The following is a 68,235-nucleotide window of genomic DNA, read 5'->3' as shown; positions in this document are numbered from 1 at the left end:
CATGTGTTATACTCTTGCACGTCCCCGCCGGTAGCATGGAGCCCAGTGATAGGCCCAAAGCAGCTGACAGATCAACACTTAGTTATTGGTGACAGGGACAGTAGGCTTCAGAGATACCATGTGGTGAAGAGAGCAGATTCCCAGGCAGGACAGCCAGTCTGGTCTCCCAGGTCCACCCCCAACCCCCAGCATCGTGGGTACAGGCAAATCACTAGACATCTTCGAATCATCCTTTCCTCATCTGTAAAACTGGGTTACTGCTTCCCAGCCTTCCCATCTCCAGGGTTATTGCAAGGAAGAGGGATGTTGAAAACTCAAAGCACTTCACGAACGTTAGCCACCGTTAATATTTTTCACGGTTGACAGCCCCTGACAAATGGAGTATTCATCGTAATGCGGTTCTCACTCTAGCGTCCAGCTGCTGACAGCTGGTGCTGAGTCTAAGACAGTGGGAACAAGAGCCTCCGCCTTGTGGAGTTCCCTGCTCCTCCTGCATCATGGAACCCACCCAACCATCTGCTTCATCTCTATGGGCTCGGCTCATTTTTATTCATTTCCCAGAAGGTGTGGGGATGATGAATTACATCAGACAGCCCAGGTTTTCTGACGCTGGTCCAGGGTTAGAGGCGGCAAGGCTAGAGAGCCCTCTCCCACCATGTGCACAGGCCAGAGACCCAAGGGAAGGACTTGCCCACACCTCTTTCTGTTATAAAATTTAATGGCCCAGTGTACTCGTAACGAGTCATAGAGTGAGGGGCTCCAAGAGGATCTGTCCTGGAGCTGAGATGATGTAAATTTTGTTTGGGAATTGGATGATGAAGTAATTTGAACGTGTGAGCAATTTTCAGTTTGTAGCCAGACGTGTTCATTCAAGTGAATCATAAGAAACTTCTCAAAACTAGGGTGAGAATGTGGGCCAAAACCGCGAAGGAAAGATTTAGCGGAATAAATGTACAACAGACAGCAATGTTAGAAAAATTCTTCTGCTCACTAACAATATAGGAAGCAACAGGTTTCTCAGGGGCATGTAAGAGAAACCTAAGATTTTAGGTGACTGAGGTTCATGTGAGACTTGAGAGAAATGACAATTTCAAAACTTAGGCTGTGTTAATAGAAGCATGGCGAGCAGAAAAACGGAGGTGACAAAGTTCCTGCAGTCTGCACTGGAGAGCTTATACCTGGTAAAGTATGTTCAGTTCTAGGTGCCTCTGGCTGAAAAACTAAGTTCCAGCTTGGAGGTTGCCTATGGGGGTGACCAGGGACATGAAGGATCCAAACCAACAGGGAAGAACAGTGTTTAGTCCAGAGCAGACCCAGTCAAGGGGACATGATTTCTGTTTGCAGATATATTGAGGGCTGTTATGGGAAGCCATGTTGGGATTTTTTTTTTTAATCATAGTAGAGAGAGAGGCAGACTTCCACTCAACATATAGAAGCTCTTATTCCCAGTAGAGCCATCTGGATCCAGGTGTCTTGGCTGATGACTGCAAAGTCCCCAATCACGTTGTTTAATCAGAGCCTGGGTAGTGTCTGCCAGACAGAATTACCGCAGCAGGGTCTCCTACATTAGGGGACTGGTTGGACCCAGTGACCTTTGATATCTCACCCAAGTCTAAGAGAGCCTTCACACAAAAATTTTCTCCACCTTAATAGAAAATACCTTGCCACCAATATTGCTTCTTAGATTGCTTCAGGTGGGGGAGAAAAAGAGCAGTCCATGTGTGCTCTTCACATTAAGAACAAAGAACAGGAAACATTATATTCAGTTTATTTAATAAGTAATAATAATAAAGATATTTCAGCTGCATGTTATGCCAGGAGGAGAGAAAAGGGGAAAAAAAGTTGGAGGAAAAATTGAGAAAGAATGATGGAGATAAAGGAGAGGAGAACAAGGCAGATCAGTGGGATAAGAGAGGAAGAGGAAGAGGCAAGAAAAGGATGAAGGTCCAGAATATACAGTGATACAATATTTTCCTTTCTTTTTCTGCCTTCTTGAAGCATGATACATATCATGATTAGTGCAAGATGGAGCTTTTCTGTTTCTAATTTAGATTTTACATTTATCAAAGATATGCATGCATTTTAATAATCTTCTCAAATAATCTGCTCAAATAATCTTATATCAAATAGCTCTACAAGTTTACTATGGAAGCAGCAGCTCCTAACCTCTCATACCCATGTCCTGTTTAACCACAGGCACCTGTTTCAACCTTTAAACAGTTACTTTTTATATTTATTTCCACATTTGTAAATAATACAGTTATACCACTATTTCTTAACTTTTGTTCTGTTTTATTAAATGGATTGGCTCTTCCCGCTATGGAGAAAAGAGTTAACTTTTTTGACTCTATTTCTCATTTAACACACATTCTTTCCCCTATCTTCTTGGTGCAGTTACATCATGCTTTCTTTTAGGTTATTTTTTAGTTTACTTTATTAGGATTGTACAACCAAGCCATGCACTGTATTTTCTTATGTAACATTTTATTTTCCCTAGAGTTCATAATGATCTTCTTTTTCTATTTATCCATCATCAATTCTTCTACCATTTCCTCCACCCCAACCCCTATACCACTTTCTTCCATCTCCTCTAGATATAGTCAAAGACATCAGATATTCTAATTTATATTTTTGCAGATGTCTCCCCTAAATGTTCTGATTTGCTTTATACTGGACCCATTGCTCTCCACATCAAGCTCATAGATGTTATCCAGAGATTTTGTTTCACCTTAATCCTGGAGCTTCTCCTTGATTCTGCCTTGGGTCGGAGCCTTTGTCTTCTTACTATTCTGCCTTTCTCTTTCTTAATTTACCTCCCTGTTTTGGTGGAGCACATTTACCGTGGGATACATTTATGGAGACCTTCTATGTCTGAAAATTTCTTCACACTCTTACCATTACCCTTGACTGATAGTTTGTGTGGGTATAAAATTCTAATTGAGATTGCTACAAATTTTGAAGGCATTCTACCTTTGTTCTCTGCCTTCCAATAGTATGAAGTCCAAAACTTATTCCCATTCCTGACCTTTATATAGGACCTCCTTTTCCTCTCTAGAAGTATTTGAAATTTCCTCTGTTCCCACTGTTTTAAAACTTTTGCAAAGGTAAGTGTTGGTGTGGGTCAGTTTTTATCTTTTATCCTGGGTACTCAGTGAGACCTTTCAATCTGGAATCTCGGGTTCTTTATTTCTGGGAAATTTTCTTGAATTATTCCCTTCATATTTTCCTTCTCTTCCCCCCCAACTCCCCTTTCTTTTCCCCAAACTCCTATTATTTAGATATTGGACTTCCTGGTCATGTTCTCTCATTTTCCTAACTTTTCTCCCCCAGCTTCCATCTTTTCATTTTTCCTTTTTTACTCTTGGGGAGATTTCCTTGAGTCTTTTTTAATTTTTAAAAAAATTCCTGCTAGCATTTTCTTTTAATTTCCAAGAGTTTCTTATTCTGTAATAATTTTTTCATCATACCACTTTCTTGTCTCATTGATGCAATATCTTTATATCTCCCTGAAGATACTGTTTTCAAGGATCAGCTTTAAGGAATATTTTCTTTTCCCAGCAATTGCCTCTATTTCCTCTAAGTTACTTATATTCTGTTTGTTTTGGTCTTTATCTTTCACATGAGAGACTCTTTTGTCTAAAGTATTAGTTGTCTCCTCATATTTAAGAGTGAAGGGCTAAAAAATCTATTTGAAAGCTCTGTGGACATGGGCAGGTCAACTCAGGGTTTCACTATGGAGAGACTTCAGATGGGTTGTTCTACTAGCAAATCCCCAGTGTTTGTCTTTAAGATTTCTTTCTTGTTGTTTGATCATCTTCAGTCTTCTGTTTGGAGAGTCTAGGAGTGGCAGCCAATCTTCTAAGAGCTGAAGGGAGAAAGACAGCTGGCAAGTCGGTCTTAGCATTCTGTATGTCCACTTAATCAACTTGCTTTCAGTGTGGCATAACCAGGCTGATGCCCCTCAGTCCAGACAGCTTCCAGAGGGGAAGGAACAGTTACCCAGAAGTGTGCAGTCAGAGAGGCTAGCTGGGAGAGTTGAAATGCTTAATAAGCCTATTCTCAACAAATCATTTGGTTTTAAGCCCCACCTTCAACCCAGTTCAAGAGGCACCTGGTGCTGTCCGTTCCTGAGACTTTGGGGAGTTTTATGGTATGTACCAATTACTATTTCTGTGTAACAAATCATCCAAAAACCCATTCTAGTAAGTTCCTGGGTTCCATGGGTTGGGGATGTGGACAGGCCAGGCAAGGGCTTCTTCTTTCTACTACGCAATGTTTGGAGCTTCAGTTGGGCAAACTCAAATGGCTAGAAGTGACTCAAATGGCTGCAGGCTAAAATAGCTGTGGTTGGAAGACCCATTTCCAGGATGGTTTCATCATCATCTACCTAGTATTTGGGCTGTGATGACCTGCAGAATGGGTTCAGCTGGGACTGTCGACTGGAGCAACTATACACGGTCTCTTCATGTGGTCTAGGTCTCCCACAACATAACAGCTGGGATCTGAGAGCAAGTATTCCAAGAAGACCAGGTAGAGTTTGCATGACATGACCTTTTATGAATTCACTTCAGAAGTCAGGGCCACCTGACCGGATGGCTCAGTTGGTTAAGCAGCTGCCTTCTACTCAGGTCATGATCTCCAGGTCCTGGGATTGAGCCCCACATGGGGTTCCTGCTCATCAGGAAGCCTGCTTCTCCCTCTCCTCCCCACTTGTGCTCTCTCTTGCTATCTCTTAAAAAAAAAAAAAAAAAGAAGAAGAAGGAGTCAGACAGCATCATTTTTGCTATACTCTATTGATCAAAGAAGTCACAAGCCCTTCCAGATCAAGGAGAGAGGACAGAGATGTGTCAAAGCATTTGGGGGCTGTTTTTAAATGAGATCATGTTTCAAATTAGATTGTTGCTCAGCCTCTCTGCCTTCCCCACTCCCAACTTAGGGTTCCATTTTCTTGAATTGTCAGCATCAGGTTCAACAGCAGTAACAACAAAATATCAAAAACCCTTTTATGGTTTTCTTAATAGGGTTCTAAAGGCAGAGGAGATAATTGTTTATATTCAATCTGCCATATTTATCCAAAAGTCCCATTTACTTAATTGATAGAATTCTTCACACATACAATTTTATACTAAGTCATTGATTTTATCACCCATGATTTTTTTTAACCAATTTTTAACTGTATTTATCATTTTACATATGGCATTGTATTGAGACCCTTTACCATTTTGGTCACATTTCTCTGGATAACCTATTCTTTCTCAAAGAGCTTGTTGAGATGAACCACCCAGCATTGAACCCAGATCTGTGGGAATATAGCACCTTGAGATAATTGCCTCCTTGCTTTGGATGCAAGATTTTGCTTTGCAGCCTGAGACCAAACGATGTTTCTTGGCTGCTACCCCACACTGTTGACCAAGTCACCCATACCACCTTTACACATGGGCTATTAAACCAGGTTTTCTCCCTCTTGTTCTTGTGCAGTTGACTTGCAAATTCTGAGTGAGAGTCTACTTTACATTTATCCTTAGTTATATTTAATCTTGTTAGCTTCAGTTCATTACTCCAATCTGTTGAGTTCTTTTGAATTTTTATTCTATCTTCCATACTATTAGCTAATTCTAGCTTTGTGTCATTTACAAATCTGACAAGCCTGCTACACGCTACAACAAAGCCACCGATAATATGCTGAAAAGCTCAGTACTAAGGCTCTGGGTGACTTCACCAGCCTTCTCCCCAAGATAATGCCGAGTCACTGAGCAACTGTGCTTGGTTCTTATAACTCAACGTGTTTATATTCCTGGAATTCAACCCATATTTCTCCATCATGACCACAGAAATGTCATGAGTCTTTTTGTTTCTCTATGTCAATGGAAAATTTTCAAGATATAAGGTATCAGTGGACTTGAAGTACACTAAGGCCAACAGATCAGGGCATAATTGCCACTGAAAAGATAGCTTGTTATTCAGAGCTCTCAAGAAGGAGCATGCCACACCATGGGGGAGGGAGGCACCTGGGAAACACCAGGGTTCGTTAGGAGGCAAAGGAAGTGAGGGGAAAATGTGGGGAAGAGACTTTGTTGTGATTTTCTTGGAAGGAACAAATTAAACAGGGTAATCAGGTTTAGGATGGGCTAGTTTGAGTAATTCCAGCATGATTTGGGGCTTGGGGACTGTCCCTAGTTGTCTGGTAACTGCCCCTGGGATGATTAGTGGAGGAGGACAGTGGCCCAGAGTATGAGAACCCAATAAAGAAGGTGGTTTGCGGGGCACCTGGGTGGCTCAGTGGGTTAAAGCCTCTGCCTTCGGCTCAGGTCATGGTCCCAGTGTCCTGGGATCGAGCCCCACATCGGGCTCTGTGCTCTGCAGGGAGCCTGCTTCCACCTCTCTCTCTATCTGTCTGCCTCTCTGCCTACTTGTGATCTCTGTCTGTCAAATAAATAAATAAAATCTTTAGAAAAAAAAAAGAAGGTGGTTTGCAGTGTTAGTTCTGGACTGATAGGTTTGCATTTGAAAAACACATCACACTTACTGGAAAGCAAGTTTTTTACTATCTCTAGGAATTGGGGTGGACATTACTCCCTCCAGAGTCAGCAAGGTCCCAGATGTCAAAGAATCAGAATATAGAAAATAAATGGTGTGATTAATACACAAATATAGTGTGTTAGTACACAAATACAGTGAACTAATGTTGATGCAAGGTGAGTCTGTGGACAGTCTCTGAAGAGTCCTGCCACAGTGCTCATGACACTATAAATGCCCCCAAATATTTCCTTCTACCTTCCTCATCCAAAAGAAGGAGAAGAAAGGGTCAGAATAATCTGGCCACTATTTCCACAGACTATTCCTGACTCCTCTCTATTCATCAGCTTTGGGGGTGCTCCACGGAGGGGCACAGCAGAGGTTCAGAATGCAGGGAGTAGCCAGACTGAAGATCCCTTCCCTGCATCCCTCAGCCTGCTCTTTGTAAAGCACGTGCACACGTGGGTGTATTTTTCGAGATGGATTCATTCCTAGATCAATAGTTTTCCCTTTCCCCAATTCCTACGGAATCTTATGCATCAAATCCAAGTTAAAGGCAGTAAGTTAGAATTAAAACTGTCTGGGATGAAGTGTCTGCTCCCTAAGCTCCACCAGGATGAGCTTTTGGCAAGGGCGAGTGAGCATCCTTGCTGTAAGTCATCTCTCCTTTTCCTTGTTGGGTAACTTTTGCCACTTCCCCAGCAGGTCCTGGCTTTCTGCCACACACATGCCCCTGTGCCCCTGACAGGGCAGATCACATCCGCCAGAATTTTAGCACGTGCGAGAACAGACTGTGAAGCTCATTGTCTTTCTCTGGAAACTCTTCCCGTCCCTTGAATGGGTAGAGGGAAGCTGCTGAGGACACAGACTGAAGATGGCCAGATCTCAGCCAGAGGCAGAAGCTGAGCTAGGAAACTTTTCAGGAGCAATTACAACTCTTCCACCCTGGAAAGACCCTTTCCAGGTCTTTATGTGTCATGTCACCAGATGAAGCCAGGGTGCCAGCAGGTGGCTTATCTGTGTGAGCATAATCCACTCTCCATTTGGTCACATTTCCTTAGGCCGCTGTCTATTGCCACAGGAGATGGAGAGGCACAGCTCATCCAGCCCCATCTCCCTCCACACCCTTCCTTGGAGCCTGCCTTCCCTGCAGGTACATCTTGGATCAGAGATTCATCAGAATCCCTTCCACCTCTTCTGCTCTCTGTGAGTTTTGATTGTAAGATCCCACCTTTAGAGGACATCCTCCAGGGAGGAAGATCTGTTCAGATTTTCTTCTTTGCAGGGTCCTCTATCCAGCCATGTCCCTGACTTTGAGCACATAGAGAGCCCATTCCACTGCATAACTGATCTTCAGAGTGTGTGACAGTAGCTCCAGAGACAACAGACACATTGCTGAGGGACTGAAGCCCAAGCATCCAGATGCTGATATGCCAAGCCCACACCCTTGGCCTCTCTGAGCCCTGGTGGCTTTCTGGATCCGTTTGGTGGTGACACTACATTATTCAGTTCAGCCATTCAAGCATGCAGTCTCCTATGACTAGCATAGCTTGGCACACTTTCAAAGCACTTCACAGTCACTCCCAAGCTTCCCCTTCTAGACACCATGTCCTCTTCTGTCTAATCTTGTCTGGTGGAAAGGGAAAGGCCCTTCTCAGGGTGTCTGGGGACCTGCCATGGGTGGGCTATTGGAAGAGTATTGATCTTCCAAGCATACAGCAGTCTGCTTTAAAATTGCCAACGTAGTCTACATGGAAAGGAACTTTTGTGGGCACTCAAAAGTTAAAAGAATAAACAGAACTAGGAAGGTTTGCCTGGCAATCCCAGGGCTGCTCCATTGTACAAATCTAGGTGGTACCACTCACATGGGATTTGCTGGGATTTGCACTCTGTGGAGTTGAGCCCTGCTACCTACTGATTCTTCATCTGGTCTCATTGCCATTTGGGGCACAATGCCCTACCTCTTGGCAAACTTCAAGTTAGCCTCTTAGGCTATGAGAGCAAGATGGGACTTAGAGCTTAGCGACACACTATTAGCTCATTTTGAGATGAGGAGATTGTAGCCCAAAGAGGTGAAGTAACAGGTGCAGGCATCCCAGGAAGAAGAGGCAGAAGAGGCTCCCAAGGCTCTTGACTTCCTCTTTACCTTTGCTCCCAAAGAATGGTCTAGAGACCAGCATCATGAGCAGATCCAGGAGCCTGCTGCAAAGGCAATGTCTCCAACTCCAGCCTTAGCTGAATCAGAAACTGCCTTAAAGTCTTCCTGGTCACTCGCATGTGCACATGAAATTTCACCAGACCCAGGAAGGACCAAGTGGAGACTTCTAAGCGTACTCTCATTTTTAATGTGACCCAAACACCCCACTGGGGAGGAAAAGGATGGATATTGTAGGTGGAGAAGGACAGGGGGCTAAGATGTGTGCATTTTATGAATCTGTTCATCTGGAGAGACTTACCCTTCCATGTAGATGGCCTCAGAGGGGACATCTGTGGGACAGGCTCCTGTAAGTCTGGGGAGCTGTGACCTCACGTCCTCTCTCATTCTCTTACTTGAGTAGGTTTTTGTTTTGACTTCTACCTGACTGAACAAAGGCTCAACCTTTTGGCTCCTCACCCTGATGATATCAGGAGCATGACCCTTTTGCAGAGGGGGAGGCCCTGGAGAAATAAGGGGCTTAGGATCTGAAGCAGCTCAGCTCAGCTACTGTCTCCTGGTGCCATTGCTCCGCAGGAAGAAACTGCAGCTTCTTAGAGACTGCATATTTGTGTTCCCCCAAATTCATAAGCTGAAACCTAATCCCCCATGATGGATTTAGGAGGTGGGGCCTTTGGGAGGTGATTAGCTCAAGAGGGTGGAGCTTTTATGAATGGGTCAGTGCTCTTATAAAAGGAACCCCAGAGAGCTGTCTTTCCCCTCCTGCCATGTGAGGACACAGTGAGAAGACAGTCATCTATGAACCAGGAGGCAGGTTCTCACCAGACTTTAAATATGCCAGCACATTGATCTTGGACTTCTAGCCTCCAGAACTGTGGAATAAATTTCTGTTGTTTAGAAGCCACCCAGCCTGTGGCATTGTTACAGCAGCCTGGATGGACTAGGACACAAGACACATGCTCCTCTCCCCACCAAACTCCATAACTCTTTGGACCTCTCTTTAGGATCTGTTTGGTTCCTCAAAGTCATCCCCACATCTCCACTACACTGCAAGCTGTTTTGAGGGGGGACTGCTTCCAATGCATTATAGACTTAATTGGATTTAGCAGATAGGCAGTGCTGACCACAGATTAGTGGAGGGACTGGTGAAGAAAACACGTCTGCAGGGTGGGATCAGCCACCTCCAAGAGGCCAGCATCTGAGGACTTGACCAGGTGTGCCCTGGGCCTCCCTTGGTTCTGGGAAGACTGGCCCATTGTTATGGACTGAATGGTGCCCTACTCACACACATTCATGTGCTGAAGCTTAATACCCTCCCCCCATGGCCTTAGAATGTGACTGTAATTGGGGATAGTGCCTTTAAAGGGGCAATCAAGTTAAAATGAGGTTAGGGTTGCCCCTTATCCAATCTGACTGGGAGCCTTATATAAAGAGGAAATTAGGACCCACAAAAGACTCCAGGGCATGCCGACAGAGGTAGACCATGTGAGGACACAGCAAGAAGGTGGCCATCTACAAACCCAGCAGAGAGGTCTTACAAGAAACCAACCCTGCTGACACTTTGCTCTTGAACTTCTAGTTTCCAGAGTTGTAGAAAGTACATCTCTGGTGTTTCAGCCACACTGTCTGTGGTATTTGGTTACAACAGCTTCCACAAACTAAGACACTCATGAATATGCATAGTGACCCAGATTCTGAATCACCAAGAACTAAATATCTAAGCACTTACCATACATAGTCCATTTCCATGAAGAACAGCGATTTCTAGGCTCCAAATGGAAAGAATGACTTTGATATAAACAAGTGATAGAAGGAAGTAGAAATTTGTGGACAAAACATAAAACGTTCTCCCCACCGGAAAAGAATCCACAATGTTTTGGACTGTCTTATGGCTGTGGTCTTTATTAGCATATTTTGCAACAAAGAGTGTATACGCTCACTTTTCCAGGCATAATTAGATTTCCTTTAAAGCTAGAAAACCAACAGTCTGGATCTGATTTGATGTTTTGCTTATCAGCCCATTACCAGTATTTCTAAAACTATGCCCAGAAAGGCAACACTTAAAAAAAAAAAAAAAGTAGTTTTATGCAATCTCTTAAGTGCATGGCTGTTTTCAAATATGTGGGTCATATTTGTACTTCCAGGACCCTGAGATCATGACCTGAGCCTAAGGCAGATGCCTGGGCTCAGAGGCTGACTGAGCCACCCAGTTGCCCCAGGCTTGAGAATTTTTTTAACTAACAGTCATGTTACAATGTCAAAGAGGCTCCCCATCCCTATTATAGAAGGCCATTTCTTGCAAACCTGGAGCTGTTGGCGAGTTCTGTATTCATGGCCCCTCCTTAACCATCTATTTGTAGATACCAGGTGTGATTCTAAGGTAATGGGGTCACCTCTGACTTCTTTCCTGACCTGAGATTCTAAGTTTCCTCCTTTCTCATCTCCATGTCCTCAGTGGGGACAGACTTGGAGACTCAAGAGACTGAGCACTGATTTTCCTAGCAGGGGAAGAACACAAACTCTAAGTTCCAAGAAGATGCCCATCACTGAGAGAGTGGGAACCCTCACCCACAGATATGGGCCAAACAGAGTGCTATTTAAAAAAAAGAAAAAGAAAGCTCTTATTTATTTATTTGTTAGAGAAAAAGAGAGAGAGAGAGAGCGAGAGAGAGCACAAGCAGGGGGAGCAGTAGGCAGAAGGAGAAGCAGGCTCCCTGACCAAGGAACCTGATATGCGACTCAGTGTCAAGACCCTGAGATCATGACCCAAGCTGAAGGCTGACATTCAACTGACTGAGCCTCTCAGATGCCCAAACAGAGTGCTTGAATCCACCCACGGTGTCTGGGTCCTTTGGTCAGCACCCCTCTCTTCTACCCTATATATCACCGCCAGGTTATCCTTTTCCTCTGAATCAGTCTTTCTGGACCCATAACCCACACCAGTCATCAGAACAGAGAGAATTTAAAATTGAGACTTGTTTACTAGGTATAAAGTTGATAAGTAGGTAACAGAAAGAAGAAAAGACAAACCCTGCATACAGTTGCCATCAGTGTGTATATGAGTGTGAATGGGGTTGGGGGGCCCTTCCCCTTCTCTTCATACCTGTGTGGGAGAGTGAAAGCATCCTCCTTCCCCTCTGCCTCAACTCAGCTCTAATCTCTGTGCAAACCTACACAAGGCCTGCCCTCTCCATCATCTGCTGAAAATTGCTCTAAAATTAACCTTCGAGGATAGATTTTTAACAATCCCTGCATCCTAATGGGGGCTTGAGTAGGAATGTTTTCTGCATCCTGAACTCTTTCTAAGACACAGGTAGTTTCAGAATTTAAACTATTCCAGCTTTTAAAACTTTCTCCTACTATAGGTTTAAATTTCAGGGGAAGAGAGGGAGAGAGAGAGAGAGAGGAGCAATTGCCTTGAACTTGTCTCCCAGACAGCCATCCTCAGCTTTCTTCCTACCAGCTGTATACAGCCGTACAGCCATCTCTTATCTTCTAGTTCGAGGCAAAATCTGCCTTTTCCCCCCACATGATGCCAAAAGATAAAGATCATGGTCGTATAACTTGTCCCCTTTCCAGCAGCAAGAGCCCTCATGTTTCTTCCAGGGTGAAAAATAAGTGAAAGAACTTTTATATAGGCTATGCGGCAAGAGTTTAAAATAGATTTAAAGTGGTTTTTATCACTGATGGGATCTAGGATACAGTCTTACCCAGATTTTGTGAATCATTATCAACTCTCTCTTTGTCCCTAATCAGATTAAACTGTGAGGTTTAGGAGAAGGGGGGATATCCTGAGTTTTGACGTGATACTTAGATAGAAGAAAATAAACCAGCACAAATTCATCCTACTCTGAGTAATTCAATTGGAAGGGAGAGAAATGTAAAAGAAACAAAAGACCAAAAGGTCAGTTAATAACACTGGTTTCGTGTGATACCACATTTTCAGAGAAAGTGAGGGATCTCTTCTCAACGGTCTTCTTGATGTGGAAATGTCGATGTTGTATTTTGATAATAATAACACCTCCTTCAGCCATCAGCTTGACATACAACACATCCCCTGATGTCACTGGGCACAAAGAACGTTTTATTTTTACAATTTGGATGCTGTGTGTTCTAAATATTCATTTCCATTTGCTTAAGCAGAACTTACTTGGCTGTAATTTAACATTTTTAATGAATCAATCACCATTTATGACTATTGTAATGTCATTCTGGCAGGATACATTCCCCAAGGAAGAAACCTGGGGATAGGAAAAAAGCTACTTGAAGTTGGCATGACCCAGCTGAGACAGATAGGGTAGATAGGTAGATAGATTGATATAGCTATCTATATCTAGGTAGATAGACAGATAGCTGGCTAAGACAGCTCTTGGTTACATCCTTCAGGCAGTGACCATATAGCCCTATTGCCAGTGCCAATAGATAGATACAGATAGATAGATAGATGATAGATAGATAGATAGATAGATAGATATAAATGATAGATAGATAGATAGATAGATAGATGGATGAATGATAGATTAGAACAGAGTCTGTCTCGGGCTTTAGTGACATCAGCCCAGAACAGGAGGGCATACAGGGGCCTTAGCGCCATCACACCAAGAAACAATCCAAAAATACACTCTCCTCCTATGAGTTAAGGCAGTGTTGAGTTGAAATAATGATAGTAATAATAATAATAATAATAATAATAATAGTAACAATAATAATAATATTTGCTTTGAGAAATGTGCTTGCTCACAGATAATGTACAATGCCACACAGTTTTGGATATGAGTATAAGAGTATTTTAGTCTCAAACCGTTTTCCAGAAACACTGTCTACTTACTAGCAAGAATGGGAACTGCTGTGATGCTGATGTTTGTCCTTTAACCAAAAATGGATATTATTCTTTTCTGTAGTAGGAGAATGGCACCCTGTTATTAACATTACCATCTTGCACTGCTCACTTTCTTTTTGCCATTTTTCCTTTCACTTTGAAAAAATTTCAAACATACAGAAAAGTTGTAGTGCTAGTAGCTGGGTCCTCAATCGGTTAAGTGTCTCACTCTTGATTTCCGCTCAGGTCATGATCTCAGGGTCGTGAGACTGAGCCCCATGTCAGGCTCTGCACTCAGCAGGGAATCTGCTTGAGATTCTCATTCTATCTCTCTCCCTCTGCCCCTCCCCTTACCCATGCTCTCTCTCTCAAATAAATAAATAAATCTTAACAAAAATTACTCTCAAGAAAAAATCAGAGATAGGGACAAAGATTTCTATACAAGAATATTCTCTACAATGTTATTTACAATGGGAAAAAATAGCACCTTCTAAATGTCTAATGATAGAATAATGGTAGAATTAATGATAGTGCATCTATACACCTCACAGTCTTCTGAGCAGCACACCTGCTTCCCTCCTCTCCTCTAGAACTAAGGCCTGCCCTGAGCCACACAGCCTTGCTGTCTCTGTCGGTAGCATACTGCTCAACCCTTTCCTGGGAACAGGGATCTGTTGTGACTTAGAACCCATGATGGAACTCATGGGCTAGACTAAGGAACACGATGAAAGACTGTTTCTCCTAATATTAACTTTCCAAACCTAATATTAACTTCTCCTAATATTAACTTCCCAAACCATTACATTCTGAGGTTCCTGTATCCCTCTTGAATCTACCCTTGGTGTCTAAAGTTTTTCCTTTCCTTTGGCATCAGTTCTGACCTTTCTTGGATTCGTGTTTGTATCAGTCTGATGCCTCCTGCCAGGACTTAAAGCTCTGCCTCAGTTTTCTCCCCATTTCCTCTTCTCCACCAGTCCTAGTTCCTGTCTAATGGACAGGTCTTGGTTACATCCTTCAGGCAGTGACCATATAGCCCTATTGCCAGTGCCAGCTCTGACTCACTTTCTAAGCTTTGGCTGGAGTTAATGCCATTGCTCCTGACAATAACAAGGTAATTTCATCTGGGCAAAACTGAGATTTAGAGAAGAGAGATTTAAATCCAACATGATGTTAATGAATGGCCCATACTTGGCATCAAGGTTATGTAGAAGTATGTTCTTTACTTTCCAAATATTCAGTAATTTTACAGATTTCTTTCTGTTATTGATTTCTAATTAAATTCCACTGGGATCAGAGAATAAACTCTGTGATTTCAATACTTTTAAATTTATTGAGATTTGTCTGGTGGTAAATGTTCCAAGGACCTAGAGATGAATGTGTACTCTAATGCTGTTGAGTAGAGTGTTCTGTAAATACCCACTTATAAATTTGGTTGATAGGTTGTTCAAGTCTTCTATATTTTTCCTGAGTTATCAATAGAAGGTGTTGAAATTTCCAACTATAATTGTGGATCTGGCTATTTTCCTCTACGTTCTATCAGCTCTTGCTCCATGTATTTTGAAACTTTCTTATTAAGTGAATAACAAGATTGTTATGTCCTCTTGATTACTTTACAAGTTTGCCACACATAGTGTCTCTCATTATCCCTGGAAATATGACATGCTCTGAAATTTACTTTGCCTGATATTAATACAGCTACTCTTTAGGTTAAGATTTGCAAATATGTATTTTTCATCCTTTTACTTTTAACCTACATGTGTCTTTACATTTAAAGTGGGTTTCTTGTAGACAATGTATCATTGGATCTTGTTTTTAAAAATTCAGTCTGATAATATCTGCCTTTTAATTAGTGTTTTAGACCATATACACTTAATGTGATTATGTGGTTGGTTTTAAATCTACTATCTGGATTTTTTTTTTCTATTTTATCTTCTGTTATTTGTTCTTTTTTCTTTTTTTCTGAATATTTAGGATTTTGAGTATTTTTTAATTTCCCATTTATCTTCTTAAGTGGTTTATTAGCTATGTCTCTATTTGTTTCTAGTGGTTGCTCTATGGTTTCTAGTATACATCTTTAACTTATCACACTCTACCTCCAAGTAATATTATATCACTTTAAGTACAACATAATGACTGAGAATTTTTCAAACAACAATATACTACCATTTCCTCTGGCCTTTGTTTTATTGTCATATATTTTACTTCTACGTGATATAAACCTCATAATATAAACCTCATTGTTATTTTTGTTTTAAACAATATTTTAATTATTTTAAAGAAATTAAAGAAAAATAAGAAAAAGTCTTTTATGTTTACCCAGATATTTACTATTTCCAGTGCTCTGCATTTTTTAATGTAGATCAAAATTTTCATTTGGTGCCATTATCCTTCCAATTGCAGGACCTCCTTAACATTTCTTATAGTACTAGTCTTCTTGTAATAAATCCCGTCAGCTTTGTATGTCTGAATCATTTCACTTTTGAAAAATGTTGTCTTCTGAGTATAGAATTCTAGGTTAACAGTTTTGTTCAGTTCTTTAAAGAGATTCCTTGTTTTCTGGATTGCATTTCTGAAGAAATGTCTGCTGTCATTCTTATCTTTAATCCTCTGTGTGTAATATTTCCTCTTAAAATCTGCCTGATTTTAAGGTTTTCTCTTCATCACCAGTTTTCAGCAATTTGATTATAATGTGTCTCGGTGTGATTTTCCTATGTTTCTTGTGCTTGGTATTCACTGAGCATTTTGGATCATTGAGCATCTTGGATCTATATGTTTATAGTTTTTACCCGGTTTGAAAAATTCTCAGTCATTATGTTTTCAAATATTTTTTCCATGTGTCCCTATCTCTTTTATCTTCTGTGATTCTAATAATACATGTTTTGGGGGTGCCTGGGTGGCTCAGATGGTTAAGCATCTACCTTCAGCTCAGGTCATGATCCCAGGGTTCTGGGATCAAGCCCTGCATTGGACTCCCTGCTCCACAGGGAGCCTGCTTCTCCCTCTCCTTCTGCTGTGCTCCCTCCTTGTGCTCTCTCACTCTCTGTCATATAAATAAATAAAATCTTTTAAAAAAAGAAAGAGTAATACATGTTTTAGGCTGTGCAATGCTGTCCTATAGTTCATTGATATTCTCTTCATTTTTAAAACTTTTGTACTCTTTGTGTTTCATTTTTGCTCTTTTTTTTTTAAAGATTTTATTTATTTATTTGTCAGAGAGAGAGAGAGCACAGGCAGACAGAGTGGCAGGCAGAGGCAGAGGGAGAAGCAGGCTCCCCACAGAACAAGGAGCCTGATGTGGGACTCGATCCCAGGACCCTGGGATCATGACCTGAGCAGAAGGCAGCGGCTTAACCAACTGAGCCACCCAGGTGTCCCAATTTTTGCTCTTTTCTATTGCTCTATCTTCAGGTTCACTGATCTTTTCTAAGTATAATTGACAAATTAAATTGTAAGATAATTGAAGTGTACAAAGTTTTATTTATTTTTTGTTTTCATTTCAATTTTTATTTAAATTCCAGTTAGTTGTCATATATGTTAACATTGGTTTCAGGTGTAGAATTTAGTGATTCATCACTTACATACAACACCCAGTGTTCATCACAACAAGTGCCCTCCTTAATACCCATCACCCATCTAGTCCATCCCCCACTCACCTCTCTCCATCAATCCTCAGTTTGTTCTTTATCACTAAAAGTCTCTTATGGTTTGCTTTCCCCTCTCTGTCTCACTCTCTTTTTTCCCTTTCCCTTATGTTCATCTTACAACATGATGTTTTGATACAATTTCACAGATGTATACATTGTAAAGAATTTTCTCCCATCAAGTTAATTAATATTGATTACTTCAAAGATATCAATTTACCTTTTCTAAAGTAATATTTTCTTTTTTAGTGTCTATTCTATTGTATTCCCATCTGAACATTAAATCTTCAATCTCTAGAAGTTCTCTTTAGGTCTTTTTAAAGTTTTTTCCATTTCTCTCATTATGTTAATGCTTTATTCTATCTTCTTCAGCATTTGGAGTAAATTTATGATAGCCATTTTAATATGTTTATCTGTTAATTCTATCACCTGTGTCATTTCTGGGTCTCTTCTATTGATTTTTCTCTTCATTATGGGTCATATTTCCCTCTTTCTTTGCCTGCCTGATAATTTTTGTTTGGATATTAAATATTGTGAATTTTCTGTTGTTGGGTGCTGGAATTTTTTATTCCTTTAAATGTTTTTGTATTTTGTTCTAGGATTTAGTTAATCATAGACTTTGATCCTTCCGAGGTTTGCTTTTACTCTCTGTTAGGTGGGTGGACTAGGATTATCGTGGACCCACTACTAAGACAAGATTCTTCTGAGGACTCTATTTGATGTCCCATGTGTAAGGAGGTTTGTCCACTCTAGCTACTCCTAACCTGATGTAGGATTTGGGGATTTTTCTGCCTGTTTCTTTCCAGTGGTTCTTTCTTGGTAGTTTTATGTACTAATCAGTATTCAGTTAAAAGTTTAAGAGAGTTCTACTTCATATCTCTGAAGCTTTCTGTCTGTATTGCTCTCTTCTCCACAGTAATCCACCCTATGAATTCTAACCATCTTGGACTTCCCAAACTCTGAACACTGTCTTTCAACTCAAGGAGACTGTCAGGCTCTGTATAGATTCCCCCTCCCTGTATAGTGGCCTGGAAACTCTATCTAGGCAACAGGAGGGGGTAATTTTAGGGCTTACCTTGTTTGTTTCCCTGCTTTCAAGGATCATTGTCCTATACTATTTTCCTATACCTGAAAATTATTTCATAAATTTTGTTTGGTTTTTTAATAGCTTAACATCAGAGATAAATCTGGTCCCTGTTACTCCTATTCCTACATGGCTGGAAGTACAAGTCTTCCACATCCCTCACTTGAAAAATAAAAAGTGAAACTATACAAACTATAATCAACCTGTGTGTTTAGAAGTTTAAAATTGAAAGGGTCTGAGACCCAGTGAGACCCACCTACATGGATGAATACTTTTTTTTCTTACTCAGGCAAAAAACATTAAAATAAAAGTGAAAGGATTTAAAATCTTAGAATATCAAAGCAGCCAAGACTTTTTAATCCTCTAGTTCACTTCCTTCATTTGATATATGAGGAAATGAAATCTTAGAGATGTTAAGGAACTATCAAAGGTCTTATTAGTACTAAGCAGAGGTGGGATCAAAACTCAAGTCTCCTGACAAACTACCATTAAACCATGCCACCTCCATTCTGCCCCCAAATAACCACTTATCAGGTGCCATTAAGTACCACATGTCAATATTTTGTAAGCATAATTTCAAACTTCCTGACAACTCTAATAGTGTCATTGTAGGTATTACCATTATCGCCATTTTACAGATAAATAACCTGAAGCTCAAATAGTTCAAATAATTTATCCAGTAGTTCTCAAAATGCGGCCCTTAAAACACTTCTCTGGGTCTCCTAGGTGAGGCTTTCTTCATGATAAGATTAAGATGCTGTTTCTTTGTTGTTTTTACCATGTTGACACTTGTGCTAGAGATTTAAAAACAAAGGTGAGCAAAACCACTGACATCTTACCATGAACCAAGGTGATGGCACCAAACTATACTAGTAGCTTTTGTTTTTTTCACTGTGTACTTTCAGTTGTTTTTTTTTTTTTTTTTTTTTTTTAAGCAAATTTCACTTAAGAATTCTCCTAATGGGGCACCTGGGTGGCTCAGTGGGTTAAGCCTCTGCCTTTGGCTCAGGTCATGATCTCAGGGTCCTGGGATTGAGCATCACATGGGGCTCTCTGCCGGCAGGGCGCCTACTTCTCCCTCTGCCTGCTTTTCTGTCTATTTGTGATCTGTGTGTGTGTCAAATAATAAATAAAATCTTTAAAAAAAAAGAATGTTCCTAATGGAACAGTAGAAGTTATTTGTTCCATTAATTATTGATCCTTAAGAAGATGCTGTTTTGTTATTTCATGTGACAAAAAGGACAGTACAACTTAAGGCACTTCTACTACCTTAAAGGCAAATACTTGTGTGATTGAGTTGTCAGCTGTACTTGACTTTTTCCCCACAAAACATTATTTAGAATTGAAATAATAATTGACAAACTATGGTTAATCATACTTGATTATGTGGTGGACATTTTCTCAAAAATAAACAAAAATGAACTTACCACTTCAAAGAAAGCAAATGACAATATTTGTTGCCAATCATAAAATAAACTTTAAGGGGAAAATTGAGATTTTTATAAAACTTGTATCCTCTACCATGAACTTGACAGCTTCTTGAAGAATACTTCAAGACTTTCCTGATTAAGTTGGTAGAGATATTAACAAGTCTGATTTTGTAGTATATTATATAATGAAATATGTCATTTGGAAGATCTGCATAATTCAGTGGAATATTTTCAAAATGACCAATGCCACAAAATCATGGATGTAAAAAAAACATTCAGATTGTGGGCTAGAAATATATTTTAGTGTAATAGAATATCAAACAGTTCCCCAATATGATTTCAGATTTTATATGGCAACTAACCTTTAAGAAACTATCTTTTATCAAGATTGGATCAAAGAAGAATATCCAGAAATTATTTGAAAAGGCTACAAAGTGCTCTTCCACATTCCAACTCTATATCTGTGTGAATCTGTATTTTCTTCATATACATCAACTGAAAACATGTGACAATGCAGAAACAGATAAGAGAATCCAGCTGTCTTTTATTAAACCAGAGAATAAAGAGATTAGCAAAAGTGTAAATAATGTCACTCTTCTCACTAAATTTTTTTGAATATAGTTTTTCCATAAAAATGTTTTTTATATTAATATATAAAAAGTTTATTAAATGAGTTAGTAAATAATTGTTTCCTATTTTTCTCAGTTTTAATTTTGAATACAGTAAATATCTTGAAAGAGTTGCTGTGGCTGATGTCAAAAAGGTTATGTTCTCCTATGTTCTTGCCTATGTTCTCCTCTAGGATTCTGATGGATTCCTGCCTCACGTTGAGGTCTTTTATCAATTTCAAGTTTATCTTTGTGTATGGTGTAAAAGAATGGTCAAGTTCCATTCTTCTACACATAGCTGTCTAATTTTCCCAGAACCATTTATTGAAGAGACTAGACTGTCTTTTTTCCACTGTATATTTTTTTCTGCTTTGTTGAAGATTAGTTGACCATAGAGTTGAGGGTCCCTATCTGGACTCTCTACGCTGTTCCATTGGTCTATGAATACAATAAATATCAATCCACATTAACAAAAGCTCTTTAGGTTTCTCAATAAATTTTTACCAAAATGTTTGAGAAGTACTGATCTTAAATAACACCCCTGGGAAGTGGTAAAGCCAGGTCTCTTCTTGTCTGTCTGGCCTTAAACCCATGTTGCTTCCATGGCACGCTGTTACCTTCTTACCCAAAAGTCTCATTAGTATTAAAATGGGAAATAGAATTGGGGCCCCAAAGCTTTATTATGCAATGTCTTTTTCCATAATATTTATTTTTCAATGTTTAGTATTTTTCTTTGCTGAAGCATGAGTTTCTAGACCCTAAAATTTTAGAACTCTGTTAGGGACTCAAGATGATTATTTTTACTATTGAATAAAAATGAAATGGTGTTTCTCAGCAGTCAGCTGATGCCAGAAATAACAATATTTTGCATTTTATATTCTATATAAAGGCCAAACAATTGGAAGATGTTCTTTATTAGATTTTTAAAAACAGAAGTGATTCTGGTTCTTTGGCACCAGGCTTATTTTTCATCTACTTGGTGCTAAGCCCTGAGAATTAAATTTAGGTTTTGGGGGGAACAGCTTTGTTTGGGGACATTCTCAGAAGGAAATCTTGCATGCCTCTCCGCAGCACTGCATTTTCAGCAACCTCCTTCAGGCTTCTGTGTAGCTTTTCCATCTCCTTGTATTCACTTTTGACATCTACAGAAGAGCAAAATGCATACATCAGGAATTAGTGTCCTTTTCAGAAATGTCCACAGAAAACAAATCTCCTGAGGATCTCATCGCTTGTCCCAGAATGTGATATCTGGGATGAAACTTAGAGATCAGATAGTCTGATCAATTTATTTTATTAAAAAACCTGATCAAACTGGGCATTCATGCTCTTACCTTAAGGCTTATCTCAGCCTAGGGGTCACCCTCCAAAGAAACACAAACCTACCCATAAAAAGGTCCAGGAGATCACTGGGTCTTTACTAAGTCTTTGCAAGAGCTCAGTGAAAGGAGATACAAACCCCAGCACACAATAAACCTCCTCTAAGTCCTCTCCAGGCTTCTCTCTCCTTCCTATGACCCTCTGCTCTCAGCAGTTCTCATTCTAGGTGAATTTCTCTGTTTTGGCCTCTTGGGTTTTCACCTCATGAATGGCAATCAAATTATATCCTTACGATGGTGAATTTTAGGTGTCAACTTGTCCGGCTGTGGTGCCCAGATATTTTGCCAAACATTATTCTGGAAGTTTCTGTGAGCATATTTTTTTTAATTTATTTTTTATTTTTTATAAACATATAATATATTTTTATTCCCAGAGGTACAGGTCTGTGAATTGCCAGGTTTACACACTTCACAGCACTCACCATAGCACATACCCTCCCCAATGTCCATAATCCCACCCACTTTCTCCCAACCCCCCTCCCCCCAGCAACCCTCAGTTTGTTTTGTGAGATTAAGAGTCACTTATGGTTTGTCTCCCTCCCAATCCCATCTTGTTTCATTTATTCTTCTCCTACTCCCTTAACCCCCATGTTGCATCTCCACTTCCTCATATCAGGGCATATTTTTGAATAAGATATTCATTTAAATCAGCAGACCTTGAGTAAAGCAGACCATCCTCCACAACGTGGGTAGGCCTCCTCTAATTAGGTGATGGTCTAGCCATATCAAATGTTGGTCTCCCGCAAACAAGAGGGAATTCTCCAGAAGACCACCTTTGGACTTCATCAGCGATGTTAGCTCTTCCTTCTTCTACAGCAAACTGCTTTGTACTTGAACTCAATCAAGTCTTTCCTGTGTGTCTAGCCTGTTGGCATCCCCCATCAGATTTTGGACTAAGCAAACCTTCACATTCATATAGGCCAAGTTCTTAAAACAAATCTATCTATCCATCTGTTTATCTATCTATCTCTTCACACATATTCATATCCTATTGGTTCTGTTTCTCTAGAGAACTCAGATTAATATGGCCCTCTTTGAGGGACACTTCAGACTGACCCTGGGGTTGGTTCTGGCATTGCTCCTGAATGCTTTTCCAGTCCACCAGGGCTCTACATGTTCCATAGCATTACCCAGACTCACCCACCCTGAGCCTGGCCAGTGATGATACTCATGACCAAGAAGGGTATTAGAACCTTGAGTCTATCTGTCTTGCTCCTGAGTCTGGAAAGTCTCCCTTCTCCTCACTGCTTCATAAATCCAACCTATCTTTTCAGGCTCTACTCCAGGACCCAGATTATATGAAACTTCCCCCAAGATCCTGGTGCTGAATAACCACTGTCTTCTGAATAATCTGGTGGCCAACTGTGTTCCCTCTGTCAGGTTTTTGGCTTTTTTAAAATGTCACATTCCTAGTGAGACCTTCCTTGATTACCCACTCCCAGCCCTCCCTCTCCCCTTTCTCTGCTTTATTCTTCTCCATAGAACTTACTACCTTTTGCATGTCACATATTTTATTTATTGTTCCGCTAATTGTCTGCCTTCTGCTCACTGGACTGGAAGCTCCATGAAGGCAGAAATTTTTGTCTTTTTTGGTCACTGCAGTATTCTCAACACCGAGAATACTACTCAATACCTAGGAGGTCATTATAATCACTTGTGCAGTGAATGCATACTATCTTCTATTTTAATTTACATGATCACACATCTTGTTTTACCAAGCAGGTAAGACTCAGAGCAGGGACTGTTATAGACCTCTTTGGCCCCTGGCACAGTACGCCCTACATAGTATATATCTGCCGTTGATGGAAAGAAAGGGAAATGATCTTAAATTATGGCAGGAGCAATTTACATCAAATTCAGGGGAACATTTTTTTTTTTGTGGGAGACCTGGGCAGCTGGAAGACCTTTGGTCAGTAGTTCTTTATTCTTTTTTTAAAGATTGTATTTGTTTATTTATTTGAGAGGGAGTGAGAAAGCAGGGAGAGGGGCAGAGGGAGGGGGAGAAGCAGACTCCCCATGGATCAGGAAACTTAACAAGGGGCTTGATCCCAAGACCCTGGGATCATGACCTGAGCCAAAATCAAACACTTAACCAACTGACCCACCCAGGAGCCCCAGGAGTTCTTTAAAGAAGACATAACTGGATGACTATAATCTTGAAACAGTTTCCTGTGAAGGCCTAGTCAGAAGGTCATGAGAGAGTTCAATAAAGTATAGTATAAGGGAGTTTTATCACCTTCCTGGGAGACTATTGGGCACAGGTTAGATGTCTTTCTCACCAACCAGAGACAGAGAGTAGTAAGTTCCAGAGCAAGAGAGAAGTGTAAGATAGATGCTTAGAAGCAGCAGCTGTGGCTTCTACTCTGGAAATCGCTCTGACCACTTTCTTTTTTATTATTATTATTATGTTATGTTAGTCGCTATACAGTATATCATTAGTTTTTGATGTAGTGTTCCATGATTCATTGTTTGTGTATAATACCCAATGCTCCATGCAATATGTGCCCTCCTTAATACCAGTCACGAGACCAACCCATCCCCTCACCCCCTACCCTCTAAAACTCTCAGTTTGTTTCTCAGAGTCCACAGTCTCTCATGGTTTGTCTTCCCCTCCAATTGACCCTTTCATTTTTCCCTTCCTTCTCGTTATGTCCTCCATGCTATTTGTTATGTTCCACAAATAAGTGAAACCATATGATAATTGACTTTCTCTGCTTGACTTATTTCACTTAGCATAATCTTCTCTAGTTCTGTCCATGTTGATGCAAAAGCTGGGTATTCATCCCTTCGGATAGCTGAGTAATATTCTATGCATATGGACCACATCTTCTTTATCCATTCATCTTTTGAAGGACATCTTGACTCCTTCCACAGTTTGGCTATCATGGACATTGCTGTTATGAACATTGGGGCGCATATGGCCCTTCTTTTCCCTACACCTTTATCTTTGGGGAAAAAACCCAGTAATGAAATTGCCAAGTTGTAGGGTAGCTCTTTTTAAAAATTTTTTGAGGAAGCTCCACACTGTTTTCTAAAGTGACGGCACCAACTTGCATTTCCACCAACAGTGTAAGAGGGTTCCCCCTTCTCCACAGCTTCTCCAAAGTTTGTTGTTTCTTGCCTTGTCAATTTTGGCCATTCTAACTGGTGTAAGGTGGTATCTCAATGCGGTTTTGATTGAGTCTCCCTGATGGCTAATGATGATGAACATTTTTTCATGTGTCTGTTAGCCATTTGTATGTCTTCATTGGAGAAGTGTCTGCTCATGTCTTCTGCCCATTTTTGACTTAACTATTTGTTTTTTGGGCATGGAGTTTGAGAAGTTCTTTATAGATCTTGGATATCACCCTTTGTCTATAGCATCATTGGCAAATACCTTCTCCCATTCTGTAGGTTGCCTCTTTGTTTTGTTGACTATTTCCTTTGCTGTGCCAAAGCTTTCACTGTGACATACTCAATGACATACAGCAATGACATCAGGTCAATTTTTTTTCCAGCAGGCAACTGTGCCCACAGTTTAAAATTTAAAAGGCACAAAAGAGTGGTGCCTCGGTGACTTAATCAGTTAAAGTGACTAACTCCTGATTTGGGCTCAAGGTCATGATTTCAGGGTGGTGGAATTGAGCCCCAACATCAGGCTCGACACTCAGTGGAGAGTGTGGAGAAGAGAAGGAGATTCTCTCCTTCTCCCTCTGCTCCTACCCTCCACCACAGTCATGCTCATACATGCATGCTCTCTCTCTTTCTAAAATAAATGAATAAATCTTTAAAAGAAAAAAAAATTTTTTTAAAAAGACACAAAACATACAGACTGCAAAATAAATTTCCCACCTTCCCTGTCCTCCAGGCTCCTGGTTCCTCTCCTTAGAGATAACCAGTGTGGCCAGTTTCTTGTGTATCTCAGGAGATTTTTATGCCTATCCATATGTGTTTCCTTTTCTTCCCCCACAGATGGCAACATATTACACACAGTTTTTCACTTTGCCTTTTTTCACTTTACCATATATTTTGGAGATTGTTTCATACTGCTACTCTGCATTAAAAAAAAGCCACTTTATTCTTTCTAGCAATTGCATGGTCCTCCACTAGTTGTGTACCTAAGTTAACCAGTGCTCTACTGATGGATATTTGAATTGTTCCAATGTTGACATCATAAGCAACACTGCCCTGAATAACTTCATCTACGTGCCATTCTGCACATGTATGAGGATACCATGGGATAGAATCCCAGAAGTAGGATTGCTGGGCCAAAGGATATGTGAATTTTTAATTTTACTAGACATTTCCCAATTGCTTTTTGCACTAGTTTACCCTCTCCAGTTTATACCAGGAGGTCTGTTGGAGCACACAGCAAGGAAGAGATTTGATTACATGCACCAAGACATAGGCAGCTGGTCATGCATCCCCAGTCTCCTGGGAGATGAAGAGAAACCTTTCTCTACCATCACCAGAAAATGAGGCTTTTCATGAGAAGCCATCTACTTCAAAGAACGGGTTTATGGAGGTGGCAGAGTGGAGTTATCGATTTGAATTTGCCACTTTCCAGCTATGCATCTTTGGGCACATTATCTAATCTGATCTCTCTTTCTGGACATGCAAAATGGAGCATTACCATCTCCCTCTGAGGGCTAACATGAGAACGCTATGAGATGTTGCACACAAAGCCCGAGTATAACATGTGATCTCGAGTGGGTGCTCCACAAAGGGTGGGGCAGCCATGACCTTCTCCATCCCATGCCCTGGAAATTCTTCCTAACTTGACTTCTTTAAATCCAGCAAAGGGCAACCACAGCTAGGGGGTGTCTTCGAGGTCACCGCTTATGCAAAAGTTTTCTGTATTCACCTGCAAGCTCCTTGTAGAGACCATCCCCCTGGGATGAAGCGAGAGTCAGCATGGTGGCGATACTGCCCTTCACTTTCTCCGTGATTCCATTCTATACAACAAAACATGGTCATTCTGTTAGGACGGCACAGCCCAAGGGAAAGTTCAGATTATGAAAGGGAAACCACCTAATCCTGCAACCAGAGAGTGTATAGACTGGGGTTGCTAAATCAAAGTCAATTCCAAGGGTGGGCCACCTTAGCACACAGCGAATGGCTCAGGAGTCATCAGGGCAACGTTTCTGGCGGTTCCACTTGCCTCAGCATCTCCTTTCCTGCTTATCAAGACCTCCAGGGGATTGGACCTCTGGTGCTGCCCAACTGAGTCAGGAGCTAAGGAGGCTTCATGGAGGTAGAGGGAGGGGGAGAGAACAGCATTTACAGAGATGGAAAAAGAAGGAAAGTGCTGGTCACTAACCACCAACATTTTGCTCATTTGGTCACTGGATATATGTTTCTGAGTACCTGCTTTATATGGCCGCACCACGCTTGACTTCCTGACACTCTGTCCCCGCTGCCTAAGAAATGTCTTCTTTCTTATTTCATTCCTGCCACCAATGAAACCCTTTTCCCTCTTCTACCAGTTCTTGAACTACCTTTGAAAAATACCCGACTCTTCCCTTTAGCCTCACACAGCCTCATTTTAAGGCTGATCTCCTCACTCTTGCCTTTTGTCTTCAACACATCAGGCCAAGAACCCTAAGCTCTAGTCTCAGGTCTAGCTGTGAGCCTTGAGCTAGTAATGGAGGCCGTCTGGGCTTCAGCCCCCTTGTCCATAAGATCAGGGAATGGGGATGCTCTGTGGCCTTGCCCAACTTCAACTTTCTACATTCTGTCATTTAAGATGTGTTTGTACATGGTCAAGGTACAAATCACCTTTTTTTTTTTTTTTTTTTTAAGTGGAGTTGTTTTTTGGGGAGCTCCTCAGGGCCAATTTCTATATACCCAATGAGGACCACGTGCTGTAGGGTTTGGCCAATTTTCTGCATGTGTTTGTAGACTGTGATAATATGTTAAATGACAGAGAGTAAACTGCTACTGGCAAATGAGATACCTCTTAGCCTATTCCAAGAGAAATTATATGCTTCATATCGTGGAGAAAGGTATTTTTCCAAAAGTACATTGGGGTGGGGGACAGGGGCACGGGGCTGAGCAGAAGAAGCAGGGTGGAAACATTTGAGGACATAGGTTGGTTCAGAGGTGAATGGAAAAAACAACTAGCCTGGTTCCTTAGCTGTTTAGGAGAGGGTCACTAAGACCCAACTGAGGCAGAAGACTGTGGAAACTCACATGGCCAGGAGGGGCCAACAGTGGCTTGAACAAAACAAAGAACTGTATTACTTGGGAAGGTTGTGGTCTACAAAGAAAACCAGAACTCAGAACGATGGCCCAAGGGTACTTGATAGACGCTTTAGTTTCAAGGAAAGTGTCAGGAACTGTTTTCTGACATAAACAGAATCAAACCTAGAATTCTCTGCTCAGTGTCATACCTGACTGACCTATAATAGTTTTATTGGCATTGATTGATTGATTGATATGTTTTGCAGACCAGACATTTCCCTCATTAAAAAAGGGAAAAAATCTGCCTGGAGATTAGCTATTGTGGGAGATCTGGAGCCAGGTTATCTAGTCCAGATCCTAGTGCTGCAACTTCATAGCTATGGGGCCTGGTGCTACATCTCCCTCTCGCTCTCTGCCTCAGTCTTCTTACCTGTAAAATGGAACAACAATAGTGCCTACCTCACGGGCTTGCTGGGGGGTTAAATGAGCTCATGTGACGTCAAGAGGTGAGGACCCCCATCTGGTATCACAGCTGATGACCCATAAGGAGGAAGGGTGTGAGAGAGAGCCGGAGGGGCTGCGTTTCTGAAGTCACACCCCACAGAGACCCTGTGCATTTGGGCACAGTGAAGGGACAACGTGCAGCGCCAGCTGGTCTTCTTTTTTGGTGTCATGGGCATGAATTCTGCCTCCCCCACCCCCCGCCCTGCATAAGCCATCGGCTCTACGTGGGCCCGAATGACCTTACTACGGTCTCCCATTTCTGTATCCTCTTCTTTGACTCCCCAAGGGGCCCGACTGGAGTTCAGACTATAAATGTGTCATACCTTCAGTAGCTGAAATTGGTGCCGCATCCTTTCTTGAGCTCTTTCAAACATGCCCTCGGCCACCTGCTGCTCCACCCCTCTTCTGAGGACACATCTTCATCCTCTCACATGCTTTTTTGCCAGAGATCTGAGCTGCCTCTGGCAAAAATGATAGCCACGGTCACACCACAGCAAGGACTTGCTCAGACATCTTTAGCATCAGAAAGAAAGGTAAGCAAACAAAAAATATATATACACAGAGTATACAGAGGTCTGCATCCATAAACACACACACCACAACACACACACACATATTCACATACGCAGCACCATTTTCCACACAGTGGAAATTGTTTAATAATCGCATGGTAGAAAAAAATCAACACTCTCCATATTTAGGTAACTATCATTCAGAAATCTAATGAGTGAATTAAACAGAAGTTACAAATTCCAGTGTCCCCCACCAGAAAAATAAATGGGACCTGCCAAAATGAGAAGGAGTTGGAAAAAGGGTTTACAAATAATTCAGGGGCATAAGAATGAGAATTGGATAAGGGGTTTTTATAGTTTAGTTAGCTGAGATGCAGCAAGGACAGGAGAAAGCAAGATGAATTGACAAAGAAAGGGTGGTCAGAAAGTACTGGAAACATACAGATACAAAATGACTCATGCATCCCTCTCCCACACACCCTTGCAATTACTTGGTTTTCAGTCATGGAGTAATGTCTGAGAAGGACTAAGGATACAGGAGAGCAAATGCTTTGAGGGGGAAAGTCAGAAAAAGACGCCGCCAAAGAAGCTGACAGAAAGACCCCAGAGGGAGTGGACGGGTTGCCCTCCGGAGCCCCTACCTTCATAACAGGGCTTCAGGTCATTCTGAACAGAAGTGGTGAGAGATTCATAGATCCTCCTCTTCTTTCTGAGGATGTAATCCTCTAGGCCTCCCAGGATGGCGCTTATCTGCAAATCCGCATTAACAAGAGGCCATTGGTGCCAATTCCTTCCACAGAAGTAGGTCAGGGGCTCCCGCGTGTGGTCACCTTTTCCCTCCACCTTATATTATGCTTGGCCGTCCACATGGCATTTCCTCCACTAGGCTCTGAGCTTCTCATAAGCAGGAGCTTGGTCTTAAGGGGGAGGCACAGGACCGTTCTCTAGCGTTGCCATGTCATTTGGGCTGGGCCTGTGCTATGGGCCTAATATCTGTGTCACCCAACATTCATGTATTAAAATCTGAATCCTCAAGGTGATGGCATGAGGAGGTGGGGCCTTCGGGACATGATTAGGTCATAAGGACGGAGCCCCCAGGATTGGGACTATCCTCCTTACAGAAGAGATTCTAGCAAATTCCTCTGCCCCTTCCACTATGTGAAGTACAGTGAAAAGACAGTCATCTATGAACTGGGAAGTGTACTCTCACCAGGCACCAGATCTGCCTGTACCTTGACCTTGCACCTCCAGCCTCCTGTGAGAATACATTTCTGTTATTTATAACCTACCTGGCTTATGCTATTTTGTTACAGCAGCCTGAACAGACTAAGATAACCTAAAGGAAAATGGGTCACAGAGAAGAATCTTGGCTACTCAGAATTTTAAAATGATCTGCAAGAGAAATGACATGTCTTTTAAGTTTCACTGCTTTAGATAATACTTTATAATTTTGGCAAAAATGATAGAAGGTTAGTGAAACGTGTTTACAGGTGCATTCTAGTGTTTGTACATCTCAGGATTCTTTGGAGATTCTTCCTAGACACTGAGTCTCCTTTCCAACCTCAGCACTCCGCTGGTTGCCTCGAAAAGGCACAGAGCCCACCTGGTGTCCCACCCCCCACACCCCCTCGGCAGTCTCAGGGCCACTCTTCCCCACCCCATCCCACTGTGCTTTGTGCCCCAGACCACCTGCTGTGAGACATGCCCAGACCTGGACACTCCAGGGGAACAAGGGGGGAGAGGCCCATAACATGTTCAAACTCCTGCTGGGAAGAAAGCACTGCCAACCTCACTGCCCTCTCCCCTTTATGACAACCTCACCTCCTGGATCAGGAAACTTTTTTTGTAGCTGTCATATTTCCAGCCATTTCTTATTCCAATTTCCATCATTTTCTCCTGTAGGGAGTGCTTAAAAGCTTCTATGTGAGGCAGCAAAGTGGAACCAGTGGGCATTCCAGCTCTACAGAAGAAACAAAATAAAATGTTAAGGGACAACAGTGGCTACTGTGGGGCTAAAACAAAGAAGGAACTAGCTGGTCCCCCTTTCATTCGCTTTTAAGCCAGGGGGATGAGAACCAACAGTTATGGAGTTCCTATCGTGTGCCAGGCACTGTGCTGGGCCAGGTCCTGGACATCAAAGCCTATGAAACCAGTGTAGTGATGCCCATTCTACAGACAAGAAAACTGAGGTTCAGAGACGTATTGCTGATTGTGTGCCCAGCCACATGGCTAGTAAGTGACAGGCCAGACTTTGGACACTGATCTGTTCAACCTCCTAAAGTCAGGTCTCCCCGCTGCTAGGGGTTTTCCATCTTGAAAGGGTTAGACTTCAGAGATGCAGAAGATTTGGAAAGTAAAAAGGAGGAGGAGTGATTTCCTGTGGGGACAACACAATGAATGAAATTTCAGAATCTCCAAGAATAAGAAACAGCCGGTTATAGAGGAGAGGGCAATAGGTTTAAAACCTTGGCTCCTCTGCCCCTGAGCCGAGTGACTCTGGAAAAGCTACATCAAGTCCTCTGAATCTCAGCTTGTCCCTTGTAAATGGCCAGAAGCTACTTGGGAGGGCCATTAAGAGATCTAATGAGATCATGCATGCACAGCGCTTAGCACAGGTCCTCACACCTGTCAGTTGCGCTCTGCAACCCTCCAGGCTGGTGGAGCTGGGGGCGGGCACGGAGCAACAGGGTGGGCAGAGGGAGGAAAGGCCAGCTGGAGGCAGGTAGAATGTCTTGAATTGCATCTTTTTTTTAAGATTTTATTTATTTATTTGAGAAAAAAAGAGCTGGGGGAGGGGCACAGAGAGAGAGAGAGAGAGAGAAAGACAAAGAGAGAGAATCCCAAACAGATTCCCTACTATGCATAAAGCCCAACATGGAGCTCGATCCCAGGGTCCTGAGATCACAACCTGAACTGAAATCAAGAGTCCAGACACTTGACTGAGCCACCCAGATGCCTGCCCTTTGAATGCCATTCTAAGGAATTTGGAGTTTATGCTATAGACCTGTAAACAGGGATAGGGTAGGCAGAATGGCATGAGCCCAAAGGAGTTTAAAGGAAGATGGGGGCAGGGCAGGGGAACACTAAGTAAGAATCCAGCAAAGGAAGAATGGTTTGAGCAGGAGCAGGTGGTGAAATGCCAGAGGCGAAGGAGGGGGACTGGGGGGAGGCTCCTGCACTGGGGGATGAGGACAGTCTGCTTCTGTTGATGGAGAAAGGATTGAAGGTCAAGGAAGGAAGGCGGCACCGTGAAGCTCACACAGCTAGTAAGTGAGCGAGCTCGCGGTATGTCAAAAACAAACACAGAGTCATCGGTCAGCCTCTTTGCCTTTTTGCATTCGGGAAAATTTATAAAGGCCGTGTGTTTGCTTTAACTCCACACTCTCCAACCAAAATAACCTGCCCGGGGCTCAGATCCACAAGAAAATATATCTCTTGCTGCTTGTATGAGATATTTGAAAAATACTGGAAATCATAATATTAGTCTGAAAGCAACAACTCTGTCCGCACTCCAGGTCACCGTGAGAAGTGAAGGAAACTCAACCAAGAAGGCTTTTGTGTTTTGCCAGACCCTAAGCTCTCCTCCTCCAGTTGCAAGCTACTCTTTACACTTCCAGATCGAAAGCACAAATTCTTCTAACGATGAGACTCTGGCCCAGTGCTCTTCTGTTGTTTGTTCGCGAAGGAGCAAGAGAAAGAATCCTTTACCTAAAAATGCCTCCAAAAACGGGATCGATCTGGTCATAGATGGGCTGAGTGATGGCTTCATTCAGATCTATTCTTGTGAGGGTCCTGGAGGCATAGACGCCATTTTTCAGGCAAACAGCTTTCAGAGTCTGGTGAAAGCCCTGGTTTCCTCTACTCCTCTAGGTAATTAAACAATAAGTTAGTTGAGTTAGTACAGGTTCACTAGAATGCCATGGGATCAGAATCAGACTGCCTTTGGCCAAAGCCTATGACCAAGAATCACAGTGAAGAGTAGGATAACGTGATCTTTTAACATAGGCTTAAGCTAGGCAGAGGGCACAGCGGTCATGCCTTGAGTTCCAGAGCGCCCTATGCTTCTTTGATCCCGACCTCCTCATACAGTTTATAATTGTCTGTTTACTCGTCGGGTTTCACTGCCCAACACCAGCTTGTTGGGAATAGGCACGGCGTCTTATCCCAGCCTGATGTACTCACCATCTGGCCGCAGTGTAAGTAGTACTTGAAGAACAGTTGTTAAAGGAGAAATTTTAAATGAAAATGTCCTATGACTCTACCAGGGATATAGGTTTCACATTTTCCAAGTGTAGCCCAGGTTTTTTTTTTTTTTAGTACTCTTTGTTAAATGTCTAATGAAATGTATTTGATTTCTGCATCTTCATATTTTTTCCCAGAGAAATAAATTCACAAATCAGAGGCAAAAAAATACGATGAAGTGAGAGCCACAAGAGATATTGATAAACCTTACCAGATGGCGATCCCTAGTAAAAAGAATAAAAATACATTTGCACAGACCAAAATTTCAGTAGAGGTTCTTGTGATCAATGATATATGCTTTAAGGAACTCCGTTTCAAGTGCAAGGATATGTCGCATGCTATGACTAGCATCATACCATATGTATGTTTTAATATTCTGTCCTTTTCACTTAATATTATAGTAAGGACATTTCCTCAATTCATTGCAGATATTTTCAAAAATTACTTCAATATCCACAAAATATAATATCATATAGCTATAACCTAATTCATTTTACCACTCTCTTATTATTACACATTTTAGGTTATTTTTCTATATTATATAGCAATATGATGTCAGCATATAAATGTTTGCCCAAATTTCTGACCATAAAGGAAAGTGGCCTATCAAAGACACCTCAGATGTGTTTGGAGTCACCAAGAAAAATGCCTTTACAGAACTGATGAGACAAGACAGTTCATGGGACGACATCCTTGTGAAGGTCTGGGGACGGCTGAACAGCTCCTTTCTTTCAGGAGATGAAAGCAATGGTCTCCACTTTGTGTCTTCACCTTCTCAGAACGCTTTTACTCACTTTTGGTGATCTGGGATCTTTCAGCATCATACAGAAGCCATTCTCCCCCGGAGTGACGTACTTATCTATGCTATGAACAAGTTACCCCAAACCTAATGGCTTAAAACAACGAAAAACATCTATTGAGTATCGCTCACTAGTTTTGTAGTGAGGAATTCCTGTAGGTCAGGAATTCAGATATGGTTTGGCTCTTTCACGGTTCACGAGATAGCCAAGCTGTGAAGGTTCACGAGATAGCCAAGCTGTGAAGCTAACGTCAAAAGGCGGATAAAGGCCACCTAGAGAAGAGACGACGGCATGATTCAAGGTCACGGAGAACAGACATTCTGTACACTAGGCTCAAGTGGTACAGCGTTTACTGACAGCAAGAGGAGAATGTGTGCACACGATCCAGCCTTTTGCAATGCATGGGTCCCCTTATGGCCAGCAGACCATGCCACAGCCACTGTGGGTGACAGTCCTGCACACATCCCACATTGTGTGCAGTACCAAGACCCAAGCTTTCCCCCACAGAATCTGAGATACAGACAACTGGGAGCTTGCCTAAGGGCCTTGGACGCCTATACTAAGCAGAACAAAGAAGTATTCACTGAGCATAAAGCAGAGAACAATATTCCCAAGCAAGACGATAAGCCCAGTACAGGCTAAAGGCTCTTTTATCTCTCCATAAGGAAGTGTTCCAGGCCCAAAGCCCATTCTTATGTGGCCAAGTTGAGGGAGGGAGGGGTAGAAAGTCTGCATGTCCAGGCTGACTCTACCCCCAGCTGGCCAGTGTTGGCTCAGGGCTCCTCTGTGAGGCTCCATCCGGCATTGGCTGGGGGTATAGTCACCTGAATGGGGCTGGAGGATTTGCTCCCAGGGTGGCCTGCTACAGAGCTAGCCAGGTGACACTGGCTATCTGTGGATCAAACTTCGTACTTTTATGGGGACTGACACATTTGGAACGACGTAACTGGTCAGCCATTACAAGTAGCTCCAACAGTTTGCTGAGCACATTTAGGGGGTGCAACAGGCATGTGTGGGGGTTGGGCATCTGGGCTCTGAAGACAGATGGCCTGTAGTAGATGTGATGCCATATGAGGCCCCAGAGAGTTGTTCAGCCTCTGTACGTCTGTAAAATTAAACAATAATAAGAGTGCTTAGCATCCAGAATTGCTGTGAGGATGGAATCAAGTAATGTACCGTATCTGGCACCAGAGTGAGCATTTCATCCACGTTTGCTGGATGCTATGAGGGAGTGCGTGTGCACATACTATATTCATGGACACTCAGCCCCCGGCCAGCCATAGGGAAGGCGCTCTTGTCTCTCATTCTCCTGTGTCAAAATTCTAACAGTCCTCTCCAGGGATCCCACGATCATTCCCACTGCTTTATTCCTTCAGCCCACGGAATGTAGAGCTCCATTACACACCACCTTCTCACTGCCAACGTTCTAACTCTCTAACTCATATCAAACAATGGCAACAACGTACAATCTATGCACTACTCCAGGTCTAGAGACTTCTGTACTGTACTTGTCCCATGAGCAGTGTTGTTAATCACTCCTTACTCTTAACTGGTGTCATGGAGTGACCTGTATTCCTCTGACTTGATCTGTTGAAGCTCTGAGCCCAGATGTGACTATGTTTGAAGACAGGGCCTTTAGGGGGGTCTAAGTGAGAGCATAAGTGTAGGTCCTAAGCCTACTGGACTGGTATCCTTATAAGAGAGGGAGAGACTCCAGGGATGCACACACAGAGAAAAGACCATAGGAGGGCACAGAGAGAAGATGGCCATGTTCAAGCCAAAAAGAGAAGCCCCAGGAGAAACCAACGTTACACTGCCTTGATCTTGGGCTTCTAACCTTCACAACTGTGAGAAGAAATGTCTGTCCTTTAAACCACCCAGTCAATGGTATTTTATGTTATAGCAGCCCTAGCAAACTGATATGAGAAGCCTCTTTTTTCAACAGTTAGCCTTAAATAAATACAACCTGGCACTTACATCTTATCCTTCAGAAGCCATGGAATAGTGCAAAAGAGCTTGGAGATAAGGTGGATGTCATTGAATACACAGGTCCTCCCTGGAGAGGCTCACTCACCACCAGACATGCCCCAAGGATCCGTCGGTAGGAAGTCCTGGCATTTTGGACTCCTTCTTGCAGAGGCTGCTCTATGTGGGCAAAGCACTGGTCAATGGCCTTCTCCAGCAGCTGTATCTTTTCTTCCACAATCTCCGGCAGGCCACTCATGTACAAGTATTCATTCTAGGGACAAGGGCCATAAGATCATGAGGCCATCCCTCCCTAAGGGCACTTTCTCTTCAAACTTTGCTTCCTTTATGCTTGCCCACCAACACAAGATTTAGTTTGAGCTAACCACCCTTGGTTGACTTCTTTCCCCCCTCAGTGGAGAGACCCTCCTTAAGCTTTGTGAGTTGGAGGACACATATAAATAAATATATACATATATATGTATATACATATATATATATTATATATATATATTCCTCCTGCAACTTAATTTAGGTATCTAATCCATTAGGCTATTTGAGGGAGTAACTAGTTAAATAAAATCCAGTTGCTGTTAAAACATACTTTTCAATGACATCTGATTCTACAAACCTTTAGCAGCCTTTGTGTACAAAACAGTTTTTGAGGATCATGTTTCTCAAACTTTAACATGTGTACAAATCACTGGCAGAATTTGTTCAAATCCAAGGACCCGAGATTCTGTAACTCTAGCAAGCTCGCAAGTGATACTAGTCTTCTGGGCCCTGGACCACACTTTGAAGAACAAAACTATAGGACACAATAATAAAGACATTATCCTTCTTCAAAGGAGAATACAGTCTAGTCGAGGAGGAAAAGATCTACTCAATTAATACAAGGGAGAGAGAGCCTTGACCTCTTGATTTCAAACTGGGAACTCTGTAGTTGCTGTTCTCTGTGTGAAAACCTTGGGGACCCCACAGTGCCTACAGCAGATGGAAGCCACACTACTTAGTCCAGCATTTAAGGGCCTCTCACAGCCAGGACTCAGCCAACTTCTCCAGCACTCCCAGCCCTTTGCCCAAAACGTCATCCCATCCCAGGTAGCTGCTCCTAAACTTGCTACCATTCTCCAAATGTGTCTTCCATTTGTACCCATACCTTTGCACATGCCTTTCCCATCCTTCCAGACAAACTCAAAACCCACTCCCTGTGCGATGCTTCCCTGACTCCACCGAGTGAAACTGAGGCTCTCTTTCTGGTGCTGTCACTGAATCTTGTACACCCCTGCATTACAGCCCTCCTCTTGCTGTGCTATGTCTGTCTCATTCCATAGCTCCTTCCTTGGACTAGGAACTGTGGACTGAGTTATTCATGTTGTTTATTCCGAGTTATGGCACAGAGTGCACAGTGGGTAAACATTTTGGAGAGAATGAAGACCAAAGAGAAACTGATAGATAATGTGAGCTTTTAAATTCTATTCTAAATCTGATGACAGAAATCACTCTAAATTGATGTGTGACCTTATATAAATGACAGCTTTTCTAGATCTTGACTGCATTGGAGTGGATGAGGCTGAATGTTCTTGAAAATACCCTTAAACTCCTGTACTCCTCAAGACTTAGAGTACATTAATTTTAGAGTTTATGGAGACTATTTCACGGATTCTCATAGTTTTTCCACTAGTAAGAATTCTATAAGCCATACTTTTCTTTCAGAGTGCCCTCTGGATTCTTCTGAGTTTGTGATTTCACTGGTGGTCAAAAGAAAATAAGAAAGATGTCATCAACAGAAACTTTATGGGCGGGGTACCTGGGTGGCTCAGTGGGTTAAGCCTCTGCCTTCAGCTCAGGTCATGATCTCGGGGTCCTGGAATCGAGCCCCGCATCGGGCTCTCTGCTCAGCAGGGAGCCTCCTTCCCCCCCACCCGCCTGCCTCTCTGCCTACTTGCGATCGCTCGCTCTATCAAATAAATAAATAAAATCTTTAAAAAAAGAAAAAGAAACTCTACAGGAAAGATTCTCACAATGTTTCATACTCAACAGATCATTGTTAAATAAACAACAGAATGATAAGAAGGAGCAAGTCTGGGAATAAAAGAACAGTAGAAAGGGAAAAGCTTACATCTACTATGAATAAACACAGGGTTCGTTTGACATTGAGATGTCATAATCAGCTTCCTACTGATTCATAAAAAGAATGACTAGATCCCTACTCATTTAGAATCACTAACTACCCAGACTCTTTTTTTGTTTGTTTTGAGTCATAATCTTAAAAAATGACCAATCACTGCATTTTTTCAGAACGCAAAGGAACTGACAAAACTCTCGCTTCCAATTTTCCATCAATGAACTAAGACTGAGACCAATATCTGAGGCCAAAGGATTTTGAGGAAAATCCTGGCTGATGCTCATGTGAAGGGCTACCAAAGAAGTGCCAACCAGCCCCTTCTCTGTGTTTTTGCCACCTACAGCCTGGCCTCTAGGAAGGATGGCACGGAGTCCTCCACAGGCTGCCCACCCTTCCCCCTTAGCAGAGAAGAGGACCAAGGCAGGCATTTCCAGTTTGATTGCAAAATGCCTTGTCCTTGTGTTTATAAAACAAACCAACCACACACAGTACCACATCTGATTTGTTTTCCATCGGCACTTCCAAAAGCAATCTTTCGCTGGGCAGAGAGGCAATTTTCACCCTGAAGAACATTTTTGGGAAGTTAGAAGGTCAAATACTTCCCTGGTATTTCAGAGGACAACGTTAAATTAGAAATTCAACTTGTTGCTCTTGTTTTGTTTTTCTTTTCCCTTACAGAACTAGGCCAAAATGAGACATAAGAAATATGGTGAAAAAACAGGGAACCTTGTTCTGTATGTCATTTTTATATAGAATTTTTTTAAAATGCAGACATTTGACCAAAACTGTGACGACGATCTCCAGCTGGCATGTCTTACTTTTCACATTGAAGTCAGGTCTCCATTATCTGCCCCCGTGGCCACACCATAGGGCCAACCAAGGTATACTTTCCCACATTCTCAGACCAGCCCCTGAACTCTCAGAGAGCCCTACTGGTCCACTTTCTTTGCTCCCTCCTTGTCCAGCATAACAAAACGTTGGACAATTTGGTTGAACAACATCTGATGGTTGATAACAAGTGTGGAAATAAACACCAACCAAATGAGAACATGTGAAGCTACTGATTCCGAGCTTGCTAGAGAAAGAGAGTCAGCTCAGCCATCAGCACTTGTGCTGGGCAGAGGTTCAAAGACAGGCGGAGGAGTGGGAAGGCGTCAGATGCCCTCATCAGAGGCCACTGGCACAGGGGAGCTGTGGTGCGAACAAACTAGAAGTGAGGATCCTATGTGATTCATCAGGGTGCATGTTTGACTTCTCTGATTGGAAGCAGGGATAAAGATGAGGGAAACTGTCAGTTAGTAACCAATCAGCCCATTGGGTCTGATTATTACAAATGTTATTGCTTAGGTTCTTGGATTGTTACTAGAGATAGCAGTTGGATTCCCTATGAATCTACCTTACAGCAGGCTGCCCTCCTGAGCGGTTTATTGCAGATATGGAGTTGGTTTCCCAGGCAGGTTACTGCAGGCTGTGGGTCAGAGTTCTGTTTTACAATAGGACTGCCCGTTTATATATTCAAATGCAATTCAATGCATTCAAACGCCTCACAAAGAAGCAGTATAGTTGGTGATGGATTGGAATGACAGATTTTTCTCCAAACTTCTCCCTTGCCTCTAACTTAGCAGCCAATCCATCTTATTTTAGGGTAAAAAACCAAATCATCAGGAGGCTGGGTGGCTCAGTGGGTTGGGGCCTCTGCTTTCAGCTCAGGTCGTGGTCATCGGGGTCCTGAGGTTGAGCCCTGCATTGGGCTCTCTGCTCAGCAGAGAGCCGCTTCCTCCTTTCTCCTCTCTGCCATGCCGCTCTGCCTGCTTGTGATCTCTGGCTGTCAAATAAATAAATAAAATCTTTTTTAAAAATCATCTATCAAAGAGATAAATTTGCCTATTCCCATGAGAAGAGTGATTTGGAACTGGTCATTCAGAAGCCCACCATCCAGACTGTGAAAATATATATCTAAACTCTTTGTTGAATGTCCCTGCTAGCTCCCTTCCTCTCACATTATTATACTAGGCTGCTCTGAGTTTGAGATTCTGATAGCACCTAAGTATAAATGAAATCCATAGAAAGATGAAAAAATTTTTGGACATATGCATAACCATGTTTCTGTAGGATACCAAGAATTGTAAGTATTCTACAAGGGTGAAACAAATCACTTCTGTTATCACTTAAACACATTCCATCTTAATCAAGTTCCCATGAGAGGTAAAAGTAGCTGCTGATCATTTTCTACATTTCCTCTCTCTACCCATCTGTCTCAGGCAAAATAGCATTCCTTCGTTTTTTTACCTCAAATGTCACCATTGTAACCCTCGAATTATCTTTTTGTTCTCTTTAGATTTTCTGAGCTGAGTATCTTCCTTTGATATGAAAAGAAAAAAATTCATAAGTTATTTCCTAACTCAGTAAAAGGGAATGTTTGCCCAGGCTGAGAGGCAGAGAAATAAGTTCTTCCATACCGGGCGGGTTTTCCGTGCAGTTGAAACTGTCTGTGAGGAGCAATAAACCAAAGGCTTCAGTCACATACTTGGTCACCATCCTCCTCTTCTTGTCCAGGAGCCTTTTCCTGATATAGCCTCTTAACCTGGGGGATTTCTGGAATTCACAGGCAGCACAAACAATTTGAAAAGGCCAGAGTTCACAGCAATGAGAATTCACAAAAATGACAGATTGGAATGGGCAGTCAGCCCTTAACTAAGGTCCTACGTGGGATGACTGCCCATTCCACCAACTTTTCTGGGATGTTTTTTCTATGTCTAGGATCAACAATATGAATGGTAGATCAGCAATGATGAATACTAACTTTTATTTAGTGGTACAAGCCCAACTAAGTAGAAAAGTGCAGGCTGGTTAGAAACATTGGCACTTCCCTCTGAATGCTACTTACAAATCGTTGAACCAAGGTGCTCATAGTCCCAGAGTCTCAGCTCTTCCCTCCCCCAGACTGTTCCATCTATATCAAAAAAACCCATATACAAAAATCACTCATGCTTGCTGTAGGAAGGATGAGAATCTCTGCTGAATGGGATTTCTGAGAAATTCATCTCAGTCCTAACCTTTTGTTAGTCAGAAGATAAGAGCGTCATCCGACTTTTCTTCCCATTATTCCCATAAGTGGAAATTCTTCTGTATCATTTCTTGCATATGCCACGCTGATTATTTCTTTTATATCCTTGTTCAAGAAGTTCCCCCATTTCTAGCAACATTTTATACTTTCTGCCCCTTTGCCTCCTCTCCCACACAGACGTGTATGGTAAAATGCCGCACATCCTTAAGCCATTTTAAGCTCAGATCAATGTCAAGTTCAGAGCCTGCCTGCTCGCCTACTTCCCACTGAATGCTCCAGTCACACAGACCCCTAGGTTCTCTAGGCTTCCATCATATTCACGGCACCATTTAACCAAGCCTTATTTGTACCTTGATTTTTACACATGGCTTAGTACAAGCTCCTCATCCAGGTTTTAAGTTCTGGGAAGAAAGGGGTCATGTCTTCTGCTTTTTCCTCCGTAGGGACAAGGCATATACCAGATGCTGGGTAAATACATCTAATACTTGCAGCTAGGTGAGTGCAGAATTGCAAACCAAATACTTAGGAATAACAACCCAATCTCTGACCTCCACCAACTCTAGTAAAAATTGGATAAAAGAGGAACTGTGGTCTCAGGCACCACAGCAATGCAGAGAGAAAAACGGATACATCTGCTAATATGTACAGAAACTGTGACAAGCTGGAAATGTCACACAGAAAATTCTAGAGAGGGAAATTCAGCATGCCAAGCTTCATCTTGAGAATTCCAGTATTGATATTAAAAAAATATATATATAAATTACCAGTTTCCTCCTCAGTGAGGAGAGCCTGCTGCCAGTATTCCTGGGCGCTGACTGTATACACCAGATTGGAAGCCTCCGAACCTTGGAGTCAGCGGGCAGTTTTCTCTGAAGTGAGGAGAGACACAGGGAACAGAATAATTCAAACATGGTTGAAGGAAACAACACACAGGCTTATAAGAACTGTCAGCAAGCTTCAGCTCACTCACTTTCAACCCTGCAAGAGCCCCATAAGGAACACAGCACACCCGTACATCAGGTGTTCCCATCTGTCCACCCCCCCACAAGGTTGGACATTGTAAGAAAACCGCTGCGAGAAACTATTCTCTTGGGAGTTAAGAATAACAATTCTAGGGGCGCCTGGGTGACTCAGTGGGTTAAAGCCTCTGCCTTCAACTCTGGTCATGATCCCAGGGTTGTGGGATCGAACCCCACGTAGGGCTCTCTGCTCAGCAGGGAACCTGCTTCCTCCTCTCTCTGCCTGCTTGTCTACCTACTTGTGATCTCTGTCTGTCAAATAAATAAATAAAATACTTTTAAAAATTTTTAAAAAATAACAATTCTAGAAGGAAATATATAGAGAAAATAGTTCAAGATGTACTGAAATGTTCAGAGAAGGGGAAAGTACCAGGAAGCTTTACGGGAAAAACAAAAAGAGCTAGAGCCGGCTGTAACCAGTTCTGCCTTTAGTGACATCACCCTGGTACCTTGAACTTGGTAACGGTGGGAGTATTACACCTTGGGAACCAACAAATGCTAGAAATCAGGGCTTTTTTGCTTTATTTCTTTCTTTTAAACAGAGATCTGGTTGTTAAATATTTATCTACACCATACAACACGGGAACAAAGGTGCTGTGAAAATGCAAGTTTCTTAGCTGGGTACTTAGTGAGTAATCAGATGCATTTAAAAGCAGAGCAATGTTTAAGTAAGCATGGTCTTAAATGTCAAGAATTATGAATGTGAGAAATCTTTTTTATGGTTAGAAAATCATCATCACAGAGAAGTCACACTGGGATTAGACACAAATATTGTTCCATAATCACTCATTATTCTCACTTATGAGAAAAGAAGGGGCACCTGGGTGGCTCAGTTGGTTAAGCATCCGACTCTTGGTTTCGGCTCAGGTCATGGTCTCAGAGTCATGAGATTGAGCCTGGAGTCGGGCTCCATGCTGAACACAAAGTCTGCTAAAGTTTCTCTCTTCTTCTCCCTTTGCCCCTTCCCGCCTCGCTCTCTCTCTCAAATAAATAAATAAATCTTTAAAAAAAAATGAAAGAAAGAAAGATAAGAGAAAAACCATAAAGGGTTGTGTGTGTGTGCATGGGTGTTTGGGATTGGTCATTAGAGAACTGTGGAGAATTGTCCATCTCTTTCTGATGCAAAGACCCAACAGAGCCAAGTGAGTAGTCCACCAGGAGAAGCGAGAGACCACATGTCTGGCAATCTGTGAGCCCATGCAGTCAAGGCTGGATAGAGATGCCTGGTAGGCTTCCAGAAGCCCCACACACAACAGTCAGGGCTGAAATTATACAAAAGATCTGCCAAGATTAACTTTTTCCCCATTCTGATAGAGTTTTGACTCTAGCAAAAAAGTTTAGAGAAAGCTGGAAACTATTTTCTACTAGGAGATGAAACGGATGTGGAATTAAATCTGAGTAGGGTTTTAGAACAATTGAAAGAAAGGAGTATGCCTCACTTTGCCTAGGTGTTTACATTATTTAAAATCTTGCTCTAAATTCTGTGTACCTCTTCTAAAAATTACTGATGATTAGTTAACACTTATGCTTGCGTTATAGTACAGAGAAATATTTTTATAGTGCCAATGAAGTGACTATAGTATGCAGGTTCCATGTCACTATAAAAGAGATATAGAAACAGTTACAACTAGAAAGTAGGATCCAAGAGGTGAGTGGATACTCATCAGATTATCGCATGGAAAGATGAGTCACTGTTATAATTTACACACAGTGTTTGTTAGAACAGTGTATAGCACCATAGATATTAAAGTTTTGTAAGAAGATATGATATATGAGAGAGAGAAAGCTTATAGCCCAAACAGGAGGGATATTAGATGAAAGCAGAATCAAAAGAGGGATAGTAAAGCTGGAGTTATCTTGAGATCAGTAATATAAATCATGACCCATTTTCAAAAAAAAAAAATCCTTTTATAGCTTTGTCATTAAAATAATTTGCAGTGATATCACCCTGCCCACTGCTTTTGTTTCATTTGATATGGACCCCTAGCACCCCAACTTTTATTTTAGCATGGTTCTTTACTAAAAGAAACCCAAGTTTATTTGAGAGTAGGAGGTCCCATCTTGGGGCAGGGGAAAAATAAAAGGAGCCTGAGTATCTTGTTGTTGCCAAAGAACAAAAATATTTTTTTTTGCAACTGTATGGTTTTTTTTGTTTTTTTTTGTTTTTAATTTATTTTTAAACATATAATATATTTTTATCCCCAGGGGTACAGGTCTGTGAATCGCCAGGTTTACACATTTCACAGCACTCACCATAGCACATACCCTCCCCAATGTCCATAACCCCACCCCCCTCTCCCAACCCCCCAGAACAAAAATATTTTTAAAAAATGTCTGGGTAAGGCTAAAAGGAACCAGCTTAAATTACAGACTCCCATTGGCCAAGAGGTGAACTGGAACAATAAAAAGAACACAGTAATTCTGTGAAAAGCCATGAATCCTCAAACCAAGTAAAAATAATAATAAGAAAAAATATATATGTATTGGTCTCTGCCCCCAGATCCTGACACAGGAATTCCTTATAAATTGGGATGCTAGGACAATCTTTGGTTCTAACATTAATCCTGGACCCCAGTTCTCAGCACAGAGCTCCTAAAACCATTGTTATTTCCTAAGTGGTAAGAACACTAGAACTATCTCTTGTTCTAATATTTGGTCTTTGACTCTAGTACTTGACACAGATCCTAAATCCCTTAGAATTAGTCTTAAGTTATAGGAGTTTCTTCTTTTTCTAATGAGGCAACTCTGGGTGAGCTCCTAAATAGGGGCGGTTACAGAAAGGTCAGGTCATTAGAAGTTTGGAATTTTCAGCCCTACTCACCCACACCCCATTCTCCAGAGAGGGTAGAGGGGCTAGAAATAGAGTAATTGGCATGCCTCTGTGAGGAAGCCCCCATAAAATCCCAACAGGATGGGGTTCATAGAGCTTCCAAGTGGGCAAACACATCCCCATAACGAGAGGGTGATGTAGCCCAACACCGTGAGGACAGAGGTTCTTGCATTTGGACCCCTCCCAGACCTTTCCCTATATATCTCTTCATCTTGCTGTTCATCTGTATCTTTTATTCTTTATTGTATAGAAAAACTGGTAAGGGGTGCCTGGGTGGCTCAGTGAGTTAAAGTCTCTGCCTTCAGCCCAGGTCATGGTCTCAGGGTCCTGGGATTGAGCCCCGCATTGGGCTCCCTGCTCAGCAGGGAGCCTGCTTCCCCCTCTCTCTCTGCCTGCCTCTCTGCCTACTTGTGATCTCTGTCTGTCAAATAAATAAATAAAATCTTTAAAAAAAACTGATAAATGTAAGTAATTATTTCCCTGCATTCTGTGAGCTGTTCTAGTTAATAATCGAATCCAAGGGGAAAGAGATCATGGGGACCTTCAATTTGTAGCCAAGTCAGATGGAAGTTGTGGGTAAACTAGGGACTTACTATTTGCAGTTGGCATCTGAAGTAGGGGGAAGTATTGTGGGACTGAGCCCTTCACCTATGAGATCTGATGCTATGTCCAGGAAAATATTTTCAACTAAATTTCAGTTAAATTGTAGGATGCCTACCCCATGACCAGTAATTGCACTACTAGGTATTTATCCAAAGGATACAAAAATAGTGATTCAAAGGGGGTACGTGCACCCTAATATTTATAGCAGCACTGTCCACAATAGCCAAAATATGGAAAGACCCCAGTTGTCCATCAACAGATGAATAGATAAAGAAGATGTGGCATATATATATATATATATATATATATATATATATATATTACACAGCCATCAAAAAGGATGAAGTCTTGCCATTTGCAACAACGTGGATAGAACTAGAGGCTATTATGCTGAGTGAAATAAGCCAGTCAGAGAAAGACAAATACTATGTGATTTCACTAATATGTGGAATTTAAGGAACAAAACAGATGAACATAGGGGAAGGGAAGGAAAGGAAAAATAAAATAAGATAAAAACAGAGAGGGAGGCAAACCATAAGAGACTCTTAACTCTAGGAAACAAACTGAGAGTTGCTGGAGGGGAGGTGGGGGGCGGATGGCGTAACTGGGTGATGGGCAAATAAGGAGGGCATGGGATGTAATGAGTAATGAGCACTGGGTGTTATGTGCAACTGATGGATCATTAAATTCTACCCCTGAAACTAACAATACACTACATGTTAACCTAAAAAAAAAGAAAAAAAAATGTAGTGTCACAGAGAACTGCTCAGTGTGGGAAAAAAAATCCCAACATCGATGTCAGAAGTGTTGTTAACTGTGTTAGCATGGACTGGAAGAATTAATATCATTAAAATGTGCATCCTGCCCAAAGCAATCTACAAATTCAAGGCAATCCCTATCAAAATACCAAAAGCATTTTTCATAGAACTAAAACCAATAATACTAAAATTTGTATGAAACCACAGAAGAGCCCAAATAGCCAAAGCAATGTTGAGAAAGAAAAACAGCTAGATGTGTCACGAGTCCAGATTTCAAACCATACTACAAAACTATAGTCATCAAAACAGTATGATACTGGCACAAAAACCAATACATAGATAATGGAAGAGAAAAGACAGCCCAGAAATAAACCCATGCTTGTATGGTCAATTAAACTACCATAAAAGAGGCAAGAATATACAATGGGGAAAACACAGTCTCTTCAATAAATGGTGTTGGGAAAGCTGATCAGATACATGCAAAAGAATGAAACTTGACTACTTTCTTAAACCATATACAAAAATAAGCTCAAAATGGATTAAAGACCTAAATGTTTAAGGCCTGAAATCATAAAACTCCTAAAAGAACAGATGGGCAGTAAACATTTGGACATTGTATTTATTTGGATCTCTTTCCTCAGACAAAGACAACAGAAGCAAAAATATACAACTGGGACTACATCAAACTAAAGAGCTTTTGGCCAGAGAAAGAAACAGTCAACCAAACAAAAAGGCAACCTACTGAATGGAAGAACATATTTGCAAATCCTACATGGGATAAGAGGTTAATATTCAAAATATATAAAGAGTTCATGGGAGAATACACCAAAAAAAACAAATAATCCAATTAAAAATGGGTAGAGGAAAACAAAAAGATGGGTAGGGGAACTGCACAGACATTTTCCAAAGAAGACATATAGATGGTCAACGGACAAATGAGAAATGCTCAACATCACTAGTCACCATGAAAATGCTACTTACAACGGCAAGATATCATCTTACACCAGTCAGAGTGTCTAGTATCAAAAAGGTAAGAAATAATAACTGTTAGTGAGTCTGTGGTGGAAAAGGAACCCTCATGCACTGTTGATGGGATTGTAAATAGGTGCAGTCACTGTGGAAATAAGCATGGAGGTTCCTAAAAAAAGTTAAAAATAGAAATACCATATGATCCAGCAATTCCCCTTCTGGCTACTTATTTGAAGAAAATGAAAACACTGATCTGAAAAGATCTATGCACCCTCCTGCTCACTGCAACATTATTCGTAGTAGCCAAGATATGGAAGTGACCTAAGTGTCCATTGATGGATGGATGGATAGGGAAGATATGTTATAGACACATACAGTGGCATACTACTCAGCTCTAAAAATGAATGGAATCTTGCCACTTGCAACAACACGGATGGACCTACAGGAAGTTACACTAAGAGAAACAAGTCAGATGGAGGAAGACAAATACCATATTATTTCACTTATAAGGAATATAAGAAACAAAACAAATGAACAAACAAAACAAAATGGAAACAGATTCACAAATTTGGAGAACAGACATGTGGTTGCGGGAGGGGAGGGGGGATGGATGGATGGGCAAAACAGGTGAAGGGAATTAAGAGGTACAAAATTCCAGCTACAAACTAAGTAAGTCATGGGGATGTGAAGTACGGCATAGGGACTAAAGTCACTAACACTGTAACAACATGGGGACAGATGGTAACTAGCCTTACTTGGTGGTGATGGTTTTGTGATGTATAGAACTGTCAAATCACTATGTTGTACCCCAGAAACTAATATAATATTGTGCATCGACTGTACTTCAATTGAAAAAAAGAAGTGTCGTGAGTGTGTTAATAGCATGAGAGGAAAGGAGAGACACACAGGAGGAGTGGGATGGTTTTCATTCCAGGTACCCTAAAGCTGTGTCATACCTAGCTCCAAGGACGCACCTGAAAGTGGAAACACCCAGCTCTCTTTCACTGGCCACATAAAATTAGTCATCCGGACTTGGGAGTGTAAGCTCCCTAACATCTCTCGAAGGTCTCTCCTCTCCTCTAGTCCTGTAGTGACTGCCTTGTTCAAGCTCTTAGCTCTTCCAGCGGGATTACAGGAAAAGCCTCCCCAACAGGTCTCTCTTGCCATCTGGTCTTCACTTGCCCCTCCCCCCATCCATTCTCCTTAACGCTGAGAAAACGATCTTTCTAAAATACATAGTATTTCCAGACTACGTGCTACAAATGGAGCCTCAGGGGTCTGTCATTTTTCTTACAATATGTTTTCCTAATTTTTATTTTTATAATAAAAAATCAGCATAGACATCTATAGGAATGATTGCTTTATAATCAACTTCTGCCTCATATTTTCTATGATTAAGATTCAATTTGCTCCAATGAAGGCATGAAGTACAAGGGAAGGGTTCACAATAATTCAGCTGAAGTCAAGTGGTCAGAGAATTAAGGTATCACCTGGCCCTCAGAGGTGTAGGTGTGCAGACCTCAAAAGGACTTGTATGATAGAACCCTAGTCACCCGGCAAGCTGACTCACTGTCCAGACCCTATCTCATATGCACCAACGCACCACATTTATCAGCAATAAATGTAGTTGTGAATTGCGTATTGAAGTACTTTGTGTTTTTGTTTCCAGAAATAAAATGATGAGGTACTCGTTAAATGCGTATTTCTTGAATGCCAGCAAGAAAGCTGAAGAGAATAGGAACAGCTTTGCTCACTTATTGCCTCATTAAAAGCAGCATTTAAGAATTGGTTGGTCAAAGATTTTGGCTTAAGTACAAGGTCTGATTATTCTGAATTAGAGACAAAAGTTTTGAAAATTTTAATTCCACTTTGCACATCAGGTGTTTTCTGCATCAATGTAATTGAATTCAAACTGCAGAATGCAATTAAATATAGAACTGGACATCGGGCCATATGTTTTTACTATTACCCAGCGCCAAAGATTTAGTTCCAGCAAAACCAAAACATCTATCCCATTATGCTGACCCCAATATACCACTATGTTTTGTTTATAGTTTATCTTAAAATCGGTTATAGTTTTATCATTGTATAAGACAATTAGAGTATGGAGATTTATGTCTGTAATTTATTTTAGTGGCAGAATAACAAAAAATAATTTGAGAAAATACAGAGATTCCCACAGAACAATTTCTCAAGCTTAGGGGAGCATCTGGGGGGGCTCAGTCAGTCAAGCATCTGACTCTTGATTTCAGCTCAGGTCATGATCTTAGGGTCGTGAGATCAAGTCCCATGTCGGGCTTTGCTCTGGGCGCAGAAACAGCTTAAGCTATTCTCTCTCTCTCCTTCTGCCCTTCCTGTCCTCCATCTGCTCAACCCCTTGCTCCAACTCTCTCTCTCTCTAAAAAATAAAAAAATAGCTCCAGCCTTATCTCCCAATGCTTCTGCAGAAGGCCCTTTCTCCCACATCCTTACCTTACTAAAGACTACTGGTTCTTTATAATTCTGCCCAAGGGCATGAGGAGTTTTCCCTGCACCTCTCTGCAACACCGCCTCTCTGCCTGCTAGTGAGATCTGGAGAAGATCGTGTGTCCCCGCGGCACCCTATGCATTCCTCCCTTGAATCATCCTCAAACAGTGTGATATCTCTGATATCACCTGTGGGTATCTCTCTCTCAGTGGAACGTATGCTCATCCCATCCTTCCAGCAACCACGGGAGGTAGATGTTATCATCTCCCCATTTTACAGATGAGAAAGTGGAGGCTCAGGGAGAAGTAATTTGCCAAAAGTCACAAAGTTATTAACCAGGAGGACTAAATTGACTCCAAACTGTTTGTTCCAAAGCTTTTGATGTGGCAACTATGCAAGACCCAGTAGACATCTGTTTCTGAAAACAGATGAGTGGTTGAAAAGCCAAAAAACACATTTGGAAATCTGTTAACTCACCTTGAGCTTTTCCTTGAGAATTCTATTCCTTTGTAGTTTTATCATTTCATTTCTTTCTAAAACAGCCTCCCGCTGACTCAAAATAGCTCGCTAGTTTGGGAAAAGAAATGAAAGCATGACAAAGAGTCCAAGGTTATCGAGAGTGATACGGTGATAAGCTACACAGTTATTTCTGGCATAACTTCATTTGGCCCAGACAAATGTGTATGGCTTTGAATTTTATGGTATTAATCATGAAAAGTATTATTAAAAATAACGAGTTCTTGCATATGTCCAGACTCATTAAGTTGTTATATGAAATGCGTGCAATTATTTGTGTATCAATTGTATACCAATGGAGCTTAAAAAATAAAAATAACTAGTCCGTACTTACATTTCCCACTTTTCTTTCCCTGAAAGGAAAATTGTAACAATTACTTAACTCGTTTTGTGTGTCACAGCAGTCTTTCAACTTTCCCTGAAAGTAGTATATACAGTTGTGCCTTAATTCCTTCACATAAGCTTTCTTTGGTCCAAATGTCCTCTCTTCTGATCTACCTCCAGTGTCCACTTGAAACAAGTGTCTTTATTTCTCATTGTTTTGTTGGTGCTGGAATTTTCTGTGGCCCCATCCCCTGGCCCAATCAAAATGCAGGCCCCTCTCTCTGGGTCCCCATAACACTTTGCTTGTCCCTCTCTTATAACCTTTAACCTTCTTGTAAGACAGCGGACTTGGTGACTAGGTTCTGTGCCCTTCTGAATGTGCAGCCCCTACCACAGTGTTCAATCAGGGCTTCATAAATCTGATGGAATAATGTTCAGTTGCAGAGTTGGCACTGGAAGGGAGGACTGGAGATACTATTCTGGGGCAGGGGGCGGGGCGAAAGGAGCTTGCAGGCCAAAAAAAAAAAAAAAAAATTGAAGCTGAAGTTCCAACCTAACCCATGAAAGCAAGAAGCCAGGGAAACATCCTTAGCCTTTTTCTTTACCCGAGACTGTCTCTGCTTCGTGAATTCCTGGAGACACGGGTGCAAGTTTCAGTGGGGGTGGGGGAAGGGCAGAGATGACAGGTGACCGGTAAGGATGCTCTTATTAGAGCAAGGAAGCATTAACAACATTCTATCTGGTGACCACAGGCCCGTGTACCCAGGACAGACAGGTTGATACTTGCTGTAAGGGTTAAGAACACCCCCTTTCCACTTTCAAGGCATGCCAGTTGAGAAGGTAAGTTATGGCTCTCTTGGTTACAGAGGTACAGAGATCCACGTGGAAATGGGCACTCTTTAACATCTATTAAACTCTAAAATGCTTATCTTCCACTAAAATTTAGTCAGAATGCTGTTACTTTTGGCCAAAGCTCTGAAACATAGAGAACCTTGTTCCACAGGGGTTTAAAGCCTGAAACAGAATCTGACACTTTAAGGTTGTGCAATGTCAGATAGCACTCTAGACACTGCCTACCAGCTGTGGGGGCATCTCCATGTCCCATATCTGTGGGGGGCCAGCACAAGTCTGAGAGGTGTTCTTTGCACCTCCTACACACGAGTGGCACCCTGTATGGGGACAGCCTACTGGGTATTGAGCAGCTACTCTGTTAGAGGGCCCACAGTGTTCAGATTCCCAAGGCAATCTACCTAAGGCCCCAAGGGTCCTAATGTCCTCGGAGGTTCCCCAGACTTCTGTTTCATCCCCAGCAGTTGCTTCCCTGGGTCTGAAATGCCCAGGGGTCAAAGCTCTGTCATTGGGGCAGTTGGGACCCATAGAGGAAAGCCCACAGGCCCTCGAGCCCAGCCCTGTACCTCAGATATTCCGGCAGGTGGAGTTTGTCGGTCTTGGTGACCACCAGTGCCACGTCCCTGCAGAAGCCCCTTTGGCAGGCTTTGATGCTCTCGTTCAGCAGGTCTTCATGGGCTCTCCCTCCAGAAACTCTTTCGATGTCACTGATCACCCAGATCACTGAGCATTTATCAATGGTCTGTGAAACAGAACCACCATAGTTTTAAGAATGTAAGTGGCATCTCAGTTGTAGAGGACATGAGCCCTTAATGTATCATTTATGTCCTCCGCCCATTTATGTCGCTCTGTCCCATCTCTCTTCCACTCCCGCCTCTCAGCTCTCCCCACCACATTCTCCATGTACCAGCCAGGCTGAGCTTCTTGAATTTTCTCAGATATAACTTGGTCTTTCATCCCTCAGGACCTTTACACTTGCCATGACCTTTGCTTGACCCCCATTCGCCCTTTGGATTGACCACCCCTCCTCTGCACCCTCCAGCACCTGGACTTACCTGTTATGGTATCTCTCAGACTTAGTGCATAGGCTGGGCTCTCTGTACCGCTTCACCCCGCCTGACCCCACACCACCCCTAGACTGTGAGGTACTTGAAGGGAAGAGGTAGCACTTTGCAGCTTGGAATTCACATCACCCTTTGGCACAGCGATTGACCCCTCCTGGAGGCTTCATAGCTATTTGTAGCATTACTGATTGATAGAATTCAAGAAATCAGACCTCCAGCCCCAGATCCATCACTAGCTTGCTTTACCTCAGTTGTGTCCTAGGGAAAATTATTGTTTTCCCAGAACTAGTTACTGGTCATGCATCGACCTCAAAGTTATCAGCACAGGGCATCAGTTCCATGTTTGACTGCCCCTGCGTATGCAACACACTGCCACCATGTGGGGGCAAGGAGCCCCTGGAGACATTTTTAATTGTTATGACTTGGGGTAAGCTAGTGGGGGTGGTGGTGGAGGACAGGAATGCTGTTAAAACATTCGCCAGTGCCCAGGTGAGCAGCCCCCCAAAATGTCAACAGTGCTGAGGCTGAGAAATCCTGGGTTTTGAGTTTGTTTTTACCAGTGGAAACTTTTTCAATTGAAATCTTAGGACAATTTCCAAAAGATTTTTTAAAATTGAACTGCTTTAATTGAATTGGAGATGGAGGGTTTGGAGCCCCCCACCTCCTCAGCATCCTCAACCCTCTGTCCATGCACCTCTTGGCTTTGTGGATCATTATTTTTAAACTGTCTATCTCCAGAGTTAGACAAACTTCACTGTTTTACAGAGGTAAAAGATCAGGAGGCTAAAGATCAGTTTGAAGGCCATACAACTATGGGCCCTGAGCCTCCTCCTTATGGATGGACTCCTGTTGAGGCAGGAAAATAAAAACAACTGGCTCCCTCCATTTCCGAAACTGTAATCTATCTAGGGAAGCTTCTAGATCTTCAGTCAGGTTGTGGAAGATCGCAGGATAGCAGGCTACCAGCTCCCCCAGGGCAAGGCCTCTTTCACCTTTGTATTCCCATGGTCCTGGGAAACTACAGATGCTTCCTAAATGTTTATTAACATAAAAGGACTGCAAATTTCTGGCCCTACACAAGGCTCTGACTGCCAGGACTTGGTCAAGTTAGAGGCTCAGAAGAACGAAAAAGACTACCTAGAGCACCTAAATTTAAGAATCAGTAGGGTGATATCCACGCCAGCCCAATCCTCCCTCCCATGAGGAGAACGGGGCCTCAAAGAGCTCAGGTGACAGGCTAAAGGTGTCATGACTTCAAGGCGGCAGAGACACATGAACTCATAATAGTCTTAGCTTAGGGACAGCAAGGCGGGAAGCTAGAGGGAAGAGGGAAGGGGCATTGTGCTCTGTTCTCCCTAAAAAGTGGGGAGTCTTTAGTCACTCCACGTGAGAGAGTCTCACAAAACCACAGGCATGCAGGGGAGCTGAGGCCAAGTAGAATAGGCCTGGAACCATCCCTTCACTGTAGCCCGACCTCCTCAGAGAGGTTGATCTGGGCCAGATCTGCCAGGTCCTCTGTTTTGAGCGGCCTTTGATAGGCTGCCCAGCATATCGCAACTGGCAGCAGCCATGGCTCCCTCCAGGGAGAGAGGCTGGCTGCCTCCCTACGCTGCTTCTCCCAGGCCTAGCCTGCAACTAGCCAAGGCTGGCTATTTCACCCCAAGAGTGAGAAGAACCTCAAGAAACAAAGTCCCTCATGTCAGGACCTGAGCAGACCACCAAGGAGAAGGACGTTCAGACCGCCTGTATCTTAAAGAACTGTTGCGGGAGGTCCTGTGGGAGAGAGAGAGGGCCTCAGCTGGGAAGGTGGGGACCTGCTCTCGGGTTCAAATTCTGCCATTCAATAGCTGTGTGGTCTTGGGAAAATTACTTCCCCTCTCTGAGCCTTCATTTCCTCACCCATAAAATCAGGCTGATTATCTGTCAGCTGTCTTCCTGTCATCCCGATCTTGACTGCAAACTAGTCTCAAAGCTCCCCTGACCCACAGTCATGCATTTAGCACAAATCCACAGAATTTAAAGTTTGCATATAGCAGAGAATTGATGGTTCTTTATGGATCCTTCTACAGTGCAGGACTGATCATGACTCACTGATCCCAGCCCTCATGCCCAGTCCCCTACCAGCTCCAGTCCTATGCCTCATCTCCATGTTCCCACCCCATGCTTCTGAGCTCCTCGCCTGAAGACATCCCTTCTCTCTCTGTCACATACCCCAGTACCTCTCGTCCTTCGAGCTTCCCCAGGAAGGGTAGTGTTTAAGCCCAACTCCCAAGTTTTCTGGGCTTGCCTTCTGTAACCCTCTCCTCTCCACCCCACAATCCTTTCCTCCAGCCACCCCAAAAGACTCATCCTTCCCCCAACACTTGGCTCCTTTGTTTCTCTAGGTCTTTGCTGCTGTCTGACCTACAATAGTGCTCAGGGGTCCCATTCTCAACAATCTTCTCTGATGACAACTGGGCTTAAGCACCCTTTCTGAAGCTATCTTCACATGCAAAAAGAATGCACTCTCATTGTTAAGTAACCTGGTTTGTTAAGTAATATAACTAATTAGATTCTCTCCCAGACTACAAGACTGCCAAGGGCAAGGACTTTGTTTCCATCCATCCAAAACTTAATGCAAAATTGAGGAGAGGCTCAGTGGGTGTTTGCTGAAGGAATGAGGTCTCTTGTTGAAGGTAATTTCTATTTTTGAGTGTTGATAGCACCTCAGACTTCTCGTGTCTTACAATCTGCCAAGGATTTAGTCATCTGTAGGTGTGTCTTCTCTCCCGTTAGACCCTAAGCCCCTTGTAGGAAGGCTCTGCTTCTCATTCAACATTGGTTTATTTTGCTTTCAGCTTTTTAGTTATGTAGGGATTACATGTTCATGCAAAATATACAAACAATACACAGGTGTGTGTAGTAAAGAGTGGTAGTAAACACAGAAACTCTTGTTAACGGTTGGGTGTGTATCCTTCCAAAAGGTAAGAATCTACTTTTGCTGTTCATTTACAAACATTACACACACACACACGTGCGCACGCACATGCACATGCACCCATGCATTAAACATTAAAGACCATGCTCTTCATCTTTTAATCTCGCTTTGTTTTACCACATAGGTTTATAGGGTTGAAGAGCCGAGAGGCTTTTGAGCCATCCTGCCTGGGTTAAAATCCCCAGGGTGATAATGGGCAACTTCCTTTACTGAGATCAGTACCTAGTATAAAATATATGCTTGGTAAATGTCTGCCATCATTATTATTATTAGCTATAATCTTTGCATCCTCAGTACATTGTCTTACATATTATATGTGTTTGACGAATGAAAAGCAAATGAACAAAGAGATAAATTCTTAAAAGATGTTTCAACCTCTAATCATTAGGTACAGATTTCACCACCCCAATGCTTAACTCTCTGGCTGTAGACATATCTGGGGGTGCCCCATCAGCTCTGACTTCATTTGCTGAGATTTGAAACCCTACCCAAGATTTTGGCTGAAAGGACAGACTTTCAACCACCACTTCAGCCACAAGTGATTGCACTAAGGATAGATGGTTATGCCAGAGAGGGTTAAGCATTAGCTGGGAAGTACTTGATCCCATTTTCCTTCTTAGGAATTTGAACTAAAACACACAGAGACTGAAGTCAAACAGTCATAGGCGTATGAACTAGAGTGTCATTAGAGATGGGGATGGGAGGTCATTCTCCACAATGTGGAACCTAAGGGCTAAATAGAGAAAGCTAAGTGAAAAGTAGGACTTTGCAAAGAGATGCTCAAAGAGAAATAGTCCCAAGAGCCAGGCAGAGGGTGAGAGAGACAATGGCAGCTTCTGTCCTGATAGGAGGTCCTGAGGCCTGGCTGTCTCAGGAGATGCTCAGATACTCTTTCGATTAACCCATCTTGGTTTGGGATTGCTTTATTGGGCCTCTGTGCCTTACAGCTAAACACCTTAGTGGCCTCCTGGTTCCTTGGTGCTTGGCTCTCAGCTTCTCCACTTTGTACCCACCCCTTGGCCTCCCTCTCCCCCTCTGTCTGCATTTCCTCTGCTTACTCCTAGACCGCACTACTTGGTTCCTGACCTTTCCCCTGTTCTTCCTACCCTTGTTCTAGCTTCCAGGCCTGCCTCACGATTCCTCCCTCCCCAGTTTCTCTGGCCACCCCTCTCCTGCCATTGACCTGGGTAGACCTAGCAAGTAGAAGAATCTAAGCCCCTGAGCTCCTACAACCCCAGCAGCTGAAGCAGAGCATTCTTTGTTGCTTTAGAAAGGGTGGAGTAGTTGAGGGAGGAGGGAATGAAGTCACAGGAAAGAGAATCACCTTTTTCCACATTTCATCCCTCTTGCTGTTGAAGTCGCCTGTGCCTGGGATGTCCACCAGCACAACGCCTTCTGGAATCAGCTCTGATTTGGGAAGAGTCACTTCCACGTGTTTGATCAAGGGCCAAATCTGTGTCTCAGCTGACTCTCCATCCAAGTCTCTCCTCTGAGTCCGGATGTAGGGGTCCAGCTTGACAGACAGCTCTCCTGCCTGAGGAAGAAGGACAAAGTCACACATACCAGATGTTCTCCCAGTTCCTCGATCCCAGATCAGCTGTGATTTGGGTTCAGTGAAGGTACACTGAGTAATGGTAGGAAACAGCACTGGGCAACAGGCTCTGGGAGGCCTGTGATCCCACCTGCAAAGGCCCTATGCTCTGAGAGCCAGAAAGGACCCTGGAGATCAGAAAGTGCAAGCTCCTTAAATGTACGTTGAAAAAAACCAGAACCAGTTAGAATGGGGCTTCAGCAAAGTTATAGCTTCACTGGATAATGAATTCAACCTCTAAATTCCATTTCAATTCTAATATTAACATTATTAATATGCAATTGTCTACATTTTGAAGAGAGGGCATTCTTCCCCCATGGCTAATGCAAACATTTGGATTACCAGAAAGCCCTGACTTTGGAAAATTGACAGTGACATGGTGACCCAATTGAAAATTAGTCTGAAATTGATCTTTAAAAAGGTTTTTTAAAATTTCTCTTCCAAATACAAAAAAAAAAATGATGTGTAGGCATTTCCAGAATGTTTTAATGATGGGGGGGGTGATGGGGACTTGTTCTCAGCCCATTGTCCTAGCATGGGACATATTCATGCCAACAATCATGTGTGGCAGCAAATCTCTACCAGGATACTACTTCAAAAGACAGATGATTTGGGATATATGATGGTCTTTTTAAAAAAAGATTTATTTATTTATTTTAGAGAGAGAGAGAGTGCACTGGGGGTGCAGGGGAGAAGGGCAGAGGGAGAGGGAGAGAGAGAATATCCAGCAGACCCCCTGCTGAGCATGGGGATTGATCCCATGACACTAAGATCATGACCTGAGACAAAATCAAGAGTTGGACGTTTAACCAACTGAGCCACACAGGCGCCCCTTTGGTAGTCATTGTTAATAAATATCTATAGAATAGTCCTGAAAGAAAGATAAGAATAGAAATTCTTAAGAGAGTTGAGATTAAATCAAGGGGTTTGTTGCAATCTGGGTAGGGAGTCCCAGAATTCATCAACTCTAATCAAATTAACAGGAAAATGTGAAAGAAAAGATGATAAAAGTTCTTTAAGATATTTAACTTAAAAATAAAACAGATACCGGGGGTGTCTAGGTGGTGCAGCCAGTTGGGCGTCTGACTCTTGGTTTCAGTTCAGGTCGTGACCTCATGGTCATGAGATCGAGCCCTATGTTGGGCTCCCTGCTCAGTGCAGAGTCTGCTTGGGATTCTCTCTCTCCTTCTGCCCCTTCCACTCATGGTCTCTCTTTCTCTCTCTCTCTCTCTCTGAAGTAAATAAATAAATCTTTAAAAGAATAAATAAAGCAGATACCCTAAAGGCAGTGTGAAAGAAAAAGCATGTCCTTGAAAAGTCCCTTTGTATAAGAAGGTGGCTCAACCCAGTAAACTGGCTCAGGACAAACTATTCTGGAGGGCAAAAGCTCAGTTTCCCTCAGTCCAGTCTAGAATCCTGAACTCAGACTTTGAATCTGTGCCCTCATGCACTGAGATGTAATTCTGGTATTTCAACTCCTAGTTTCAAGGGGTAAATTTGTAACACCAGGAAGGAATATTTCTAAATACAGGGTAGTGAAGAAATGGATACTATATTGGTACCTTGGTGTAGCTTACTTGGTGTAAGTTGTATGTATGCCGATAAAGTAACCAGTTTTGTAATCATTGTGTTTCTTTGGACATGCTCAGTCTATGTTTTAGACAAAATAAGAGTGTAATTATTTTGAAGAGTGATATTCATTTAAATATAAGAAGTGACTATTAGATGTGTTTGATTTCCTAGATTTACAAGAGCTAAGTGTCTTGAAAGATTCCATTTATTTGACCTCTAAATGTGCCTGGTCAAGTATTTAAAAATTTTGGAGAGAATGGACTATATTAAATCTGAACCATAACACAGAAAGTCTAAGGAAACTCGATTAATTATACAAGTAAGCATTAGCTACTTAAGGAGGATTCACTATGTTAACCTTGGGAGATAAATGAACATTAAAATTTAGAACAAGTTTAAGTAATTGTTCTTACTTCATACCAAGAAAATGTCAGATTTATATATAGAATAACAATATTTTAAACACGAATCTTAAGAGACAAGAAACACTAGGTTTTAAATGTATAATTGTAATAAAATTATGCATTAGTTCTGCAAGTGTTTTACTTTACTTTAAAATGAAATTTAAATTTAATAAAATGAATATTGATGATAGATGTGAGGAGAGCGTTGTTCTACTAGCTGCATATCCAACATCCATCCCATGCTTCACCCATGCTAGCAGAATAGTGTTTGTTTGTTTGGGCAGTGGATTCAAATTGGCCTCAGCCAATCACAACATATTTGCTTCTCGCTTTAGACTCCCTTTCAGCTAGAAAGGCCATGTGACTGAATCCTCTGAACAGGAAATTCTACCCAGAAGTTTACTGGGGATGTTTCTGAGAAAGTTTTTACTTTCCCAGGAAAGAGGAGATGTTGGTGCCAACTTTTTATCCATTGCTTTCTTCTATGAAGCCAACTGTGAAGTCTAGCACTTCAGTAGCCTCTTATGAGTATGAGGCAACAAGTCTGAGAGCAGGCCAAGGGCGCCGCGAGGTGTTGATCTTGACATTGATGAGCCACTGAACCAACCCACAACCCAGCTGCTTCCAGGCTTCTTATATAAGAAAATGAATAAATCCCTATTCATTTAAGCCATTATAAATCAGATGGTTTTGTTTTTAGACATTTGTAGCCTCAAGCATCCTTAATTAGTCCTCAAGTAACTGTAAATAGTCTTCCCTGGGCAGTAAAGACCCCCCAGTCAGACACTAACATTTCTCATTTGACAACCATAAATAATGAAAAAGAACTTGGGCAGGGATACTTCTGATTCGGGTATCAACTCGTTTCCAACAAAAACACCATGCCGTGAGCAAATTTCCTCAATGGATTTGATTCTTAAACTTGTGACTCATGATAAAATGAAGAAAGAAATCTCAGGGCTACCTCTTCTGCCTTGAGGGTGATGATTCTGGAGGTGGGAATCTTTCCTTTGGGCCTTGCCCTTAGTAGCTCTTCATAGCTCTTTCTTTCCGCTCCATTTCCGTAAAACATCTGTAGCTTCCAGATGGCTTCCTCCACAGCATCGGCCCTGTCCCACATGTCTGCCTCTTCTCTGTCTGGTTCCTCTGTCCTGTGCAGGAGTTTAGTCAAGTTCTTCAGCTCCTCCTTCCACTCCTGCCAAGGGAGAGTAGGGCCAAGCCCCTCATGACACAGACATGGAAAACAAGGAAAAAGGGAGTCCATTCCTGGAGGGGCTGCATATTCAGAAACTCTAACATCATGGAATCCAGCAAGGAATCATCTAATCCAAACCCCTTGTTTTGTCATTCAGGAAAAAGGGGCCCAAGGAGGGAAATGGCTTGCCCAAAGCCCATAACAACAGTGACAGGATGCAGGCTAGAACCCCCATCTTGCTCTACGGAACTTTCTCATTCTGTACTATGTTCTTTTCATTTGACAAAAGCATGAACTATATCTACAAGGAATATTATATTAATCTCTAATAGAGAAGGAAAAGGAAAGAAAGAAAAGGAAGGAAAGAAGAGAGGGAAGGAGGAAAGAAAGGAGGGAGCGAGGGAGGAAAACAGGGATGGGAAAAAGGAAGGAAGGAAAACAGGGATGGGAAAGAGGAAGGAAGGGAGGAAGGGAGGAAGGGGACAATTACCTGGTCAGAGAGAAGGTGGATTTTGGCCTCATACTGCTCACAGCAGCCTGAGCTCACTTGTACAATACATGACGTACATATACTTTCTCCAGATACTGGTAGAAACATTGCTTGCTGGATGATAGCATTGATCAAGGAGCTCTTCCCAGCCCCTGTGCTTCCAAATAATCCAATGTAGATTGGGTCCAATGATGGTTTTTCAATCAAGGCAAGAAGCCTGTTTCTAAATTGTTTTTTAAATGCACATGGTCAGGGTCATCAAAGCATAGTGGGAAGAATACCAAAATAGAACATGAAGGAACTGAGTTGTAATCCCAGGCAAATCATACATCTTTTTGAATCTCTGCGACTTTCTTGATCAGAAGGGAATATTAGTCCCTGTTTCCTACACAGAGTCATCATGAGCCTCAAAGGAGATTATGCAAAAATACATGGTAGTGATAATTCTATACAAACTCTGTAATGCCTATCCGGATGCAAAGCATCCTCATTTGTGTTCTATGGAAATTACATAGTCTTGATCCTAGAAATAAATTTTAGGCAGAGGTACAGTATTACTGGGAGCAACCTGGAGACTTTTGTGAGTAAGAGATTCAGCCCGGGCACCAAACAAGTGCTTCAAGTCAGCTCAGCCCAGTGGTTGAGGCCACAGGCTAGAGTTTCACACAGCGTGGGTTGGATTCAGGCCCTTTCGTTTACCAACAGTACGACCTTGGTCCATGTCTTGGTCTCTCTAAGCCACAAGTTCAGTAAAATTGGGAAGATAAAAATAGCTCCTACTTTATAGGGGTATTGGGACAAGTAAGTGAAATTCGATATATGTAAAGTATTTAACAGGTTACCTAGCAAGTGTGACAACACAATGAATGGCAATAATCAATCAATCAATCAATAATAATTAATAGCCCATAGCTACATAAATGTTCAGCCTTCTTTGCTTACTTTCTAACTGAAAATTCCTTTTCATTGATGGAGAAAAGCACTTACGATCACCTAAGGAAAGAATTGATGAAAGATTTGATGGGGAGCTGATATCAGACTCACATGAGATATTTGACTCCATTAGGAATGCTGTCATCCAGGAAAACAGACTGAATAAGTTTCTGATAAGTGTTGCTCAAAACCCTTCTGGTCCGTGACTCTAATTTTTCATCTGGAATCAACAGGGATGTATTAGCCAACACATACCTGGCAGAGATGAAGTACTACATCTCCAGAAGAGGAATGTGCTCAATACCACACAGAAAGGAAAGAAAGAAATGAAATGAAATGAAAAGCCAATTAAATATGATAGCAAGTTATCTGACACTAGCAATGATTGCTCATGGGAGATAGTAATTATTGATTATGAGAGCCTCCCAAGGGCCCAGTCTGCTCCGAAACCCCTTGTAACGGAAGTCAGCATATCTTTGCTGTGGGCTATAGCCCTTCTAGATTCTTCTCTCCTGTGGTCATAAAAAGAAAAATTGCCAGGGCATCATAGAAACACTCACCAAGGCACCAAACCAACCATTTTCACAGTCATAATCAGGAAGTCCTAATCAGGAAGAGGTTATTGTGACAACAACCCTCCTATCCAGAGACTCATAGAGATGAACTGTCAAATTATAGATCCCTGCCCCAAGGCCTCCTTTTCTGGATCAAGATCATTTGAAAATATTTCATCCTTCTTTCCAACTGAACATTCTCCTCCTTTGAGCATTTTCACACATTTGGAAAAGAACAGAGCCACATTAATACAAGCCACACAGCAGGGTCATAATACTCACATTCCTTTTTTTTTTTTTTTAAAGATTTTATTTATTTATTTGACAGACAGAGATTACAAGTAGGCAAGAGAGGCAGGCAGGAAGAGAGAGGAGGAAGCAGGCTCTCTGCGGAGCCGAGAGCCCGATGTGGGGCTCAATCCCAGGACCCTGGGATCATGACCCGAGCTGAAGGCAGAGGCTTTAACCCACTGAGCCACCCAGGCGCCCCAATACTCACATTCCTTAAGAGCACTTTGTTCCACAGAGGGAAATGCGCGGAACCGCTGGTCTCTATCTGAACGTCTTCTTTTTTTCATTGGTTCTTTAAATACATCATCATCAACTAGAGATAAACAGAGGTTATATAAAATTAGAGCTCTTAGGCACAGTATACTTGCCCGACCTCTATCAGAACACAAACCCAAAGAATCTAAGAATAATTTTGCCACCTCTGTATGCCTGTAAACTCCTATCAGAGATAGGCACTGCTGGACCATTCTAGTCTGGTTCTTACTTCCCAGAGTCATAGGACTTCGCATCTAGCTGCAAATGCAGTCTAACGTATCTCCCCAGGACATATGTTGAAATGAAATGAAAAGTCTGGAAATCCTGAGCCACCAAAATGGCTGGATATTCTTCACTAAACGCCAACTGTGTACAGAGAAGCCCAAGATGCAACTAAGTGTGGGGTGAAGGAAGGCCTCGAGAAGTCTCTCCAGACTGGGAAAGAAATTGATCAGGAGCAGAATGCAGAAAAAAGAATGGACCACATGACCAGGGCAAATCACTTCTCCTTGACTACCTGTAAGATGAGAAGCCTGACAAGAATATACTCAGTGTAAGAGCATGGGAAGGTGTTCTATCAGTGGATGCCCTTCCAAGGTTAAATTTGGAAGAATTTTCCCCCTTCCTCACTGAAAGGCATTAGCAGCTGCTTCCTTACATAAAAAAGAAGAGAAATCCCCAAGCAGCAAATCTTTGTAATACTCCAGAGATTTATTCCCTTTAATGTTTCCCTCGGTTATGAAGTGAAGGGCTGGTAGGATCCATAATCCTCAGAAGGGTACGACCAAAACATTGTGCTTTGGATGTGTCTTAGAAAATACCCACTGGTGGTCTCCACCTGGTTAGAAAAGGGCCATAGGTGGGTCTTTGGAGTCAAGGTGATTGGCAAGGATCCTAACCCAGTGTTCTTAGAATCAGTTTAGGCCTTGGGAAATGGCCATGAGAGTGATGAGGGAGCAGAAGACTGGCTGAGGACAAAGCAAAAGGCTGACACCTTGCAATCTCCCCCTCACCCCCACCACTCCTGGGTGGGACAAATGTGACATTCTTTAGGAATCTCCCAACTATCTTGATGTTAATGGCTTGCTAAAAGAGAAAGACAACCTTGATCAAGCGCAAGACCTCTGGTATCCTGGCACCTTGTAGGCCCTCTTTAGCATATGAAATCTCCATTGAAACCTCCCTTTCCCTCACCTTCCCCCAACCGCATGGTACCTAACCTGCCATCCCTCACAACCTGGGGCAGCAGCTCTTCCTGCCCATGGGTCCTGTCCCCGTGCTTTATAAACCACCTTTTTGCATCAGAGACATCTTAAGAATTCTTTCTTAGCCATCGGCTCTGGAACTCGCCCCACCGAACCTCACCTAGATTCTAGAACTTCATCAAGATGAACCCTTAAAGTTGATTCCCAAGAGTCATGGCACTCCAAGCTCATCCAGGAGTGTGAGGCCCCAAAACTGAGCATGACATTGAGAAGTCATCTTCCCTGAAGAACCGCAGAGAAGAAGTTTCACTCTGATACCCAAGATGGCAGCCTGCTCAGAAGGCCTAGCCTCCACCATTGGGCTCCAGACAGCAGATGTTCCAGATGGTTTGGCTGTCCTTCCCCCTTGGTTCAGCCTTATGGCTTCCAGCACAAACCCTGCCAGGTCCTGGAGTCTGCTCACCGCCCAGAAAGTATTGCAGTGAGGTTGGGTGCTGTTTGCCAAAGCCTGACTCTGAGCCTCCTCATGCTCCCACAGTGACAGGGAGTTGAAAGAGCTTGTATTCCAGACCCTTCTGCCTCAGACATTTTAGCTTCTTTAATTGAGCTCAACTCAAAGAATTCATCATGGCTTAGTTGAAGGACTGCCTAGAATTAAATATCAAGCTGCTGGCTCAGTGGTTGGAACTGGAGAAGAAGCAGGGGAAAAAAAAGGATCTACCACTTAGGCCTCCCTAGGCCAGCGATAGGTCGAAGAATATTTTAGTCCATGTTATAAAAGGTGTCTCAGGATTCCAAGAAGTTTCTACAATCTGCTGAGGAAAGTGAAGGATGTCGGGCTCTGATCTCGACTTTGGAACCCAGGAGCTTAAAAGATGTCTCAGGATTCCAAGAAATTTCTACAACCTGCTGAGGAAAGTGATGGATGTCGACTTTGGAACCCAGGAGCTCTTTTTTGTAAACAATAGGTACATCGTATCTTAGCCACGTGTATAAAACAAGGGATGGGTCCATGCATCCATGGCCTTTATTTCCATTTTATAAGCACTGGCAATTAATGTGATAAAAGATCGGGAGCTTATTTCTCAACTAAAGCAAAGGCTAAGAAGTCAGATGAAACAGCAAGGTTTAAACTTTGTCTTCAGTTTCTGAAAAGAAAAGCCACTTGGAAAGGAGAAAGTATACTATCTGGGATTTAGACCATTTCAGGTTAGTCTTGCTATATAGATTGTAACTGGAATGATCTGGTCTGAACCGGCTACACCTCATCTCATTCCCTATAACTGCTCAAGCACTCCCTCCCGCTTTTCAGCATTTTAAAGGGAATCACCCAAGAAAAAGAGCCCTGGGAGTGGGAGGGCATCCGAAGCTAGTCTACTGCTGCTGTTGCTTCTTGCTGCCACAAGGTGTCGCGTTTGAAATGTCCCTAAAAGCCGGACAAAGGATACCGGCTCGTTAATCCCGGAGTGCGGCGGGTCTTCCAAGCAAGCTCTCTCAGGGCTAAACTCAACCAAGGGAGCCCCAGTGTTATCTTTCTTTCCATTTACGTGCCCAGCCATGCCTCGGATGCTAGCCACCACCCCCATTGACTCAGAAACTGCGTACCCCTGGCCCCTAAGGGTTTTCATCCCCTGTGAGTGAGGAATTTTTCCTCTCAAAACACAAAGGAGGTGATACTCCCTCTTTTCTGTACCTAGGGATTACTCTCCTGCATCCTCCTAGGGAAGGCTCCCTCCTTGGCTCTGGGGCCCGACATCAGCCTTCTAGGGAGGGAGGCCGCCCTCACTGACTCCAAAGGCATTCACCCTATAACTCCCCTTCTAAGAAAACCACCTGATATGATTCCAGGGGCCTTATATTGCCCATTCCAAGAGAGACTACCCTCAGAAAATCCAAGATGGCTTTCTGGAACCTCCTTTTAAAAGGGAGGGGAGTGGGGCGTCTGGGTGGCTCAGTGGGTTAAGCCTCTGCCTTCAGCTCAGGTCATGATCCTGGGGTCCTTGGATGGAGCCCAGCATTGGCCTCCCTGCTCAGCCGGAAACCTGCTCCCCCCCCCCCCCCCCCCCCGCCACCTGCCTACTTGTGATCTCTCTCTTTCTCTCTCTGTTAAATAAATAAAATCTTTTGAAGTTTTAAAAAAAAAAAATAAAAGGAAGGGGAGCCTGGATATACAAATATAATTGCTGGTTGGACAGGCCACTACATTATGAATAGCTCTATTTTAAGCTATTGTTGAAATAATTGACATTCATTCACTATTATACCGTGTCATAAGAAAGCAGCTTTTGAATAAAGATGAAGGAACACTGACGATAATTAAATACAGTCTCAACCCATCAGCCCTCTATTATATAATGATAAATAGGAACTATTTACTCCATCAGGGGATGTTGTAGGGATATTACCTGGATGTGGCCCCTGACCCACAAAATCCTCAGTGTCTTCCATTTCCTGATAGGCAAACGTCTGCTTTTGTCCACTTAGGAGAACCAGCCTGAAAATATATACAAAGGACGAGGGTGGGGGGCAGGTGGATAACAGCAGAAATTGTAAGTACAAAAAGCAAAAGAGTAACAACGACAACAATGTGTCAATCTGCTTATGCTTTGTTTCTCCAACTAGATTCCAAGCTTCTAAAGGCCAATAGCCATTCTAATTTGTCTTTGAATTCCTCACAGCACCCATATACTACATGTCTATTTAAACATGACAAAGATCCATGTTTGGCCATTAGTTTTCAATTGTAGTTACATCTGTAGAAATTTAAACTGATATTATCTGAGATCTTTAAGACAATCCACTCTGAAATCACAATCAGCCTCTGGAGACCAGAACCATAAAGGTGAGATGATACGGTTTTGCTCCTTTGGGTGACATCAAGGGCCCAATTGGGTAAGCCTCAGGTTCAGTTGTATTTAATTCCAGCAGGTCTCAGCAAGAATCTGGAAGATGGATGGAATATTTGATATTCCCAGGGTTCCCTGGGGTTGCTTTGGAAGCTACTGAGTGGGGCAGTAGAGATGCGATACCCAGGTTCTCTGGATCTTCTTTTTTTTTTTTTTTTAATATTTTATTTATTTACTTGAGAGAGAAAGAGAGAAACAAAGCACAAGCAGGTGGAGGGACAGAGGGAGAAGCAGAAGCAGACTCCCTGCTAAGCAGGGATCCCGACGCGGGGCTCGAGCCCAGGACCCCAGGATCTGTCGGAGGCAGACACTCAACCAACTGAGCCACCCAGACGCCCCTACTCTGGGTCTTCCTTGCCACCTCACTCCACTTCAACGAAGAACACACCCCTACTTGGCTCTATACGCAACCCCTCAGTTTGGGGCATCTGCCGGATTAGGGGGTGGGGGAAGAGAGGCACACCCCAAAGGAGAAATGTCAGACCCCACCTGTCTGCAGTCTGCAGGCTGATAGAGCTTGGGCATGGAGGGAGAACGGAACCCAGAGAGGACCAGAACAGAGTGCACAGCACACTGGGTAGAGGTGTGCTATCTTAGAGCTTCTTCATCTCCACGTAGAGAGGAATTTGAGCAACACACGTGAGGAGCACCTAAAGGGCTTCCTCTCCTTATCTGATGTCGCTGTGTGGATCACTCAGCCGTGTACTTCAAAAGCAGACAGTCACTGGCCCTTTTGAAAAATGCAAAATCTGATCTGTCAACTGCCACTAGCCCCCTGGGCTGTTAAGAGTCAAAACAGCCTCTTCTGCCTACCTTGGCTGGTGGATATTAACCGGCCAATGGTTTCTGTACTTGGTGGGTGTTGGCTGGATGTGGTGGAAATTCCTACTATGTGCAAAGTCCTGAGGCTTAGGTTGAGTTCCTCATCTCTCTATTCCTGATCTTGAGGCTCCCTCCCAGGACTCTCAAAACTCCTTACAGTTCCCCAAGGCAGGGTCTCCTATCCACGCAGTCTAGTGTACGCTGTTCCCTCTGTGGAGTACCCTTCCCTTGTTTCTCCCAGTAAATTCCTACTCTTCTTTTAAGGTCCTGTTTTAGCATATCCTCTGTGAAACTGTCCTGATTCCCAGTCATTCCCCTCTTTTGTCACCACTGCTCCAAGCACACCTCTGTTATAATTCTTTCTTGCCCCTTCCTCCTTTCTGAACTATGATCTATGGAGGTCATATCCACATTCGTTTCAGTGTTGCGTTTCCATCATGAAGTACAATGACTGACAATAAATACTGAATGAATGAATGAATGAATGAATGAATAAAATAATGGATGGGAAGCTTCTGATGAGATTCTACACCATAGGATGTTTTAAGCCAATTAGTTTTTTTTAATTTTTTATTTAAACCAGTTTAGTTTTTTATATAATTAGAGTCCCAGCTTTAAGAGTAAAGCAAAGA

General features: G+C 42.4%; 1 protein-coding gene across 1 annotated transcript; it reads right to left on the bottom strand.

Moving 5' to 3' along the window:
- Window positions 1–20,741: 20,741 nt before the first annotated feature.
- Window positions 20,742–66,922, bottom strand: NUGGC (nuclear GTPase, germinal center associated). Its single transcript, XM_047717497.1, is given in 20 exon segments — window positions 20,742–21,395; window positions 26,473–26,563; window positions 28,619–28,711; window positions 28,713–28,756; window positions 29,449–29,557; window positions 30,629–30,767; window positions 32,516–32,673; window positions 35,924–36,089; window positions 40,404–40,537; window positions 41,774–41,878; window positions 50,133–50,222; window positions 50,506–50,524; window positions 51,911–52,086; window positions 56,710–56,919; window positions 59,917–60,147; window positions 60,638–60,860; window positions 61,682–61,790; window positions 62,624–62,728; window positions 66,281–66,369; window positions 66,905–66,922. Coding segments are annotated over 19 exon segments (2,385 nt in total). The 5' UTR covers window positions 66,324–66,369; window positions 66,905–66,922; the 3' UTR covers window positions 20,742–21,255.
- Window positions 66,923–68,235: the final 1,313 nt, after the last annotated feature.

The sequence above is a fragment of the Lutra lutra genome, chromosome 2, assembly GCF_902655055.1.
Source record: "Lutra lutra chromosome 2, mLutLut1.2, whole genome shotgun sequence".
Taxonomy (NCBI): Eukaryota; Metazoa; Chordata; class Mammalia; order Carnivora; family Mustelidae; genus Lutra; species Lutra lutra.
The sequence above is the reverse complement of the archived record's forward strand: the minus strand, read 5'-3'. Positions and strand labels throughout refer to the sequence as shown.